The sequence below is a fragment of the Astyanax mexicanus genome, chromosome 16 (genome assembly GCF_023375975.1).
Source record: "Astyanax mexicanus isolate ESR-SI-001 chromosome 16, AstMex3_surface, whole genome shotgun sequence".
In the NCBI taxonomy this organism is placed as follows: Eukaryota; Metazoa; Chordata; class Actinopteri; order Characiformes; family Acestrorhamphidae; genus Astyanax; species Astyanax mexicanus.
Window position 1 is genome coordinate 12,831,112 of NC_064423.1, and position 60,948 is coordinate 12,892,059.

At 37.2% G+C, this 60,948-nt stretch overlaps 1 protein-coding gene across 2 annotated transcripts; it reads right to left on the reverse strand.

Annotated features, from left to right (window-relative positions):
- Window positions 1-6,854: 6,854 nt before the first annotated feature.
- fes (FES proto-oncogene, tyrosine kinase) lies at window positions 6,855-60,486 on the reverse strand. Of its 2 annotated transcripts, none has more exons than XM_007252597.4 (19): window positions 60,008-60,486; window positions 56,667-56,902; window positions 53,674-53,847; window positions 39,862-39,958; window positions 38,136-38,319; window positions 37,551-37,688; window positions 35,923-36,042; window positions 33,115-33,237; window positions 27,887-28,079; window positions 21,442-21,522; window positions 20,503-20,739; window positions 19,103-19,225; window positions 15,514-15,567; window positions 14,969-15,087; window positions 13,254-13,348; window positions 13,038-13,161; window positions 12,101-12,258; window positions 9,907-10,029; window positions 6,855-7,231 (listed from the first exon to the last, which is right to left on the reverse strand). In XM_007252597.4, the coding sequence occupies exons 2-19, from the start codon at window positions 56,889-56,891 to the stop codon at window positions 7,098-7,100; spliced, it is 2,502 nt and encodes an 833-aa protein (XP_007252659.2). In that variant the 5' UTR covers window positions 56,892-56,902; window positions 60,008-60,486; the 3' UTR covers window positions 6,855-7,097. The 2 variants fall into 2 exon arrangements, with proteins under 2 accessions (XP_007252659.2, XP_015462195.2); XM_015606709.3 differs by having other exon boundaries at window positions 20,503-20,712; window positions 60,008-60,482.
- Window positions 60,487-60,948: the final 462 nt, after the last annotated feature.

Consider the following 60,948-nt stretch of genomic DNA (forward strand, 5'->3'; position numbering starts at 1 on the left):
CATGTGATGTTCTGCATACCAAGAACTCCACACATTCACAGACCTACTCGACAAGAAAGGTGGGGTGAGCACGGAGCTGGGGACAACAGGCACCAGAGTTATATACTCTATACCAGGGATGGGCAACTTCCATGATGGAGAGGGCCACATTTTTTTCAGCATGACCATTGGAGGGCCACATGACCTCGCACTTCAAATAATTGAATATGAAAAACGCTACAAATGATTTTCAATAAGAACAAATTTTATATGAATTTATATCTGTATGTTTACAGCACCAACATTTATCAACAACTATTTTCTGCATATTAATGCATTTTAATACGGCAAAAGACAAACCGTTTGCTTAAAAAAAGTGCAAAAAGGAAGTCCTTCATATCAAAGAACAAAAAGTTTGCTTAAAAAACTTATTGCAAATACAGTAGTTCCTCTGTGTAAAATAAGTTATAACAAGTCCTTCATAAGCAACAAGGACAAAACATTTGCTTATAAAAGTGCAAAAGGCATTTTTAGTTCACAGTTCACATCACTACCTCATTCCACCTGAGCACCGCTAGTCAAACTGCAGGGCAAAAATGCAAACAACAGCAGGATTCTGCACAGTAAACCTTTTATATAGAAGCTGTCATCAATACATATAATACCAGTCAAAGGTTTGGATACAAATAATATTAATATCTACATTGTGGATTAATATTGAAAACATTAAAACTATGAAGGAATACATATGCAATTTTACATATTTACCTCATCCAAGAGGTCAGAAAAGACCCCACAAAAACATCCAAAGAACTGCAGGCCTCATTTACTTCAGTTAAGGTCAGTGTTTATGACTCCACCATCAGAAAGATCTTGATGATTCCCAAAACCTTTGGGAACATATTCTGTGGACTGACGAGACAAAAGTTACATTCTTGGAAAGGTGTGTGTCCCAGCACATCTGGCGTGAATAACACCTTTCAGAAGAAAAAAAACATCACACCTACAGTAAAACATGGTGGTGGTAGTGTGATGATCTTGGGCTGTTTTGCTGCTTTAGGATCTGGAATACTTGCTGTGACTAATGGAACCATGAATTCTACTGTCCACCAAAAAACCATGAAGGAGAATGTCCGACCATCTGTTTGTGACCTCAAGCTACAACGAACTTGGGTTCTGCAGCAGGACAATGATCCAAAACACACCAGCAAGTCCAGCTCCAGACTTAGGAGTGGCCTATTAGTAAGACTCATTGTAAGTTACCGGAAACGCTTGATTGCAGTTGTTCTGCAAGCAATAAAACACTTTTTTCGCAGAGGGCCATGTGAGTTTGAATTAATTTTCATTTAAAAACGACATTTTCTGTTTACCTGTATAGTGTTTAACTAATATTAAAAAATTTTAATGATCTGAAACATTTAAGAGTGACAAAAAGAAATCATGAAGGGGCAAACACTTTTTCACACCACTGTAATATAAAATGTTGTAAAGCATGTTAATAGAGATAAGCAATACAAAAGTAATATATAATTTTGCTTGAGAAAAAGATTAATTCCCCCCCCCATGTGGATCTGCTTACTGTTTACCAGTTAATTCTGAGACCTCCTTTGACAACTTTGTAAACCAATAAAAGGCAGTAAAAATGAGGGAGGAAATACTGATGAAGACTGACCATGATATAGTGGAAAAAAACACAAAAATAAAATATTATAATATAATAGTGTATACTTTTAATATAAACAATTATTCATGTGAATGTTGTGTGAGGTGAGGAGGATTCATACATTTCTAGTGACTCCCCTGACAGACGCAATGCTCTCAGGCACCGCAGCCGGGATCTGTACGTCTGGAGAGTTGATGTCTCTCTCTTAATGAGGTTTTATCACTTATTTAATGCTCATGCAAGAATCTTTATCTTTGTGTGGATGGAAAATATACATTTAAAAAAAAGTCTGGATATTTGTGGACGGTGCCTAAACCACATTGAGAACTAATTCCAAATCCTGGATTTAAAGGACCTTCTGTCTGGAACATTTTAGTATTTTCCTGCTCAAACATACCTTATATCGTTAACTAATAAATACTAAAGAGCTTGTTAATTAGCTGGTTAGCTGGATAATATGTTGAAGGCAGATTGTCCGATATCAGAAAGAGAAAACACACAGCTGTGCCCTGGTTGTGTTTAGAACACAAGCTAAACTAAATAAAGCAAATTCTGTTAGCTTTGATTCAGTATTCAGCTGAGACTAAGACTGAACTGTACTTTATATAATATAAAATAGCACTGAGCTGCACAGTCACACTCCCAATGTATTTCAAATGCTGAATCACAGTGAGTGAGTAGTCAGTCAGATCCTCAGGCCTGGTGAAAAAGGCTGCATGTCATTTGTCAGTGCTTATCTCACAGAAATCACACGCTACAGGATGCACCAGTCAGTTACAGCAATCAGGGGCTGATGAAAATGGAGACCTAAGTAATGAGGGCTGCTAGATAAGACACACTTTGAAGTGATTTGTAAACTCTTAACACGCACTGTAAACTAACACAGGCACCACCATTAATCATTTACTTTCCCAACTTTACTTACTTTACTCCAACCCTCTGGCCAGGACTCTGCATATCTCACAATACTCTCAGCACAAAGAGGGTAAAAAAACAGGAGCTCCTGGAGCTCAATGCGCTTGGAGGAGAACACTGTTCACATTATAGGCCTCCTTAAAGCAGAAATCCAGTGTGAAATTGATGGCATATAGTGAATCATCCCTGACATTTAAAATGAGGAACTGAGAACTTTGAAAGTGCACAGATATTTAAAAAAGTATTAAACTATTTCTACACACAGTACCTTCAGGTATTTCTCTGGGTGCCACTATTTGTCATGATACGTTGTATAATGAGCACAACGACACTACAGCTAATAAGTCACATTTATGCCATTTAGGTCTACCCTACTGATTCTCTCGTGCTTATCAGTTGACAATTTCAAGACTAAGACATCCTGCATATACAGTTTTATATACCATATACATATACATACCATATATTTATACAGTTTTCAGATACAGTACATTTTCAGACTTTACAATTTACATAATTGTATATTTGTTGTGATAAAAAACATTAACAAATTATCACATTTCATATTTAAATGTCTTTGTTATGATTTAAAATGTTATTTTATGCCAGATGAGTTGGGGAGTTGGAGGTGAGGTCCTGATCTCACTAATGCTCTTACTGCTGAAAGCAATCAAATCCTCACAGCTCTAACATGTAGAACGCCTTCCCTCCACTGTCGAGACAATTATTTTAACAAAACCTGCATAAAATCTGCAAAAAAAAAAACATAGTAAAAATATTAAAATATTGTAAAAACATTAAAATCATGGTAAACATGGTAAAATCAAGGTAAAAATATAAAACATGGTAAAATTATGGTAAAAATATAAAACATGGTAAAATTATGGCAAACATGGTAAAACTAAATAAAATCAAGGTAAAAATATAAAACATGGTAAAATCATGGTAAAAATAAAAACATGGTAAAACAAAATCAAATCAAGGTAAAAATATAAAACATGGTAAAAATAAAAAACATGGTAAAATTACGGTAAACATGGAAAAACAGTAAAATCATGGTAAAAATAAAAACGTTAAAATTATGGTAAAAATAAAAAACATGGTAAAATCATGGTAAAAATAAAAAAAACATGGTAAAATCATGGTAAAAATAAAAAACATGGTAAAATCATGGTAAAAATATAAAACATGGTAAAAATAAAAAAACATGGTAAAATCATGGTAAAAATATAAAACATGGTAAAATCATGGTAAAAATAAAAAAACATGGTAAAATCATGGTAAAAATAAAAAACATGGTAAAATCATGGTAAAAATATAAAACATGGTAAAAATAAAAAAACATGGTAAAATCATGGTAAAAATATAAAACATGGTAAAATCATGGTAAAAATAAAAAAACATGGTAAAATCATGGTAAAAATATAAAACATGGTAAAATCATGGTAAAAATAAAAAACATGGTAAAATCATGGTAAAAATAAAAAACATGGTAAAATCATGGTAAAAATATAAAACATGGTAAAATCATGGTAAAAATAAAAAACATGGTAAAATCATGGTAAAAATAAAAAACATGGTAAAATCATGGTAAAAATATAAAACATGGTAAAATCATGGTAAAAATAAAAAAACATGGTAAAATCATGGTAAAAATAAAAAACATGGTAAAATCATGGTAAAAATAAAAAAACATGGTAAAATCATGGTAAAAATATAAAACATGGTAAAAATAAAAAAACATGGTAAAATCAAGGTAAAAATATAAAACATGGTAAAATCATGGTAAAAATATAAAACACGGTAAAATCATGGTAAAAATATAAAACATGGTAAAAATAAAAAAACATGGTAAAATCAAGGTAAAAATATAAAACATGGTAAAATCATGGTAAAAATAAACATGGTAAAATCATGGTAAAAATATAAAACATGGTAAAATCATGGTAAAAATAAACATGGTAAAATCATGGTAAAAATATAAAACATGGTAAAATCATGGTAAAAATATAAAACATGGTAAAATCATGGTAAACATGGTAAAATCATGGTAAAAATACAAAACATGGTAAAATCATGGTAAAAATAAACATGGTAAAATCATGGTAAAAATATAAAACATGGTAAAATCATGGTAAACATGGTAAAATCATGGTAAAAATATAAAACATGGTAAAATCATGGTAAAAATATAAAACATGGTAAAATCATGGTAAAAATAAACATGGTAAAATCATGGTAAAAATAAACATGGTAAAATCATGGTAAAAAATATAAAACATGGTAAAATCATGGTAAACATGGTAAAAATAAAAAAACATGGTAAAATAATGGTAAAAATAAACATGGTAAAATCATGGTGAAAATATAAAACATGGTGAAATTAAGGTAAACATGCAAAACTATAAAATCATGGTAAAACTATAAAAACGTTAAAAACACAGTAAACATGGTAAAACTATAAAAAAAACATGGTAAAACTAAAAAACTTTAAAAAACATGGTAAACATGGTTAAACTATAAAAACATTAAAAACACAGTAAACATGGTAAACTATAAAAAAAAAACATGGTAAAACTACAAAACTTTAAAAAACATGGTAAACATGGTTAAACTATAAAAACGTTAAAAACACAGTAAACGTGGTAAAACTATAAAAACATGGTAAAACTATAAAAACTTAAAAAAAACACAGTAAAAGTGGTAAAACTATAAGAACATTGTAAAAACTATTAAAATATGGTAAAACTATAAAAACTTTAAAAAACATGGTAAACATGGTTAAACTATAAAAACATTAAAAACACAGTAAACGTGGTAAAACTATAAAAACATGGTAAAACTATAAAAACTTAAAAAAAAACACAGTAAAAGTGGTAAAACTAAGAACATTGTAAAAACTATTAAAATATGGTAAAACTATAAAAACATGGTAAAACTATAAAAACTTAAAAAAAAAACACAGTAAACATGGTAAAACTATAAAAACATGGTAAAACTATAAAAACAAAAAAAAAACACAGTAAACACAGTCCTATTTCTTTTTTTTTAGCAGTGTGTGAAGATCTGCGTAGATTCGATAGTGCAAAATGCAAGTTCTTGCAACTTTGATCAGGAGTGTATCTGTGTAATCATTCCTCCGCACTAAAACACATTTAAATGAAGCTCTGATATAATATAAGGATGTTGGTTAGCACTGAAACGAGGTCTTTGTATGTGAGAATAAAGTGATATATAGTACAGAAGTGGTGAAAAACATGGGTTGTGTAAAACACGGAATCAACTTCCAGCTCCTCTAAACAACTAGTGTGTTTTGAAAGATGATGAACAGTGTATTGGTTCCATCTACAGGTCAGAGCGGGTAATTACATTTCTCCTTCACATTTTCTTTTTCCTCTTACTCTGAGCCGGAAATATATATGGAGCCGGATATATGCACAATTTACCTATGCACAATTTAGCTGAGCTGTGGGTTTCTGCAGCTCCTCCAGAGTGACTATGGGCATCTTGGCTTTTAAAGAACTTTAGCTCTGACCTCTCTGGTGAGTTCCTTGCTCTTCATAATGCTGTTTGTTCACTAGTGTTCTATAACAAACTACTGAAAAAGAGAGGGTAAACAATGTTGAATCACTTCTTATCATTACAAACATCTGAGAACTGCAAAGAAATCTTATTTCTTCATTTTTATTTTCCACTGTATACAAACAATTGTACGAAAACGTTTTAGGTCCAGTCTTAAAAAAATTAAAAACAGTTGATTTTGAGAATAAAGTCGTAATTTTACGAGAATAAAGTCATAATATTATGAGAATAAAGTCATTAAACTGTGTTTTTACGCTTCTTTATTTTCCTTTGACATTGCAGCCACATCCTGTGACTGCTTTCGGCTGTTTTATTAGAAACACGTAGCGGATGGAACCCAAGCCTCCTAATTCCTCGAAAGGAAGACTTCACCTCAAATATTTCTGAGTTAAGTTACATGTTATGATGTTATCCCACCTGAACCCTTAACGTACTGCTGTTGACCATTTTTACCTGCATCATGGAGGAGAATATAACCCACAGTAGACAGTGCAGTGAGTGGTAATGACTGTGATCAGTGGCATCTGGCTGGAACTGTCCATGTTTACAGAAACATTCAGTGCAGAGGCAAGAAGGTTACACATGCATATCCCACAGGTCAGAGCAGCATTCAGTGTTAGCTTCTATGGGACATGGCAAAAGTCATGGGACATGATAATAGTTGTATATTGCATGTAAGTGTAAATCCAGAATTATATCACAAAAACACCACAAGAAATTTTTACACTGTTTATTTTCTCATACTGTGATCATAAGTTAAGACAGCAACAATTCAATTTTAAATACATTACAAAAGTAAAAGCATCACATTTGAAATGACAGCACATGAGCTCTGTTCATAAACACAGTGTATTCTTTGAAGGCACACTCACATTTTGCATACTGTGCACCGATTTGGGGAGTGTGTGTGTTTGTGTGTGTGTGTGTGTGTGTGTGTGTGTGTGTGTGTGTGTGTGTGTCATTGGCAAAGAGATTGTAGATCTGCCCTGATTTTTTGGAATGAAGGGCGATGCCTGGGGTCGTACTGCCAGCAGCGACACATGAGGGCATAGATGTCGTCTGGACAGCCAGTGGGAGCTGGCATACGATAGCCTGTGGATTATAATGAGAGCATTAGGACATTAGGTATTTATCATACTTACAGTTATTCTTACAATTAACAGACAAAAACGTGCTGGAAAAACTGTGACAGACAACTGACCTATCACTTCATCACTATTAAGAACTGCTAAAAACTTATCTTTATGAATTAAAAATGGGAAAATAGGCTGAGTCACATGGGGAGTGTTATCTTAAATGTACTGTGGCGTAGTAATTTTTATTTTAAATTGTCTTTCATTTTTCTCCTAATGTATCTGGCCCAATTTATTTTCCCACTCATTCAGCTGATACTCAGATGTATATCCCTGCATCACAGGTGATGTCTCAACACAAGGAGAGTGAATATTAGCAGATTAGAGAGTGAAGTCAGACTTTGACTCTTTTCGAACTACTGCTAAAGCAGCATTGGGATTCCTGTTTGAATCCCGGTCATGCAGCTTGCCGTCAGCTCCCAGAGCCCTAAGAGAGAGCAAGGCCTACTGTGTTCTCTCAGTTCTCTCAGGCTGATGGCAGGCTGCATGACCAGGATTCGAACCAGCAATCTCCCGATTTTAGTGGCAGCACTTTTAGACTGCTGAACCACCCATAGCCCATATTGATCTCTGGAATTTTAACTGTAAAAACAAACGATATGGACAAAATTTTGTGACACCTGCTAACTTAACGTTTCTTCCAAAAATCATGGCTATTAAAAAAAAAAGTACAGAAAAGCCTCACTACTAGATTGGAAGCACTGCTGTGAGTATCTAAATGCATTCAATATCAAGAACATTTGTGAGGCCAAGATGTTAGATAGTCACCACCCCACCTCATCCCAAACTTCCTTAATCATCCCTAAAGTATTGAATGGAGCGCCCACATTCTAGAGAACACAGTTTCACTGCTCCACAGCTCAATACTCAATTAGGCACAATGCCAATATGTTCATGTTTATCTGTTCTAATGACGGTACTTCTCTACAGGGGCTAGACAATCTGTGTGTGTATTTGCACATCTGCATCAGCAGATGTTCATATTGTAGCTTAATGTATACAGTTCAATTTTCATTTCTTGTTTTTCTTTTCCTTCCTTGGTCTACCTCATAAAGCTGAGGAAATCCAGCCAAGATGTTCAAAGCTGTCATTTAAACAAAAGGTGCTACTTTAAAGAAGCTAAAATATAAAACATATTTTTTGTTTTGTTTAACACTTTTTGTTTACTAAATAATTCAATGTCTTTTTCTTCATAGTTTTAATGACTTTAGTATTAATATACAATGCAGAACATTTTACAATAATGAAGGGTAAAGATGTTATAGAATAAACATTAAATAATAAGTCATTTTTCAATAATAGAGTTTTACTGTAAAACAAGAAAATATTCAAGTAAACAAGAATAGAGTTAAATAAACTAGAATTACAAGATTTGTTTTCTATTTTACAGAAAGTAGACAGACAGACAGACAGACAGACAGACAGACAGACAGACAGACAGACAGATAGATAGATAGATAGATAGATAGATAGATAGATAGATAGATAGATAGATAGATAGATAGATAGATAGATAGATAGATAGATAGATAGATCTTGTGAGATAGTTTGAAGAACAAAGCTTGGCTTTCTCCGGATTTTGCCCAACTGATGTTCAACTCCATCACTATCTCTTATTTACTAAAGCTGCTGATATTTTTAATACCTATAAATTATACTAGATTCCTGTGAGGAGAACTCTGGAGATGTTTCTTGATGGATCATTTATGAATAATTCATAATTCAGACTCTTACGCTGCAGCTTAATATGGAGGACGATAAAAGACATAAGTAAGTATATATATATATATATATATATATATATAATAAATTAATAAAAAATACACACATTAAAACTAATATTTATTTGTTTATTTATTTTTATTTATGTATTTACTGATTGATGTATTTCTACATTATTTATATATTTCTGCATTTATTTATTTATTTCAACATGTATTTATTTATGTCCATATTTCTTCATGTATTTTTTATTTATATATATATATATATTTTTAATGTTTTTATTTTCAGATTTCTTCATTTATTTGTTTCTGTATTTCTGCATTTGCATGTTAATTAGGTAGCTTTGGGCGGTGCCTAACATTAGAGTAGTTGCTTCTGTCTGATTCACCAGTTGACCAATCCTGCTTTAGAGTGAGAAAAGGACCGCCTACCTTATTAACATACACATGCAGAAATACAGAAATAAATAAATGAAGAAATGTGTAAATAAATAAATACATGTAGAAATATGTAAATAAATAAATACAAACATGAAGAAATATGGAAATAAATAAATAAATGTAGAAATGTTGAAATAAATATATGAATAAATGTTGAAATAAATAAATAAATACATGTAGAAATACATCAATCAATAAATATATAAATAAATGCAGAAACAGCCCCAAATAAATGTTCATGGCTGGAAATAGATTCCTGATATTTTAAGTGTGTACTTTTTCATGACAAAATGTATTTTTAATTTATTTATCTATACAATTATTAATGTATTTATATGCACATTTATTTATTTACTTTTATTTAATTACTAATGTAAGGTTTCATCCTCCACAGCTTAAATCAAACTAGACTGTGGAAAACTAAACATCAGACAGTTCAGTGCTGAAGTGCTCGTCATCCTTGCCTCACCTCTTTCTACCTCGTCTCTGGTCTGCTGATTGCTCATGCTGGTGTAGGGTGTGATTCCCCTGGAGAAGGTCTCCCACAGCAACACTCCAAAGCTCCACACATCACTCTCACTGGTGTAGCGGCCTGAAACACAGCCAGAGGGCAGCATCGAGTCACTCACAGCATCTCCACAGCTGAGCAATCACAGAGCAAACACAGTAATGATACTCCGGATAAACTGCACGCAGTAACCGGACATCCAGCAGATCAGCCTGATGAATCATTAACCAGCATTAAAATACAGCAGAGAGCTGACCTTCTGCTGAACGCCGATTACATCGCTCCGTAATCACCCACTCAGTGTGAGGTGGCACAAAGCGGCTCAACATAGAAGAATTTATGAGAACAAACAAAGAGCAATAAAAGCCCATATCCAGTGTGTTAGATTAAGAAACGGTTTGTTAAAAAATTACATTTACAATTTTTTTCTTTTACTTCAAATCTAATCATTGAACAAAAATGTCCTAAAATGTCACCAGTGAAGTCAATTTACTATTAAAAACTTAAATTCAAGGACATTATAATGCAATTTGCCCTAAAATTAAATTCTTAGTTCAGATATACTATTTTACTAATGTGTATTAGGTAAAGCATCCAATCTACAGATCTACTAGTGCATCTCAAAAAATGAAAATATCATTGAAAAGTTATTTGAGTAATTCAGTTCAAAATGTGAAACTCATATATTATATAGATATATTACACACAGAGTGATCTATTTTAATAGTTTATGTCTTTTACTGTTGTTGATTTTGGCTCACAGCCAATGAAAACCCAAAAATCAGTATATCAGAAAATTTGAATATTCTATAAGATCAATTGGTACTTTTGGCAAGTGTGGGCAGTGTGCTAAATCCTGCTGGAAAATGAAATCCGCATCTAATGATCAGTGATGGTTTGGAGAGACGTGTCATCTGCTGGTGTTGGTCCACTGTGTTATATTATCAAGTCCAAAGTCAGTGCAGTTTTGTTTTCCCACAAAATCTTACAGCACTTCATGCTTCCCTCTGCTGACAACTTTTGTATGGATGCAGATTTCATTTTCCAGCAGGACTTGGCACACTGCCCACACTGCCAATCATACCAATTTGTCTTTATATAACATTCAAATTTTCTGAGAAACTGATTTTTGGGTTTTCATTGTCTGCAAAATCATCAACAATAAAAGAAACAAACACTTTATAGATCACACTGTGTTTAATACATCTATATAATATATGAGTTTCACATTTTGAACAGAATTACTAAAATAAAGTAACTTTTCAATGATCTTCTATTTTTTTAATAGTATAAAGCTATTCGTATTATTCATGTTAAGTGAATATTACATGGACTACACAAACAATGAATATAGTCACGATGACGCATCTTTAATGTAATTCTGATTAATTATATTTTTCCACTGATTTACATGGAATCTTACACACTCAAAATACATCCCTCCTATTTATACTGTGTATTTTTATTTATTTTTATTTACTGGACTCTTTATTAGACCGTTTACTGAACAAAATTAAAGTGTAGACCTAATAAAATAAAATAAGAGATAAAGAGAGTGAGATCACATGTAAATAAATTTGTCTATTAAAGTTTACATTAGGGTTATGCAGTCCTGATCGTGTGATTAGTCTAAATGCATTTATATATGTATTTATTAATATTTAAAATGATAGTTTTTTTTACCAGTACAAACTGCAGAACAGAAATCTTATATATTTTTTTACAATAAAAAAAGAGTTACACCCTGTACTGGTTTGTCATTAGTGTCTTAATAATATTGGGTTTCTAAAGCTTGATTCTTTAGTTTGCACTGGGTTTAGAAAAACAATATGGTCATTAATTAATAAATGGACTTGTATCCCACAAACTTAGCAAAACCAGTAAATCATTGCATTTAATAACACTACACTTCACAGACAAAAACAGTAATATTAGCCACCCTGAAGCCTGATTTTAACTCATTTTCTGCACAATGATAATTGGCTGTTATTTACATTAGCCTTGATGCTCCAGTGGAAACTAAAGACACTAAACATGCCCTGGCTGATTGAATGTATCTGGGCTGAGGGGGGAATTGTGTAGATAAGGTTCTACAGTGAACATCTGCTTTAGGAGATCTGCTGAGTCCGGTAAAGTCACAGCTGGTTTGGCTGACCGTAGTTGAGGGCCTCCGGTGCGGTCCATTTGACTGGAATCTGCCTCATGCCGCCGGTGGCCGAGTACACCCCGTCCTGCTCCTGGCGGGACATGCCAAAATCACTTATTTTCACCACACTCTTCTCTCCAACCAGACAGTTCCTAGCAGCCAGGTCCCTGTGAGGGGAAAGAGTGAGAGAGTGTGAGTGAGAGATGCACACAGAGAAAGACAGAGAGAGAGATAGAGAAATACAGAAAGAAAGATAATGTTCAGAATGCCAGAGAGAAAAGAAAATACTAGACATACACTGGACATTTAAAAAAGTTCAAAAGTTAAAGCCTGAATAATTTATACAGACCAATGACAAGTTTATTTTTCATATTGCAGTTCAGAGTACAGCAGTTGAGTTTCCTCCTATTTTACTATCTTACTATCTTATCTTACTATCTTCCTTCCTTTTTTTTTTTTTGTTTACAGAATTGGACAAAAATGTTCCATGTCTGTGCATCCCTGGGAAATACACAGAGAGATACACAGAGAAAGAAAGAAACAGCAAGAAATACAGAGAGACAGGGACAGTCCCATTAGCAGTGCAGGTTCTCTGAAGCCGTGAAGAATCTCAGGTTCTGGCTGTGAGTGACTGAGCATGAGTGGAGCAGCAGCAACACTGTGAAGCCTCGTCCCCGCTGAGCTCATTATCCGGCCTCTCCCAGCCTGGCTCTGCCTTCAACCAACTGTCCTTCACTCCTCAGAGACCCCCGCTGACCGCTAAAGCCTGCCCAACGTTTCCACTTTCACAATTAAGCCCTCATTATCCCAATATCCTCAACGTTCCTTTCTCAACACCGTGAGGAACCTGGCGTTACGATGCACAGGTTCACTGTCAGAATCCGTCCCGTGATTTATCATCCCTTACCGTCTCCTTCTGCACCATCCCCTCCCCTTCCCGACTCACCTGTGTATGCATTTCTTGCTCTCCAGGTACTCCATGCCAGACGCCACATTCTCTGCCATCTTGATCAGCATGTTTGGCCTCAGGTTGTGTCCCTCTGTTCGCAGAAAGGAGAGGAAGTCTCCTCCTGCAGCCCAGATTCAAACAACCCATCATCATCATCTGAGTCACATTTCAACACGGGGAGCATGCAGAGCAGCGTCTGTGACGGGTCATTACCTTGCACCAGCTCCATGATAATGTAGATGGGCTGCTTCTGTGTACACACGCCAATGAGCTGCACTATGTTTGGATGGTCGTACTGCTTTAGGATCCTTGGACACATGGTGAGAAAAATTCAGATTCACAGCGTGTTTGTTTTTGCACATTTCTCTCAGAGAGAGAGAGAGAAACACATGGTAAAAACTTCACGCAATACACAAATAAATCAGCCATAACATTAAAACCAGTACAAGCTGATGTGAATAACATTGATTTCAGGGTGTAGGATAAAAACTTACTGATAAAAAACAACACATTAATATCACGTGATCAGAAATCGGAGTTGATCATGTAATTTTCAAAGGATCAGAATCCAGTCAAAAAGATCTGGATCACCGATTTATAGGAGTGTGATGAGATCTCGTGGCACGAGATCTCGCGAGATTAAAACGTGATGATATTTCTCATCAGGCTTAAACCTGGAAATGCTTCTGCTACTTTTAAGTTGTATGTCTGGCTGAATTTTGGCTCCAGCGGAAACAATAAAGGGTAACAGAGTGACCAACAAGAAACTAACCATATATAAATACTGTAAGTAAATCCTACACGTGACTGTTTCATAGGCAGTTGTACTAATCCCTTAGCTCTGTACTATATTAAAAAAAAAATGTTCTGTTTCTGTTTGCACTTCAAGCATAGTCTTAATATGACTGGTTATAGTTATGCATAGTTAAATTACAAGAGATTAAGGAGAAAAAACACAAACCATAGACTTAATATGCCTGGTTGTGGTTTGCACTTATTGTTTGCACTATATAAGACCTAGAAAATATTTATTTTATTTATTTTATTTTTACTTATTGTTATTTCTATTTCTTATAGAATCAATGTGTGAGAGAAACCAGTCTGTTAAGTTTGCGTTATATGATTTTGTCAAATAAAACTCTAATTTTCAAGCCTTTTTTTTTTTGACATTTTCTTTAAAATTTTATTTTTATATCTCGTCTCGTCTCGTTCTCGTGAATCCAGTATCATGTCTCGTCTCGTGATATTAGTGTCTCGTCACACCCCTACCGATTTACCAAACATTTAACGTTGCATTATTAATTCACGAGTTCACTACAGACTAGTGCCTCATATCATAAGTTTGTCTGTTGTGTGTGTCCACTTGTGCAAAAATAAATGTGAATTATATAAAAATTATAGTAGGAATATTGGGGTCCCCATATTATCACACCAGCAGTTGTAACAGTGTCACTTCACAGTAAAGCCCTCAACACAACACCTCTATACTCAAACCCTAAGAGAACCTGGATTCATCAGTAAAGATGATAAGGGTTCATTCTGTAGCAGTCCAGTTTGCTGGATCATAAACGACCCAGATGGCATGCAGTTTGTTAAAAGGCCATCATGTTTCTCTCAGTGTCTTTTTTTTTTAAAGTCACTTTTTAAAAGTCTGTCAACTGAGCAAAATGTCTTAGAGTGCATCACTAAGGCATGTCCAGCAGTCAATGACCTTTTACCAAGAGGAACATTACCACAAGGTAGCCTCTAAAATCCTTATTACGAAACATAAGGATTTTACTGTTTGTAAAAACATAAGCTGTTTTAGTTGTACAATAGGTTACCTACACAATATTCCCCAGGTGGTTTTAATGTTATGGCTGATGAGTGTATACCAACCGTGCTAAGATGCCCTTTGCCGTGTTTAAATAAGAACAGAAAGAGGATACCTGGCCTCCATTAGGAATTTATTCTTCTGTTCCGGTGGAAGGTTTTCACGGCAGGCCTTCACTGCTACTGGTGTGTTGTCTGAACGTAGGCGGCCACTGAACACCTCGCCAAAGTTTCCCTACCACACATTCATAACAAACATTCACAAGGTAAGAGACAGGAGCACTATTGAATGTGAAATCTAAAAAAAAAAAAAAAGGGACACACTATAAAAACCTTTAACATGTTACACTACAAGATACAATTTTAGAAACCCCCATTTTTATCCCTTTATTTTTTATTTTTAACAGAAAATGGTGCAAAATCCAGTGTACTCAATCTTGCAGTAAACTGTCAGGGTCTTTAAAGAAAACTAATTCATTAATTAACAGTGTGTGCATAGATGATTAATGGGACATGTAACCGTTTAAGCTAATCGATTAACAGCTAATCGATTGCTCAGCGTCTTTAATGTGCAGGGGTGCTCAGGCCATCTCCTCCCATCCTTAATGAACCAACACTTTATTACTCCACTCAAGGGGGCACTGTGCATTTGTGTGCTTACCCGCCCAATGCTTTGCCCAAGAATGACGTCATCGTGCTCCAAGACCCACTTGTCCTTGAAAAGAAAAAAGATACAAAGCACCAAACAACAGAATTAGTTTAACACAAGTTAACCTTGTCCCTTCAGATCCCAGTGCAGGGAGAACTCTGTTTCGTTTGGTTTTGTATTCTAACTAGTGGTGTCAATCGATTAAAAAACGTAATCCGGTCGGCGACGAGTGGTCCAGCAGTCTAAAGTGCTGGCACTATGAGCGGGAGGTCGCAGGTTCAAACCCTCGCTCATGCAGCTTTGCCATCAAGCTGCCGGCGCTCAGAGGGAGCTAAATTGGCCCTGCTCCCTCCGGGTGGGTAGAAGGCGCTCTCTCCCCACATCACTCCTAGGGTGATGTTCGCAGCACAGGGCGTCTGTGAGCTGATGTATTGGAACCGAGCCACTGCGCTTTCCTCTGAGTGCGCTGTGATGCTGCTCGGTAATGCTGCATCAGCAGCAGCTCAAAAAGAAGCGGTGGCTGACTTCACATGTATCAGAGGAAGCATGTCTTTGCCCTCCTGGTGTTTTGGGGCATCACTAGTGATAGGGGGAGTAAATAAATGTAAATGAAAGAATGAATGTAAGAAATGTGAAATGCAATTAAAGTAAAATGCATTAAAGTATCAATTAAAATAATAGTATATACTTGTATGTTTGAGGGGAGATAAAATCAATGTAGGGTGCTGGAATAAAGAAAGCATGATTAATTGGATTGTAAATGTCTCAGCTTGGTTGTGACAGCGTGTGTGTGTGTGTGTGTGTGGGTGAGAAAAAGATTAATAAATAATGATAAATAAAGAGACAAATATATAGAGAGAGAAATAGAGAGAGAGATAGAGAAACAGGGAGAGAGACCACCAATTAATGTTCAGCCAGGCGACAAATCAGTGCGTTGGGTGGGGGCGGAGCAGATTAAAGCAGAAGTAGGGGTCAAACTTGGTGCCTTAATTAACTAAACGTTAAAAAAAACGTTAAAAAAATAACACTTTAACATTGACAGCCCTAATTCTGACACATAACCTAACCAATCACCCAAAATCAGAGAGTGAGTGTGAACAATCTCTCACTACAGATCTCCCCCGCATCTTCTTTTCTTTGTGATGGAGAATGTCACCTCAGTTTAAAGGTTACACGTTAAGGAAACACTACATCCTCTTCCACACCACCAGCTCTTTTCACTTTTGAAAAAAAAAAAAAAAAAAAGCCCTTATATGGGTGACCATCTCATTGCCTCAGCTCCAGCTTCCTCTTTTATGGCAGTGGTGTGTATGTAAGAGTGTGTGCTTAAATTAGACTGACTTTAGTTTGTTTATTTGCCTTCAATTTCATAATAATTCTTACACATCAGTGCAAGCTGTGGATGAAAGCACACTTATCCCAATGCATTTGCCCAGTTTGTTTTCTTATAATGAACTCTAATAGGCTTGTTCATGAATCATTATCAGTATACTGTGCCCTTTGACCTTTAAAACATTAAACAAAAAAAAGGGTACAAAAAATAAGACTACCTTTATAAAGGGTTTATAAATAGGTTACAATTAGTTTATTAATGTTTTACTAATAAGGTTGTAAATGCCTTAAAAATCATTATAATTAATAATCAGTTATAACACATATGTAAAAAGGTGACCTGTTGTTTGCCAAATAGTGAACCCACAGCCGTCTATATTGTTGCTCTTTCTATGTATATTGTATAACTTATTATTAATGATTTTTAAGGCATTTACAACCTAATTAATTTTATTTTATAGTGGTAACAAAAAAAGTGTTAAACAGATTTCTTACTTTTCCTGCTTAATTAATGAAATAATTAACTTTCAATTTTAACTTTTTTTTATTTCCTGTCATGCATGTGCTCACACTGTTATGACAGGCTGCAGGACAATGTTGACAATTTTAGCAAAAATTTGCATTTGAAGAAAACATGGCCAATCATGGTCAACCAGTTGCAGATATGCTAAATTCTTCATGGTGACTATGCTAACAATGCTAGCAAAAGGGACACATCATTGCCCAGGTAAAGAAAGAGAAAGAAATCTCTATTTTTACAGCATTAACGATCTCAAAGTTGCTCCACACTTCTTTGGTAGAATTCTGAGGGCTCTGACATTTAAAACAAGGCACCTATTTTTTTTTGTACACAGATAGTTTATTAAAAACACTGGAAATGTATGAATATTATAGAGATGTTTGTTGAGATATTCGTTTGTGATCATCAGTCAACTTATTGTGACTCCTGTGAGAGCTACTGTGTGTATAAACAGTGTTTTTAATAAACTATCTTGGCACTTTTAAAGCTCTCAGTGCCTCATTTTAAATGTCAGGGCCCTCAGAATTCTACAAATGAAGTCTGGAGCTACTTTGAGCTTGGTAATGGTGTAAAAATAGTGATTTGTTTGCATGTGTAACGCTATGCCCCTATCACTACCTTTATGCATTATGCCAGTTGGGAGCATGTATTTCGGAATGCAGGGGGTGAATGGCTGTGGGCTATTGGACAAGAGTTTGTACTGGTTATAATGTTTCCCAACAACCCACCTTTACCCTCAGCACACAATTGGAAAATGCAAAAAAAAAAAAAAAAAAAAAGAAAGGATTAGTTTGGGAGGGGCACTGGGTGATGTATGGGTTTAGGGGCAGGGCAGAAGAAAGAGCTAATTGGGATGAGCAGTGTGCCTATGATAGCACTTCAAAAGAACCCATTTTAGCTATTAATGCCGCTTTAAAAGAATATTTAAACTTTTAACATTAACCAGGCAGCACTGCAGACATGTCAATTTTCTGAAGCAGATAAAAATGAACCTCACATCAGCACTATTTGCACTACTTAGTGCGGTTCGATTGAGCAGGTGAAAAAAAAAAAAACAGTTATCGCACTTGTGGTGAGAACATGATCCATTTTCATTCTGACCCAGTTATCAAATTTCCTTTTTTTATTTGAGCTAAAGTGCTGATAAGGCTTAGTTTAATCTGATATATTAGCCAGATAACGCTAATTACCACAGCTATGAACGAGCATCGTCTCTGCTGCTCCATGCTGTTTACACTCATGGTCTGTGCTGCGTTCACTATTCGCAGGCCTGAGACCGAGACCTTTATCCTGGTACATCTGCACTGCAACTTCCCATTAATAACACTGTGTGACAGGGCAGAGTTTCAGTATCCTGTGTTAAAGCAGCTTCACACTGCATAAATTAACACGCTGGAGCAGAGAATCTTCTTTCTTGCTTCTGCGACAGACAGCTCTGACCAATCAGAGGAGACAACGTGCTCGTGTGGTTTACTGGTGTGCATTTTGTTGCGTTTAGGTTTAGGTTTGTGCCTGTGTGAAACCAAACCAAACAGAGGGAGAAACTCTCCAAATAAACAAACTCATAGAAACCAACCAGTTAAATCAGTGTTTAATGAAGTACTGGAGAAAACCAAACTTTGTTTTTCAAAGATCTTATGTTTCCCCGCATGTGTTTTCTTATGTGATTTTTGTATTTATTTATTTATTTATTTTTTTTTTACAACCATCACAGTGCAGAGGTGTATGAACGTGTATATGAGTGATTACCTTCAGGATGGGCTTTTTCAGCACTATGTCCGACCGCTTAGTGACATTTTTGTGCGAATTGAGGAGGTGGTTCATGAGCAGCGGCACAGTTTGGAAACCTTCACCGTCCAGACGATACATACCCTACATGTGAGCACAAATTACACACACACACACACACACACACACACAAAGCATTTCACACAATGACTATCACTTCAAAGCTTGCAGCTTTACAAAGGATGTATCAGACTACAAACACACACACACACACACGTCTAACAGCACACACCCTGACCCCCATAAGCTTCCTTATCAAACCTCAAATTCTAACAAATGTGGAAAAACATGCAGACATGTTACATATTACAATATGGCAGTAATACAATACTATTAGTGTTCAGCTTCAAAGATGTCAAATGAGTTTCATTCTTATAAATAATGCCGCTTCAAATGATTAAAAAAAAACAATTTTTATTCATAAAATTTAAATTAAGAGTTCAGAAATCAATATTTGGTGGAATAACCCTGGTTTTTAATCACAGTTTTCATGCATCTTGGCATGTTCTCCTCCACAAGTCTTACACACTGCTTTTGGATAACTTTATGTCTTTACCCCTGGTGCAAAAATTCAAGCTGTTCAGCTTGGTTTAATGGCTTATGATTATTCACCTTCCTCTTGAATGAAGCTCTTAAAAAATATGCAACATATATGCAACAAGAATCAATAAAATTAATATCCAGAGTAAACAATGTATGTTAAACAGGTGATCAATCCATTTTACACTGACATACCAAAAGTCATGGGACAGCAGTACGTAAATTGATCATAAATTGTTACCTTGATTTGGAAACCCCCACACGTGTATAAGTAGTGAGGTGTTATCTTATGAGGTTAAACTCTGGCCAGCATGCTAATGGAAAGGTAAATTATTGGAGTTGTAGTGAGGCCTGATGGACGGTACCTTCCAATTCCAAAATTTGTAGCTATGTATTATTACTGATTATTTTAAATCAGTGTAGTGATGGAACAACCTGAGATAATGACTTATACAGTACCTGTCGAAGTTATGGACACAGCTTTTCTCATTGAACGTGTTTTTTTTTCTTTTTAAGATTTTTTACATTGTAAATTTAATATTGAAGACTATATATATTAAAGCTATAGAGTTGGCACATTTATCTTTGAGGACAGATCTGTAGACTCTTGTTATTTTAATCTCAGTGTCTTTATTAGGGAGAATCACCTGGAAGGAAAAGTTTTCTCAGCATCTTGAATGAGTTCCTGGAGGTGCTGTAAAGCTCCAGCTCATCCCAAATTACCACAAATCACCATCTCAGTCTATCAGGTTTAGATCAGAGTTAATTTTATATATTTAATATTAATACTCTCTGGCATACATGCTCATACACACACACACCTCTGTGTTCTGAATGAGGAAGTGGCGGCATTGGCCACCCCAGTGCACAGACAGCACATACTCCTGCTTGCCCTGACTCTGCCTGACCAGAAAATCTCCATCATTCTTCAGCAGCTCCAGGACCTCCATGCGCGGGATGGCCCCGTGGTACCAGCCCTGCTGACTCAGAGGCTTCTCCACGTCAGGAACAGGAGACAGAGCCGGGGGCACCTGAGAAACATCGTAAAACACACTACTCTACAGACCAGGACACACAGACGTCACATTACAACAGTTACTGACAACACTTTCTACAGCAGCTTTCAGCTTTCAGCACAATCAGCAGCCAGACTGAGGGATTAGCTCAGTGATTCCCAATCCTGCCTTCAATTCCATGTGGTTGCTATGCTGTTGCTAAAGGTTTATTATGTGGTTCCTATGCTATAACAGGTGGTTGCTGAAGTGGCTACTACGTGATTACATTTTATTTGCTCGGCTGTTGCTAAGGGGTTGTTAGGTGAAAAAGTGGAAAAAGTACCACAATACTAAAAGTACAGAATATTTAGTGCACGCGTATAAAATGCCAATATAAACAAATAATAAAAACTATAAGCGGAAAAGCCATAAAGCAAATAAACAAGACTGCTTTAAATACCAAATACAGCTTTTATCACAATACAGATTTTTTTGTAGTTATATTATAATTATGTAGAGCTACAGCGATAAATTGTAGTGATGTTATTGCAAACAAAACAATACGCGCACCTCTAGTTAGATGAACAGGGTGTACAGCAGGATTTTGAAACCACTGATAAAAGCAGATCACGACTGATTAAAACAAGCGCAAGACTGAATTCACAGGTCTGACCAGAGCAGGCTGATAAAAGAGCACATGATCTGAATCTGAGCTCAGCAGCACGTTCAGGAAAGAAGAAGAAGTCTCAGAAAAGCGTCTCTCACCATGTACTTGGGTTTGAACAGGCTGCTGAGGTGGCTGATGATGCCGTCCATGCTGGGCAGTCTGTACTCTCGATCTCGCTCCTGAGAGGCAGGAAGAGTGAAATGTGAGAGATAAAAAAGACTGCTGGCTAAAGTCTATAGTGGAAAAAAACAGACCACAAACCACAACACTGCAGCTACCAGCTAAGGTAGTAATAATGATGATAACCAAAAAATGTATTGATGCACAACAATCAAACACAATAATACAATCAATAATGTTACATAACATGTACAGTATTATATTATAGCTCTGAAAAAACACTTCAGTTTCTAAAACAGTTTCTCTGATTTTGCTATTTATATGTTTGAGTAAAATGAACATTGTTGTTTTATTCTATAAACTACACAGGACATTTCTCCCAAATTCCAAATAAAAACATTGTAATTTAGAGCATTTCTTTGCAGAAAATGAGAAATGGCTGAAATAACAAAAAAGATGCAGATCTTTCAGACCTCAAAAAATGCAAAAAAAAAAACAAGTTCATATTCATAAAGTTTTAAGAGTTCAGAAATCAAAATTTGGTGGAATAACCCTGTTCTCCTTCACCAGTCTTACACACTGCTTTTGGATAACTTTATGCCTTTACTCCTGATGCAAAAATTCAAGCAGTTTAGCTTGGTTTGATGGCTTGTGATCATCCATCTTCCTCTTGATTATACTTGATTATCCAGTGGTTTTTAATTTGGTTAAATTAAAGAAACATATCAGTTTTAAGTGGTCTCTTATTCCCCCCCAAAAATGAGGTGACAGTATGGAAAATCCAAATGCAAATAAAAAAATGACACCATTGTCTATGGGGCAAAGCTAATTTAAAATAGACTGAGTACAGAATTATCATTTAAAAATTAAAGGAGAAATCTGGTGTGAAATGGACTTTAGGTTTAGTGAAACATGAAAACTTGTACTGATCCTTTCTTTTGTGTACAGGGATTTCCAGAGTCTTTATTTTTCTGAAATTGCTCTAAAATTATTGCTGATTTCAGCTGTTTTTATTAGTACCACTAACTTTCCCAGCCTGGTGTTGCCCCGTATCAAATCTTTTTTCTGGTCTTTTTTCATACACAAGTCGCACCGGATTATAAGGCTCTTTTAAAGCGACAATAGTAAGGGGGGGGGGGGGGGGGGGGGGGGGGGCTAAGCAAACAAAAATGGAATTCTTAAAAAACATTTTCTTTCCAAGTCAAATGAGCGCTGGATGTTAATCTACACAGATTTCTCTCCTGAGTAAAGCTCTTCTGTTTATTTACAGCAGCTTACATTTCCAATATTTTCAACAGCGCGATTAGCAGCAGTGCTAGCCACGGTTGGCAGCATTTAGCGTTAGTAAATGCTGCCGACAGCACTATACTGAGGAACCCTGAGTGTTCCAGTAAGCCAGGGCGCTATCAGCTAGCGGTTCCTTCCACCAGAACTTGTTTTAACATGGTAAACACGCAGACTACAGTACGATATACTCACCTGTGAACAGCAAAAGAGCTAGTGCTGTGTTTAGCTACTAATGCTAATACTGCTTTACTGAAACTCCTGTATCATACTGTACTTCAGTGGCTTTACTGCTCCCTACAACCTGACTGGTAAAATTCATACATAAGGCACACCGGATTATAAGGTACACTGTCGATTTTTGGGAAAATTAAAGGTTTTTAAGGAGCCTTGTGTAAACAATGATAGTCATAGCAATACAAGCCATTATGAATGCACTTCTTTAATAAAACAAAACTCTAAGTGATGAACATCACTTTCAGATTCACCATCAGTATCTTTTTATCTATTTAGAATGTAATGAAAAGGCACTTTCTAACATTGTTCACAGTTTTTTTTAGTCGGCATGACTATAAGAGTGTGAATCTGTAAATAAGAGCGTGAATGAAAGCTTGAATTAAAGCGAACCCTTCAAAATAAATGAACTGGCAGGTTCTACCACAATATCACTATCACTGAATCACCAACCACGCTCATCTGTACACACATCCTGGAACAGGACAAAAGACCTGAAATGTCAAAAAAATGCATTTCTCCTCATAAAGCTAACAAGAACATGATCTGGGTGTGCTGTGTTCCCCCTCTATAATCACGAGCCCAAAGGCCTTTATAGGCTTTACAGCAGAGATCAGACTAACAGACTTCTCTTTGTTAGAACAGATGCGGAGCTCCCTCTGTCATGACTAATGGATCTGAAACACAGCACAATAGAAAAGAGGTAACGAGCACACGCCATTTTTTCTCTTCTGCTGTAAACAGAAACAACAGCTAAAGCAACTCTCTTATCCGTGAAGGATTCAGGCTTTAGGCTGGGGAATGGCAGCAACGATAAATCCTCCGGTTCTCATAAATTCACGGGATGTGGGTTTTATTTTTAGGTTTATGGAGCCTCCAAACCGAAACACTAGAATAATGTATATTGAAAATGCGCCTGAAAAGATAGATACTGCATTTCTCTGACATTTTTCATACCTACATGTAGGACATCCTTGTCCTGAATCATCAATTATCACCCTTAAGGTCCTTAAACTTGACAGGGTATTATTTATGTATGTATTTCCTTCCATTTTTCCTTTCTCTACCTCTTTTAGCGATTTTATTTTTATATACAGCGCTGTATTAAAAAAGTGTCAGGCAGTCAGGAACATTGTTTAAAGTGTTTAAAGTTAAAAACATGACCAAAAAATAAATAAATCAATCACTCTTTAGATTACACACACACTGACATGAAAAAAAAGTCATGGGACAAGAACTGCCATGTGCCATATCTCAAGAAGCTATAGAACACTGCATTGATGCCATTTCTGCCAAGGTCTCTTTTTTTATTTTTTGTTTAAGGGCGTTTTCACACCATCACTAATTGGTACGCAGCTCAGCAAATTAGCTCTCCCTCATGCCCCGCCCCTAAACCCATACATCACACAGTGACCCTCCCAAACTACCCGTCCCATTTTTTAAAATTTGAGCTAGGGTTAAGTGCCACTTTAATTAAATTTTTCTCTACTTTTTCTCTCTCTTATCTCCTCTTACTTTTTTTTGTATATTTCTCTGTTGCTTTCGTGTGGTGTTGTTTTTTTTTTAGGAAGGACCATGTGAACATCCTCTGAAGTGGGATACTCAAGTCAGGCACATTGAAATTTTCGATGCAGCATGAACTGAGCGCTTTCCAACATCACTGTGCATTTAAACAATGCACAATTATGAGTGTGTTGTTTAGCAGAAAATAATAAAAAAAATTAAAAATGCATAAAATCTCCCACACAAACCACAAAATGTGACCAAGTCAGGTGAATCACTTTCATGTTGAATAAACGCCGACAACCACATGAATGCAGCAATGGATAGACTCGGTAGAGCATTACACGTCCACCAGTGGTGGATGCTGTTTTTTCAAGGAGGGGAAGCTCTATTTCTGCCTACATCTTAAAATGTGTCGGTTTATTTATATACGTTAATTCTACCCTCCCTGAGAGGGTTTCATCAAGAGGTAAACAGTACATTTTATTTATTTGTCATACCAGTACAGCTGAAAATACCTGTTACTTTTCCCCACCTTTTACACCAAATTAATCTGAGCAGTTGATCTGCCCTCCTGTTTAAGTCTTAAGTTTTTCTTCGTAAGGAAGACTATCAAATGGCTTCTCCAAAATCCGTCCACAACATTAAAACTGTGACATTATGTGCAGCTTGCTGCCTAGCTAGGGACTGGAGCGAGGTTAGTGTGAAGTGTGTCCGTCTGTGAGTGCTTTGTGACGGTGAAGGGGCTCAGCAGCACCCGCTGGACAGAAACTGTGATAGAAGTCAGTCTCCAAAAAACACCAGAAACAGAAGCGTGATTTGTCGCTAGTCGTTTTTAACAAGGAAAATGCCGCTAAAATGGTTAGGAAAGTCTCCAGTTCAACTCAAAAACAGAGTGAAAATTAAATGCTCCCAGCACGGATGTTTACACTGACAGATCGCTGATTCGCTCATTTCGCTGTCAATCAAAAAGGTATTCAGCCTTAGACAGATCATCCAATCATCATTCAGAAGCTGAGCGTCCGGGCCAGTCGAGGACCGCCCACTGCCCCATAGACCCCCAGAGACATCCAATGGGCGGGACAAAGCCCAGCATTTATCCAATGACTCATCTCGTTTCGCTGCACGCTTTGCTTGCAGTCTTAGAGCAATCGCCTCTATCGTCCACTTCCTGTATCCCTAATTCCAAATGAAAACCCCCTGCAAGTTTTGTAATTGCTATTTCATGAAATTTCATGAAATTCTGAAGCAGCAGTGGTAATAATTTGCCAGTGGTGGGTCGCAGCTCATATAAATAGCCTTACATCTCATTTTCTCAGATGATATTTGCACTGTACTTCGCAAGAGACTTTTTTTTTGAGAGCTTAATTTCCTGCAAAACCAAAGATGGAACTAAAGTGAACAAAAAAAGCACACAGGGTATTTCTTCCAAAACACTGTGGCGCAGATATTAAACAGAACTTTCAGCCTCAGTCAAACACAGTGTGTTTCTATCTGAACCACAGCTTCAACATTCAAAACACTGTCAGTTTTACGTGATGCAAGTACTAAAGTGTTGTCATTAACTGGTCCGAATGATGTGTACAAAATAATGATAGCGTACGTATTATAGGGTTTTTGATACACATTTTGAGAGTGAACACACAGGCTTTGTATAAAAGCTTGAACAATACAGAGTGTTAATAGCAGTGCTTTCCAGAATTCAGAGAGTGGGTGGCAGTTTAACCAGCCTCTGAGTCAATATGGTTACATAATGCTGGGCTTATGACAGAAATGGGAAAAATCTGCACATGTCTTTACATCATGGATTAGTTCACTGTTCCAACATGTCTCTATGAGTGTTTGCGCAGAGTGAAGTAAACATCTGATGACAAGTGGTCATCTCTCTTCGTCATAATGCTTGTAAATGCCTGGATTAAACAAACAGCACCTCGTCTATAATATGCAGTGTAAAGCAATACCTAATAAATGCCTAATAAAATGTTGGAGTTGAAACAGGTCCAAAGATATGAAACAATATGCAAGAAAATATGGTAAGCAATTTATTTTAGATTACAGCTAAAATACAATAAAATACAATTTAAAAGAAAAAAAAGAATTTAACAAGATGTATTGAGGTAAAAATACACCTAGAAAAAAATCAAACAACATAAATGAAACTTGGTGGGTAGTTAAACAAGACTGTCACAGAGTGATGAAGTCATGGAGTGGGGTACAATTTTGAATGATGCCTTTGGTTTTATATTACTTTAAGCTAGAGGCTGGGTGGTATACCGGTTCATATGGTATACCGGAGGTGAAATTAGAACAGCTGCTATGTAGAACAGCATTGCCAAAGCAGCACACTAGCAGAGCTTACTAGCTAACACTTGTGACGTTAGCTCAGTTCTGTAAATTTTCATGCTGTCCTGCCTGGTGAAACATGCGAACAGAACTCCTGGAGCTTCTGCTGCTGCTCCTCGCTATATAAGTAACTATAGCCCTTATAATATAAATAAATGAATACTGTAGCTTGTAGGATAATTTTAATGCACACTGATCTGAATTTTTTTGTTAACTGGAGAACTAAGGGAAGTGTAATAAACTAATAAACAGCTATTTAAATGCTTTAGTGCCTCAATGGCTTTAATACTAACATATTGTAAATTGATATTAAACTTGTGTCTAACTTGTGCAATAAAATGCGTAAACATTAAGTACTTTAGGTCCATTTACAGTGTTTATGGAACTTTTAAAATATTTAGTTTTGTAAAGGATGCCATGTTAGTTGTTGGCGTGTCTCTTTTTCAGGTCTATTGTTTACATTCTTCAGCTGTTTTTCTGCTAATGAAGTCTGATTTCTTCATATATTGTGTAATTTTGTGGGACAAAGTAAACCCAATAGTAATCAAAGCCTTAATTTTAAGCCTTAATGTTTAATATTATGTGTGTTCCAGACAGTAGTCACGAACCTGTATTTAAGCCAAGTTGTGCAAAAAACTATAAATGTAATAATGCAAACATATTGTTATATACCGTGAAACTTTCAGAATTTTGCAGAATACTTTACAGTAATGTGGTCTTCAAACCAGTCCACTATTTCAACAGGATGATGCTCATCCACACACTGCTGTGCCTCGAAGATCAGATAATATACCATGGCCAGCTGCTTTGCCAGACCTGTCCCTGATTGAGAATGTGTTGGATGCTATTGGCCACGTTATCCATGTTGCAACATCTGTGTTACACACTACTTCTTGTTTGTGTAGCTGAATAAATATTGTCCATATCATCATAAATTTTAATCGTTTATTGTTTCCTGTAACGTTTACTTTATATTCCTTCTAAATAACACTGCAATTCATCACTTCCTTCTAGATGCAACTGTTTTTTTTAAGAGTATCTATGTGTAGGTTTACTCACGCTAGAGGTGCTGGAAGTGATTGAGATTTGGTCGTCATCCAGGCCCACCGATGGGGCCTCGTGGCTGCCCAGGCTCTCCAGTTTATCAGCCAGAAGCCTCCGCTGGGCCTCCAGCCGGGCTCGTCCCACCATGGACATCACCACCTGCTGCCGGCTGTCCTCCAGAGCGTTACGCTTGCTGAACTGGTACACCCTGTATCAGTGAAGAGATGGATCACGGATGGATCAATGGAAATTTTAACAACTATGATTATGTTAAGTTACATTTAGGAGTTTAGGACACTATATGTCCAAATGTCCAAATAAGACCTTTTCTAGTGAATGCATTTAGCTACTGTATCATGCATGTAGCTGCTATACTTAAGATGCACCCAATGATGCACAGATTAAAATAGGACTTAAAATAGGACTCTCTGGACTGGAATGGAAGCATTGAGATGTAGAGCAGTGGAATGTGTTCTCTGGAATGATGGCGCTCCATCCAGTACTTTTGGGAGTTACGGAGATACGGAAATAGCTGGACAAGATTGTGCTGGGCGGAATATTGATTCATTCGGTATATTAATTAAATGTAATATTAGTGAGCCATAATTAAAATATTAGCGATCTATAGTGCACCGGTCAATTGTGCATCCCACAGCTGGATTTAGAGTGTGTCGGTGTGTCTTTGGTATCGTGAGGGCGCAAAAAGCATGCCTTGCTTTACTAAAAATGCACAAGAGGCATGTACTTACTCCCTTAATTAATCATGGCTGTGTTTTTGGTGTTACATGAAGTTAACCAATCAGTGTGCCAGTTGTCATTCCCTTTAAGAGTCAGGCGCATTTTGACATTGGCGGGTTCGTGTCTTGACAGCACAGCACTTTGTGCATCTTAGGAGAGGATCATGACCTGCACATTCATGCTGTAAAGGTACACCAGCAGCTCACTGAAGGGGAACAGTTTTATTCTGTTAATAAAGCGTTGTCACTATGATTGGGAAATCGCTAGTTTATATCCCAGTCATTCAGCTTGCCATCAGCTGCCGGAGCCCCGAAAGAGCATAATTGGCCTTGCTCTCTCTCTGGGTGGGTAGATGCCATTCATTCCCCTCATCACTCCTAGGGTGATGTCAATCAGCACAAGGCGTCTGTGAGCTGATGTATTGGAACCGAGTCATTGAGCTTTCCTCCGAGTGCGCTGTGATGCTACTCGGAGATGCTACATCAGCAGTAGTTCAAAAAGAGGTGGTGGTTGACTTCACGTGTGTCAGAGGAGGCATGTGCTAGTCTTCATCCTCCCTGTGTTGTGTCATCACCAATGATGGGGGATATACAACTGTATGGGTAGAAGCCAAAAACAAAGTGAAAGAGCCTCCAAACAAATCCAAAAAAGCAGCTGCTGAACATCAGTGTGTGATAATCCATGCAATTCGGTTAATGCTCTTCCAGAACCCACACTAAATAATTGGTATTCTGCACAAAGCTAAATAAATGAATATGCTTCTTCATCTAATGACTGCTTGTGTGTGTGTTTAACAAGCGGGAGTGTATGTGCGTCTACTCTTGACTGTTGTAAGGGTTTAAATCAGTCACCGGCGCACCTGTATTTTCCCCCAAGATAGAAACACACCAGAAATTTACCTTTACACACCCCACGTCCAGACCACCACGCTCATTGGTGTACATATATTCCTAAACTCTGACGCTACTTTAATGGCATGGGCGCAAGGCGTAAAAAAATACACTGTTGACGGGGTTTAAGATAGCAAAGAGCATTGCAACATGCCTTGAACAGGGTGTGCGATAGAGCCCTTTATCTTTAAGGTAGTGGGCTCTGGGGAGCTGAGCTCAGGATACGTAGGCACCGTTAAACGCCGGTGTGGGGGAAGAAATGAGCTGTCAGAAAAAGAAACAAGCTCTTCCTGAAGATTAGCAGCTTCTCACGGTTTACTTCATGTATTACAGTTTGCTGAGCTGCTGGTGTTTAGACAGTTGCATTCTCACTCGCTCTCTCTCCTGTGCCATCTTCTGTGCTGAGTATCTGGAACTGAATATATATAATTCAGACTTGAATGATGAAGTTATATGTTGGTTAGTGCAGAAATGTGCTCTAGGAATCAGATGTTGGTATCGGGACCAGTGGTCTAAAGCACTGTCACTATGATCCGGAGATTGCTGGTTCGAATTCAGGTCATGCAGCTTGCCATCAGCTGCCGGAGCCCCGAAAGAGCATAATTGGCCTTGCTCTCTCTCTGGGTGGGTAGATGCCATTCATTCCCCTCATCACTCCTAGGGTGATGTCAATCAGCACAAGGCATCTGTGAGCTGATGTAACGGAACCGAGTCGTTGCGCTTTCCTCCGAGTGCGCTGTGATGCTACTCAGCAATGCTACATCAGCAGCAGTTGGAAAAGAGGAGGTTGGTTGACTTCACACGTCAGAGGAGGCATGTGCAAGTCTTCACCCTCCTTGTGTTGTGGCATCACCAGTGATGGGGGATATACAGCTGTAAGGGTGGCAGCTGAATGGGTGAGACAATTGGCCTAGCTAAAATAAAAAAATTAACATTTGGTCCTTCTTCACCAAAAACAAAGAGAAAGAGCTTCCAAACTAATCCAAAAAAGCAGCTGCTGAACATCAGTGTGTGATAATCTGTGTGATTCGGTTAATGCTCTTCCAGAACCCACACTTTCATGAGGAACCCAGGAGGGCTAAATAATTGGCATTTCCGCACAAAGCTAAATAAATGAATATGCTTCTTCATCTAATGACTGCTCAGGAACGGGAAGTGCTCTGACTAAGTGTCTATGCAAATGTAAAGTGAGTGTTGTGGTTGTTTATTTAGTCTGTTCTCCACATTTCCTGTAACATTTATTTATGGACTGTCAGCTATTATTACTATTTTTATTGAAGTATTAAACCATCTTATACTCAAGTAGAAGAAAGTGCCTCACGCGCTGGGCTTTGTTAAGTGTAAAGTAAGTATTGTCAAATGAGGTATAATCCCGTTTTTAATAATAATAAAACTCAGGGCAGCAGCAGTCAGAGAGCTGCTACATCTGTTCCCGGGCCACCCATTAATTACACAGTGTATTAACGCCCAATAAATCAACAGTAAACTTCTAACAGTGCTGGACAGGCATATAAACCATGACAGATTAGCCCCGCACTTAATCCAGCATTTACTCAGCACATCTAATATTCATGACTGTGCTCTTCACTCCTGAAAACGGAATGAAATATACTATACTAGAGATAGTGCTCAACCCTTAAAGGCATTTCAAGCCATCAGAACCCAGCCCTGTGAGTGTAAACATATTTAAAAATATTTTTTTATATAGTGCTGTCAATAAAATATAAAAAATGTAATCCGATTAATCACAACAATATTCTATGATTAATCTGCGATTAATCCCACTTGTTCTTCTTAAGATGCAAGTTTCGAGAACTCACTGGTCACTCCATCAGCAGAAGCATGAAGCCTTGGTGTAGTAATGGATGACCAGTTATCATTCTCGAGCCATATCGCAAATCTGACTCGGTCATGCAGATTTCTTCTGTACAACATCCGAAGAATTCGACCGTTTGTGTCTCAGGAAGCCACTCAGGTGCTTGTGCAGTCTCTTGTCATCTCAAGACTTGACTACTGCAACTCTCTACTGGCTGGTCTTCTACTGAGAGTCACCAAACCACTACAATTAATTCAGAATGCGGCAGCACGACTCGTCTTCAAACTTCCGAAGTTCAGGCATGTGACACCTTTGCTGCGTTCCCTCCACTGGCTTCCTGTTGCCGCCCGCATCCGATTCAAAACCCTAACTTTGGCCATCAAGGCAAAAAACGGATTTTTTTCAGTACTGCAGTGACACTGCACTGGTGACATGGTGGTGGTGTGTTAGTAATATGGTTTGTGATGGTACAGTGAGTGGATCAGACACAGCAGTGCTGCTGGAGATTTTAAACACCTCAGTGCCACTATTGTACTGAGATCCAGAAATGATCAGCCGCCAGCGTCCTGTGGGCAGCGTCCTGTGGGCAGCGTCCTGTGGGCAGCGTCCTGTGACCACTAATTAACTAGAATTAGAGGATGACCAAAGCAAACTATGCAGCAACTGATGAGATTATGAGCCCTATATTAGCGCTCTATAGACGAGCTGACAACCGTGTACTGTGCTGCTTGATATAGGGTGTGTCAGTGTGTCTTTGCTATCATATATACAGAAAATATGCCTTGCTCGAATCTCAGCCAGAAGCCTCAGAAGCCTGTGTGATCTAACTCATTCACCAACACTACACACACCATTTTCTCTTTCCAAGGTGAAAATGCACAAAAAAAAGGTACACTATATTTCCTTCATTAAAGCTCTCAGTTAAACTCAGTTACTCATAACACATTACAATACTCTCATTTAAAAAGAAAAAAAATTGTTACATATTTTTGTTGTGTGATATATATATTTTTTTTATTTAAGAAAGGATGCCTATTTTATTGGAAATCACTTACATGACTATTTATTACTTGTTTATTTTACACTAAAATGTATATGTTTGATAGAGTTGTTTCAATAATAAATAAACAAACAAATAAATAAATAAAAACCTTAATGGACAACTTGGATGTGTTCCTTTTTTTTATTTTTTACTGCATTGCCAAAGTATCTGATCGGGACTCTGTATTACCAGATACTCAAAATCAAATTACTCAAACTAGGTGGCATAAAAAAAATGTGATTAGGACATGCCTATAATTTTATTCTGTATTCTCTTTACTGTCGATATTAAAATTGGGTGTGTGAACTGCTGCATGTCTGAAAGTGTATCGAGCAGGGGTGTATGATGTGCCTGCCTGCATTGCCAAGATAGCAATGAACGACTGACGGTCAACTGTTTTCAGGGTTTTAATCAGTCAGTGTCGCATCTATGTTTTTCGATGCCAAGATAGCAATGCACCAAGGATTTACCTTAACACACCTCAGTTACAGACCACCACATCCATCAGTATAGATATATTCGTATGAAGCGTCTTCTATATTTGTGTACACACTAATTAATGGGTCACCTTGTGGTTCTCTAATAACTGCTTGGACCCCTCGTAATCGTAATCGCTGCTCAGTGCTACAGTATATTATATGTAGCTTCTGATACGACACGATCATGTTATTTATAAACATGGCATATTTTGGTCCTTGCACTGCTTTTAAATTCCCCACAGATAACTACAGAACGGTCCCTAAGTGGAGGAGTTCACCTCTGGCCCGTGTTGGTTGAGCCCTCCTCGGCCTCCAGGTCCAGTTCCAGCTGGTTGACGGCGGCCTGCTGCGCTCCCAGAGTGCCTGCCAGACTGAGGAGCTCTTCCTCCACGGTGGTGAGCCTGTGGGAGTGAGAGAGGGCAGAGTGAGCGGTCCCACTGCAACAGGAGGACTGATACATGCACAGCTTGTGGGAGGATGCGTTTACAGTGCTACTCGCTTAAAGAAGGCACCAAACTAGCTATACAGATAGACTGTAGGCCATTAGCCAAAGAGTATAGTAAACAAGAAAATATTCAGGCTTAGAAATCATTTATAGGGCGTATATCTCTGTGGATTCAAATAAAACAAATGAGATGAAATTAAAGAGTAGAATTTTATACTTAATTCAAAGAGTTGAACAAAAATACCATGTGAAGCGTTTAGGAACATCAGAACTTAAGAACTTAAAAAAAAAACTTTACCATAAATAAAATGTTCATTTTTTTTATACTTTGAATTGTTTTTATACTTTGCAGACAATGGCTGCAAAAGTCTGGAACTCACTGACATCACCAAACACTGAGTTTCCTCCTTTGTGATGCTTTGCCAGGCCTTTACTGCAGCTCTCTTCAGCTGTTGCTGTTTTTTTGGTCTTGATATCCTTAGTTTTGTCTTAAGCAAGAAGTGAAATGCTGCTCAGATCTGGTAACTAACTAGGCCACTGCAGAATATTCTACTTCTTTACCTTAAAAAAAAATGCTTTCTCTGTATGTTTGGGTCACTGTCCATCTGTACTGTGAAGCGCCATCCAATCAACCGTGCTGCATTTGGTTGAATCTCAGCAGAAGATCTAAGAATTTATCCTTCCACTTCTGTCTTCTGTTACATCATCGATAAACACTAGTGACTCAGTGCTCCTGGAAGCCATGCAAGCCCATACTACCACCATCATGTTTAACAGAGGATGTGATGTGCTGTGCTTTGTGTCAAGCCATTCCAAGCCTTCTCTATACTTTCTTCTTCCCATCAATACGCTACAGGTTGAACATAGTTTCACCTGTCCAAAGAACGCTATTCCAGAACTAGACTGGCTTCTTTAAATGTTTTTTGGCAAAGTCTGATCACTTCCTGGAGAGTGTTCTTCACTGGTACACCTACTTCCTGAAGGGTTTTCTTCACCATGGAAAGGATTCTGTGATCTCCCCCCAGGTTGGTAGTCTGGGGACATCCAGGTCTTTTTGAGTTCCTAAACTCCCCACTGTGCTCTTTTTCCCCCCGAATGTAACAAACTGTTGATTCAGCACTTATACTATTTCTGCTATCTCTTCCAATGGATTTCTTCTTTTTTCAGGCTAATGATGGTCTCTTTCACTTCCACTGAGAGTGCTTTTTTCTCACAAGTTGTTGGTTCACAGCAACAGCTTCCAAATACAAATGCCACACCTGGAATCAGCTCCAGACCTTTACCTTCTTAACTGATAATGCCTTAATAAGGTAATTTATAAAGCCCATAAAATAGCGTTTAAGGTCATATGTCCAATTACTTTTGAGCCCCTGAAATGAGGAGGATTTGTGGAAAAAAATGTTTCATAGTATATTTTTGTTGCATCTCATTTGTTTTTGGCCAAGTTATGAGGATTAAATCACTGTCTAAATATTTACTCTATCTTGATGGAAAGATTTTTCTGGATTTTTTTTTTTGATCAAAGAGAAGCCGGAATGAAAACAAGCTTACATGAAATGGGAATAATGAGGCTATATTTAAAATGTAAGGAGTAGAAATAAAAATTTTTTGTAAATGTAAGGATTGGAAGTAAAAAGCCTGCTGAAGTGCAAAGTTATATAGGACTTTAAGTTTCAGTTCTCCAGCAGTATTAGCATTACCCACTAACCGTGCTAAGCGCTAGCTCTTTTGACGTTCAGAGGTGAATATTATCGGACTGCATCCTGCTGCTAACCCCGACTAGCACTGCTGGAGCAGCATTAGCATTACCCACTAACCGTGCTAAGCGCTAGCTCTTTCGCTGTTCAGAAGTGAATATTATCGGACTGCATCCTGCTGCTAACCCCGACTAGCACTGCTGGAGCAGTATTAGCATTACCAGTTAACCGTGCTTAGTGCTAGCTCTTTTGTCGTTCAAAGGTAAGCATTATCGGACTGTATCCTGCTGCTATCCCCGGCTAGCACTGCTGGAGCAGTATTAGCATTACCCGTTAACCGTGCTTAGTGCTAGCTCTTTCGCCGGTTTAAGGTAAGTATTATCGGACTGTATCCTGCTGCTAAACCCGGCTAGCACTGCTGGAACAGTATTAGCATTACCCACTAACTGCACTAAGTGCTGAATATTATCAGCCTGTAGACTACATGTTTACTGTGTTAAACTAGCTATGTGAAATGAACTGGTAGCTAATATCACTGTGGCTTACTTAAATCTAAGCTTATTGTAAATAAACAGAAGTGCTTTACTCTCTCAAATCAACAGTTTTCAGGAGAGAAATCTGTGTAGATTAATATCCAGCACTCATTTGACTTAAAGACTTGAAGTTTTGTTTACTTAACTTATTTTAAGAAAAAGACGTTCATTGATAGTACGCCTTATAATCCGGTTTGTCTTATAGCGCAAAACATGATAGATAGCAAAATTTACTCTACATAAGTAAGATAAAGTATTTGTACTTTCTTGCTGTACAACTCTGATTCAGTGTGTGTATACTAAAGTTTGTTGTGTGCACTGATGTACACTAATGTGTGTGTGAGTTCTATCCTGGCTTTCACTGTTGCCACTATCCTGCTGGGTACAGTATGTAACAGAAGCAGTGGGCACCTGTGCTGGATCCCTTCCAATGTCAGCTCATTCAGCTCCAGCTCTTCAGGCTTCAGGCGCTCTGTCTCTTCCAGCAAACTGCTGTCAAACTCCACGCAGGGAGGCACGTCCGCTCTGGACCTAAACACAGATGTGAGAGTGGATGTTTACAGTACTGTCAGCTATAATATCATCTTTATTTTATTTATCTCTGTTGTTAAATTATAAGTATCTTTACAATGAGGTTTGAGTGGCTGTTGGTTTTACATAAAGGAAATATAAGATCAATTACATTTGCATCTACATATGATTTAAATGTTTTTTTAACCCACTTCTTTCCTGTAGATACAATCAAATTTAAAACCGTTACAGTTTTTGCCCACAAGGTATGATCTGGCATGCCCAGAACGACTGTTCATTTTATTTCATTACTACTAAGGCCCCTAACTGTCATTTCATTCACTGACTGTTTGGGGCTTAAAAGTACCTTTCTGTGTCTTTCGAAATTATTTGAAAATCTTACACCGTTCCCATTGGTTCCTGACACCATCTATTTGCATGCTGGTTGTATCTTTCCCCTCTTTTACTCACTATAACTGTGTAGTGATAGTGACGCATAGGGGCGCTGCACTAGAGGGGGCGCCAAATCAAAGCCCAAAATAAATTTCCTCTCCGGAGAAACAGCCAATCAGCTTGCTGGTTTGCGGAGCGCGGTGGGAAAGTAATGACAGGACGCTGATGATTTTAAAACGTTTTTCTCCACCCATCTGCTGATGATTTTAAAACTTATTTTTCAATGGCCTCATTTATAATATGTAAAGTTAATGTGGAGTCTAAAAAGGAATTTTTGGACATTATTTAAATTTGCTAAACTGCTACATGAGGGTGAATGAAGGTAAGATTACAAAAACACAAATGAACTAAATCAAATTATCTTAAAATGCATCATAAAATACCTGCATGTACCTGTTAAAATCACAGGTCATCTAAAATCATCTAAATATACAATCAGCTTTAGTTTCTGTCTGATATTTTGAAGAACTGATAAATGTTGATAGCCAATAATACAGATCAATATAACTTCATATGGTCAGAAATTAAACAATAATATACAATTTTATGTTTTTTTTCTGAAATAGTAGCGATACATTAAATTCATAAATGAGACATTATATTGCTTGAAATCACAACTCACATATTAACATCAGACTCGCTCATTTTTGTACAAATAACAGCTTTTGTTTCCGTTCAAGTCCCACCCCAATGAAAGCAAAAAAAGAGCCAATCAGATTGCTAGTTGCGCAGTGAGCAGAGAAGGTTCAGTCACCAGTGGAGATTTAAAATTATATAAGACCAATTGGTACTTTTGGCAGTGTGGGCAGTGTGCCATGTCCTGCTGACACCTTATGGAGATGTGGATTTCATTTTCCAGCAGGACTTGGCACACTGCCAAAAATACCAACTGGTCTTATATAATTTAAAATCTCCATTGTAATATTCTGAGATAATGACTGACTGGGTTTTCATTGGCTATGAGCCATAATTATCGATGCAATGCAATGTTCCAAATGTCTCCAGACCTGCAAACCATGTTCTATTGTATTTAAGAAGTAGGAACTTAGTAGTAGTAATCATAAATAAAGCTCTACCTGTTTTGCTGAATAAAGCTTTCATACTCTCGGTGAGGCTCGATGGCTTTCAAGGCACTGGCCATCTCATTGTGAACAGACACCACCTCATCCTGGAGCAGACTGGACAGGTCAAAATACTCCTGCAGGATCTCCTTCCTGCAAAACAGAGCATTCAAACAATACACTCAAATATTTACTGTTTTAAAGGCCTTGTAGGTGAAATAAGAGGGAATGAGGTCAACAACTGTGTTAAACAGTATGACTCAGAGGCCCAAAATAAGCAGAAGTTTCAGATAGTTGTCATGAGAAACTTCAAACTAATAACTGCCTAAATGACTTTAACACTTCCTCACTGTTCAGCAGCTCCTGTCTCTAACGTCTGTAACGTGACACCACGAAACCACTGAGGCTTGTGAGATAGTGAATATTGGTTGAGATCTGCAGCCATAAATCATACCAAGCTGAAAACCCACCAGGCCTTTCACCAACCTCAAGCTCAACCATAACACTGGTGTTTAGAAAATGTGTGTTAGTGTGTGCTGTCTACAGCATCTACCTACTGCAGAACCCAAGCAGTTTAAATACAGGAAGTGTTCCACTCACAGCACGAGCACCATCTCCTCCTGCAGCGTCTGCAGAGCTCCCAGCAGCGCCGGCTGGCTCTGCCCATAGTGCTGCTGGTAGTGCACCTGAGCCGCCTTCACCGACAGCACGTACTCGTTGTGATGCTCGTGAAGCTTCAGTGTGGCTTTGATGTAGCGCTCCTTAGCTTTCTCGCGGTCCTTATCTGTACAAAACAGCAAGCACACAAACACACACTTAATAATAAAAATAATAATTTAATAAATACCAACAAATATTACATCTGATTAAGTCTGTAAGTTTTAGGATTTGGAGGATTTAGGGCCCTCACTGGTGAGAATAGGTAATTGCAACGGGCATGCGGAAGAATCATTTTAAACTGGTCGGGTGTGATGCGGTCTCCATTCAGAGCGGATGAATCCGATTCCAGGTTATGTTCAGTCAGAGAGAGACAGAGAGCGCACAGTCTGAAACTTCACTCCTTCGTTTCTTTGCTTTTACTATGAGTGAATGAGCTACTGAGCTCTGAGTTTCCCCTTCTGAAGTCTCCATTGCTCCACCAGTCGCTCGCGTTCAGTAAAACTGAGCCAGATCTTCTTTTAAAGGCTGTACATGTGACGTAAGTACGTAAAGACGCGTGACGTGGCCAGAAGAACTCCTACGACTCGACACCCCAGTTTTTAGAATGAATATATTAGGTTTTAGGTTTAGCAGGGATGGTAGTTTCAGCACACTGATACCATTAAACACAATATTTTATCTCTTCTCCACTCATAAAATGCTTCTACTTACAGCTTAGAAACAAAATAATACGGACTGCCACTTATTCCAGTCTTATTCCTCTCGTCTGTCTAATGAACAGTTTACAATTTGAATATAGAGATAATCATTAAAGGTCTCATTCCATCATTTTTTATTCATTCATTTCATTCATTAAAATGTCTAGTTGAGGTCTCTAGTATGAATGAATGTCATGGGAGCTGGATTTGTGGAAAAAAAAAGCGTTTAGATGATCTGGTATAACACTGCTTTAGTCTGGTGGAGGAGTGGGTGGGAAAGAGCGGCAGAATTTCATGCTCATAAATATTCCTACGCCTCTGATTGGCTAACAGCACTGCAACGAACCAGCTACCTCCGCTCTATATTCAACTTTGCAGCTCTAAAATGCTAGAACAACCTGTCTTATATCTTTAACTCGTCATCATCATGCTTTCAAGTTATAATAAACATTTTTAGAAACATTTTAAAATAACAAAAAAGACATTTTTACACTAATAACAGTCTTTGCAATGTCATATGTTACTTTACGACACGTTTGGTTGAATCAGGGTGAAAGAGGGTGCTTTTCCTGGCGGCACTGCTGAATTTGGCATAACACTGACATTTTAACAACAACAAAAAAAAAACCCTTCATGGTCATTTTCAGCTCTAATGAGCAAAATAACACAAAAAGACTTAAATTAGAAAAGACTTACACGTAGCTCGAGACCGTTAAGTTATGGTTATGAACCTCAATTAAAACTAAGCTTGAGGCTGAGAGTGAGTCATTATGTGTTGAACGCTGGGAGCTAGAGGCTTTCTAACTCACGCTGCTGAAACACTGCTGTTTACTCCCAGCAAAGGCAGTTCCTCTGATAGTAAGTGAAAGGAAGTTCAGCACTGTTTCCAGAGCTTCTGGCAGAGGTGGGGTGGAAGTGAAGTAGGCCAGGGCTGTTTAGAGAACTGAGAGACTGGTCAGGCATCCTACCTTTACTGGCCTCCTGGTATTTCCTCTTGGCCAGGGCTGCATCCCTCACCAGCTGCCTGTAACTGGACTTCAGGCGGTCCAGCTCGGTTTGGGTCACCTAACCTTCCACAACAGGGCGAGAGGAGAGGACTAATCAGACAGGAGCTCGGCCAGGCTGGCCTGCAGCCAGAAAGGTACAAACAATGCAGGGTGTGTGCAACATGTGACCGGAGATCAGGACAACAGAGGAAGTAAATCTAATAACACAAACGAAACCTGTTTTACAGCTACTGCTACAGGCCTCACATGAACTCTGATAATTCACATCACTGTTTTCTCCCTCACTCACAAGATAACACCTCACAACGCATACAGGAATAGGAATCATGCAGAAATTCCCAAGCCAACCCTTTTTTTATTTTACAATCAAATTACATTCTATGGTCACATACATACACCTTCCATGTGTCAGTGTATATTACAAAGAGAAATCTCAAATATCAAAAGGGAGATATAAGGTTTTTGCATGATATTAAGTGTACTGTATTTTTTTGCACTTAAGATTGCACTTTCCCAAAAATCATTAGTGCGCCTTATAATCTGGTGTACATTATGTATGAATTCTATCAGTCAGGTATTAAGGAGCAGTAAAGCCACTCTGTTGAAGTACAGCTTTATACAGGAGTTTCAGTAAAGTTAAAACTCTTTACTAAAAGAGATGTATATAGGAGAATTATGCAGGAGAATTATGCTAAAGTCTTCTTTGTCTTTCCATCTCATTCATCGTTGTCTGGGAGAAACTATAGAAGGATATATTAAGCAAACATCCTTTTTGATTTTTCTTTGGTTCTTTTTCTCTTATTTCATTCTTTTTCTTTTCTAATGATAAAACAAACACTGCTAAAAAGAAAAGAAAAGAAGAGAAAACCAGCTCAGACCACAGTGGTCTAAGCTAGTTTATGCTGGTCTATGCAACGTTTTGCTGCTCTGGTGCTTTTTCAGTTAGCCAGAAAGGTCACATGGCTTGAGGCAAATGTGTGATGATGTGAAAACAGTTTGCACCAAGCTGAACTGATGGTGTTCAGCTACATTACCGAGTATAAAACCCAAACTTTGGACACCAAACATGGCTGATGGAGGACGTTTGAATTAAAAGGGAAATGAGTCATTTTTACTTTTGGCCGAAACATTACATCAAACCTATTTTTAAGACGAATGAGAGGCAAGTGGATCCTTTTTTTGTTACCTTAACTATGGCTATCTGGACTGGGTCGCATCCTGTAGACGATGCTCAGACACTCAGCAAATGGTAGAGCTTCCTGGAAGCTTTTTTGAAGTGCATGAAAAACACCATCACCACTATGACCACACTGTGAGTTACTGAGTTTATTCCAAATGTTAACTGAAAGCTTGCAAACACGAGCTGCTTGAGACAGAATTGCAAAGAAACAAACAAAACAGAGAGACATGTGGTACAATTGTTCTGCACCTAAACAAACAAAGAAAAAAATCACCACCTGGTTTTAATTCAGTAAATGATGTGGGGTTGCTTCAGTTGCAGTTGGTCATGTCTAGGTTCAGCAACAGTATGTTGGAACAGGAATGAGGTCAGCTGACTATCTGAATATACTGAATATAGACCAGATTATTCCATCAATGGATTTTGTGTTCTTCCCTGATAGTACGAGCATATTCCAAGATGATAATGTCAGGATTTATGGGGCTGGAATTGTGAAAGAGTGATTCAGAGAGCATGAGATCATCATTTTCACACATGGATTGAGAGTTCACCACAGTCCAGAAGAGTCCAGACCTTAACCTCATTGAGAATCTTTGGGATGTGCTGGATGGAGAAGGCTTTGTGCAGTGGTCAGACTCTACCATCATCAATGCTGCTGCCAGATCTTGGTGAAAAATTAATGCAACACTGGATTGAAATAAATCTTGTGACACTGCAGAAGCTTATTGAAACAATGCCACAGTGAATGCGTTCAGCAATCAAAGCTCAAAGCGATTCAATTATATATTAGAGTGTGTGACCTTTTTTTATTTTTGCCAGGCAGTGTAACATGATAGCAAATAAAACACATTTGAATAACAAACATACACTTTGCTTAATAAAGAAAAAAAAGAAGCTCAAGAACATTTTAATGACTGTTCACAAGCACCACTGGCAGGAGTTCAAACTTAGCAGCGACCAAATGGCTATTTTAAAAATATGGTAGTGTGAAATACAGTTTCCTGACCATAGTAGCACACCACATATACACACACAAATAACCCAACAACCACACATCATCACACTGCAAAATGCCAGCGCTGACTGACTGCATGTCTCTCTCTGTGTCTGATTGAAAAAGAAAAAAAAAGACAGGTAGTAAGTGAGTGCACTGATACTGAACCTGCATGTTCCTCATGAGCAAAAAAAACAATGTTTTATTTATTTATTTTCATAGAACCACATTAACACGCGTAAATAGAATTTCTATTTCTAAAAAATATTATTCAAGAGAGCCCATATTAGGGCAATTATTTAAAGATTTTACCTCAATTACTATTCACTGTTCACTGTGGACTATTCACTGTACACCAACTCTACCTCTTCACAACTTTACAACTGATGCTCTCAAACACCTAAATTAAGAGGCAAGAAATTCAAGTAATTAACTCTTGAAAAGTTCAGCACAGCTGTTAACTGAAAGCTGAACGTTCCAGGTGATTCTACCTCATAAAGCTGACTGACAAAATCCAGCCAAGATGTGCAATACTGTCATCTAAACAAGAGGTGCTACTTTGAAGAATCTAAAATATAAAACAAATTCTGGTTTGTTAAACACTTTTTCTGTTTACAAAATAATTCCATATGTTTTTCTTCATAGTTTTGAATGATGTTATTAATCTACAGTGCAGAACATTTTAAAATAATGTAAAAACTCATTAAAACCACTGGTGTGTCCAAACTTTGAGTTTGTTCTTGTATCTACAACATGCCACACACACACTCCTTGAAGTTTGTCAAAAGAAATACACTAATATATATATTTTTTAACTCTAGGGTGTGTATTTTCGATGCAGTGGGCTTTTTTTTGTTGATAAAACGGACTTGTCTTAGGCTAGCGCAGTTAACAATGCATAAAGCTAGCTAGCAAACTACAGAGAAAGTTATATAAAATCCACAGAAGCTGATTTATAACATTGCTTGCCATGGTAGAAGCTACTGAACTCGTCTTGCGCTTGTTTGTGTAAGTTCAGTGTCCTCAGCCTGGCTTTGCATCAGGGGTGAGCAAGGAGACCACTCTCTCTAGTGTTTAAAAAAGAAAATGGACTGCTGTAGCCATTTTACATGCTTGCTTTCACATCCTACTGACAGCTCCTTTAAAATAAAAAATAAAAAAATAAAAAAAATTCTATTATTGTCTATTTTAAAGACAAGATAACATACTTTTAGATGACACTTAACTAAAACACTGAACTTAACAAGACAGAAAAGCTAAATGGTAGAAATGTAGGTGTATTTTTAGGAAAATTAAACTTGCAATAAAAAGTAGATTTGTGTAATTTGGCCAGGATAAGCTCCAACAAAAGAAATAAACAAGTAAAAATGTATCTCTGGTCAACAAAATGCCAATACAATTCATAACGTCTTCACTACTCTTCTAAAAAGAAGCCAAAGGCGCTGAAATGAAAGAACAGAAGGATGAAAGAAGCACAAAGAGCTACTCTGAATTTTCTGTTTATAACTGCCAAACTACCTGCCAAAGATTCGGCCTGAATAACACGAACAAGGACTCCACTAACGCACAAGCGCACACACACATACACACACACACACCTACTTCCTATCCTATCCTACAACTTCTACACGCAGTACAGTGAGGGCAGGGTGACTTGTCACAACATGAAGAAAAATGTATTACAGTCTCCTCCTCTCACACCCATACTCTTGTAATGTTGTGTATATTAAAGCATTTTACACATTTATAAATGTAGTTTATCATCAAACACATGCTGTTTACTCAATAACAAAGGCTGAGGAACAGGTTCTTTAATATTTCACCATGCTCATTTTACATAAACACTGAAAGTATTATAGAAACTACGGTATGGGAAAGACCTGCACACCTACGCTTTCATACAATAATTTAGTCAACCAATCGTGTTGCAGCACAGTACTATCAGAGGTTAGGAAAAAAAAAGTTCTGTTAGTAATAACATGTTAAAAGATGTTAAGAGGTGGAATTAATTTGGAAGCATTTGCTTTTTTCTTACAAAACTAAATCATTTTGCCACCGCTTGGTGCATAATTTAAAATTGCCGCAAAATGTGACAGATTCAGATGATGTATCAGTAAAAGTTTCATTTAGTGACGTAAACACAAACTCTTGAGTTCAAAAGGTCTATTTTTTTTCATTCACATTAAAATATGGATTAAATCTTATAGCTAACTCTTCCTTTCTTACTCCTCCTTCCTCTCCTTATTCTTCTGATTCTCTTTCACTTACCCACACATACATGTACACTTATACACTTGCTGCTTCTGTGAAATATACATATGGCATGTTGCCTTTATTACCTGATTAATCCATCATTCGTCTGTTAAAGGGGACATTCTATAGAACTTTTTAAACATGTTAGAATAGATATATGATCTATACAAAACATTTTTTGTTTTGTTTTTTGCACAAAATCACAATTTTACTTAGATAAAAACATGCATACAGTGAGAAAGAAACAGCAGCAGGAGCTCCTCAGATAAAGTGCTGTTGTCATTTTTCTTGAGGCAGAATGAAGCATTTGTCTCCACAGAGCTAAGCTACCATCACTCTTGTGTTTTAGCTTGTTATGCTACTTGGCTAATTTTAGCTAGCAAGCTGTATCTTTATGCTTTATCATTTTCTTTGGCGATGTTGTTCTACACAGCGCTCCACAGCTCCTCTAGTGGTATGTGAAACATCAATACTGGTTTTAATTTCCTCTCCGGTATATCGTTGAGCACTAGTTCCGCATTTCTGATGTTTTTAGCTGATCTTTGATGGTCAAGGTGGTTAAAAAGTTGATGGAAGCACAGTATCTTTAAGAAAGTTTGAAATTATTTGAATAGTATGAGAAAATGCCATGCAGTTAACATTACAGAAGATTGCAAGACATCAAACAGCTGAACATTCAGTCTCCAGAACAGCAGGAACGTCAGTGTGATTAAAGCTGAAGATGAAGACGGATCTGGAGGCTCTTTTTCATGTTTGTACACAAAGAGCTTCACCTGCCTACACCACCTCCGACTCTGACTCCAGCGTGGCAGGCTGATCGATGCGCTGCCGCTCAGTTGTAGGCTGATCTTCTGCATTATTCACACCGTTCCCTTCACTGCAGAGGGCCAGCTCGTTCCAGGCTCTGAGCTTTTCTGACAGTGCACTTTAGCAGCTGGAGAAGAGGAGCTGCTGGTGACGGGCAGATCTGTGAACTGCATGCTCATCCAAAACCTGCCATAATTGTCTTGAACTTCTCCTTGTATTGGTGAACAGGACTGTGTGGAGAGCACAGTGAGAGGTAATTGGTTTCTTGATGTTTAAGCTTGATGTTAGGCTACAGTAGTGTAAAGAAACTGTTATCTAAAAAGGGCTTTTCATGTTAATGGAAGAGAGTGGGGTATATTATTCAGCAAATTACAAAAAAAAATCTTTATCAATATCAATTGTTTTAATTACAGCTTAAAATGGCATGTACATGTTTGGGCACTATATCAAGATATTTCAGGATATTTAAAAATAATAATAAATTAATGATATACTTGGCAATAAGACAAAACATTAAAACTTTTTTTTTTATTAATATAAGAATATAATATATTTTTGCCTGCTTTTGTATTTACCATTAACCAGTTTAAAAAGTTTGGTGTCAGGAATCAAATGCTTCTATGAGCTTTTTTATTGTGATGTAACAATAAGAAAACATGCATAAAAAAAAGCATAAAACATGCACCACCCCTTAATCAAGTCAACCCCCACCAGAGCCCCACCCACTAGATCAGTTAAAGATCTGCATTTTTTGGTCATTTTGGTTGAGACCCTCAGAGAGTACGCAGCAGGATTAGCCAGCAGACTTCTTCTGACAGAGGGATCTGTACCTACTGTCTGTAACAAGTCAGCAGGTGAGGGAGATGTGAGTACTTCCAAATAATGAATTTGTGTTTCTATTGCAGTAAAGCATGAACTAGCTCCTTTGTGTTTTTGCCATTTAGCGCAAGCCAAATATGCTAAACACATCAACAACTCACTTGCATAAAAATGACAGAGCCCATAATCAGCTCATTCTGAAAAGGGATTCTTCATAAGCATGTTTTGTATAGACCATAGATCTATTCTAACTTGTGTTAAAAACAAGTATAATATGTCCACTTTAAACAATATACTACTGCAACAAATTATGATTTATTTAGTAGAATTATACTGTAACATTATTTTACACATTCAGTTTGGTTTTACACTCCTTTGGTTTGTCTACCAATCATCATAAGGAAAAGTGAAGCGTCCCACAATGCACTAGGCAGTCGACAATGAGTTTTTGTTCTATACAAACTACATTTTTGAAGCAGTGTGTACAGGTGGGACTCAAAATAACATTTTAAAGCTTGCTATCCAATGAGGTTTATCCTTTCAGGCTGTAATACTGTCCACCCAATTAGAAGTTAGATACCAAACAGGTAGGTTTTGTGGCTGAAAAACATGTTTAAGTAAGCTGAGCCCATCCATGCCATTAGCTACCGGCAGCCTTGATTCACACATGCTACAGAAACCCAAAATCAGAGTACATTCACCTCCCCTCAAATTCTGGAAGCAAACATCACATAGTCTGTAAGAAAAAAGATGAAGCTGAAGATGAAAAGATGAGCTTCTACAGCTGAACAAGAGTCCTAAACAAACCTCAGCATTTAATATAAATGTGGATAGACCTCAAAAAAGTAGTGCAGCTAGAAAGCCCAGAATCTCACAGACCTAGAAGACAAGAGGAAAAATAAAAAATAAAGGACACTATCACTAGTAATGCTCCCAACACTAGGGAAATGAGGACTTTTTAAACTGCCACCAATGCATCATCACTGGGCAACTTTTGCACTTGGAGGAAAGCACCGGATCCCTAGTTCTGAAACATCGGACAACAGACACCTGTGCTATTCAGCATCACGATAGGAGTGATAAGAGAAGGGAGCACCATCTATACATATAGAGAGAGCCTGGCCGATTGTGCTCTCTCAGACTCCGGCTGCTGATGGCGATGAAGCATCCCAACCTGGCATCCCAACTTGCAATCCTCAGGTCATAGTGTCAGTTTCATCGTCTGATGAATCCCATGGAGCCAGTTACTTAAGTAATTAGAGTTACTCGATGAAAAAAAATAATTTTCTGTGACTCGAGGAATCGTTTATTTAATTAAAAAAATCAGAGCATGGTATTTCGCAATGACTACTTTTAATGTGGCACAACGCACTTAGCGTTAAATCACCCACGCACAGGAAGAAGGAGGAGGTGGTGGAGGTTTTTAGTTGAGAAGCGGGAATATGGAAGCGCGAGGGGAAAGAGCGATAACTTACGAAAAAAAAAGGCATATGAGCATTTTAGGCTCGACAGCAAGAACAACTCAGTGACAAGTATTCGGTGCTGCACGGTCCTTTCCTGGTGCTGCACCATCTCGGCCAAGAAACTTTATATTAATGAGATTAACATGAATGTACCTTAATAACATAACAGCCCTTTGAAGTGCTGATTATCAGGAATACTGTCGAATATGTGTGGTTAGTTTATTAAAACAGAGACAAGTTCTCGACTTAATACAGGCTTCATGTAATCAGTAAACACATGGCTTTGGATTTCAGAATACAAACAATAAATTGCATAATTTCTTTATCTATAAGTACATTTGGCCAGTGAGACAAAAAAACAAATTCAGACATAAATTCCCTCTTGCAGTGTGCATTCATTTTCTGATTTACAATGCTGTCTACTGTTGTCTAAATTCACAGTCAAAAAGCAAGATTTGGAATGGAAGATTATGAAATATATATATATATATATGAATAGAAACTTTTTTATTTTAAGGGCTAGCTGTTTTGCCATTCAGAGGTAAGTATTATTACTCACCTCTAAATGGCTAGATAGATAGATAGATAGATAGATAGATAGATAGATAGATAGATAGATAGATAGATAGATAGATAGATAGATAGATAGATAGATAGATAGATAGATAGATAGATAGATAGATAGATAGATAGATAGATAGATGGAGCAGTGTTAGCCCCTAACCGCTCTTAGCACTAGCTCTTTTGTCATTCAGATGTGAGTATTATAGGCTTGTATGCTGCTGCTAAAACTGGCTAGCACTGCTGGAGCAGCATTAGCCACTAACCATGCTAAGCTCTAGCTCTTTTGCCGTTCAGAGGCGAGTATCAGACTGTAGCCTGCATGTTCAGCATGTTAATAAAGCTAATTGGGACAAACCACTAGCTAATATCTCCCTGGCTTACCAGAACACTCACCTCACACCTCAGTTTAGCGCTAATAGCGCTAACCGAAACTAACAGTTAGCTGCTACGATAATGCTGTTGCATCCAGCCTTAGTGGAAATTTATGCTAATGGAACTCTAAGCTTACTGTAATTAAATGGAAGCGCTTTACTCACCCAAATAAATAGTTTTCAGGAGAGAAATCTGTGTAGATTAACATCCAGCGCTGGTCTGAAAATGATTTTTTTTTTTTTTTTTAATTACAGTTTTGTTTACTTAGCTTAGCTTTAAGCTACCTCATAATCCGATGCGCCTTATGGTGTGAAAAATACATATGTACATACATTCAGGTTAGAAGGTTGAAGATACAGATTGTAGTAGAGATTAATTAAACACTTCAGTTAACTAAGCTGTGGTTCTCCACCACAGTAAAAACTCATGTCCAGCTTCTCTGCTCTCAGACCAACACAAAATCTTCCGGCTGCCTGACCACCTACTTACACAACCTGCAACAGTCCCAATCAACACACCTCAGACATTCTGTAACATGACCAAACTCACACGCTAACGTTTCACTTCCATTTCTGTTTATTAACTTTCATTATAGACACGCGTTTTCTCTCCAGTTCCCTTCCTTACTTAAAATGACTGCTCTGTTTTTAATGCAGGACTCACAGTATTTCTGTAATTCTATCACGCTTGCATCATTAATGCATGTTGTTTATCTTTTAACTCTCTGCAGCAGGGATGAGCAGATCAATAATGTATAATAAATACTCCTGATCCTGACGTTTAATTCTAGGAAATGATCCTTGCATCAGAAAATACTTGTGGCTTTAATATATTTGTTTTAATGCATTAATTGCTTTGGACGCTGAAAAAGTTCAATCAATCAAGACTGTATCAAATAAACAAATATTGGGAATTGAGTTCTGAATTTGTTTCAGTAAATTTTCTTTTTGCAATTCAGAATAATTTTTGTTTCAGTACATTTTGCAATGTGATTTTAAAACGTGTTGTTTAGCAAGTTTGCATTTCATAAATCAGATTTTTTCCTTAAACAATTATAAACATTTTTTGTTATAATTGATTCAAAATTAACAAGTTGAAAAGTTTGTCTTTGCGAGTTTGCTCTTTTCAATTCAGTTTTTGTTTACAAACTTTTTGGAAATAAAAAAAAATTCCCCCTTTTTTTCCCAATTTAGATAGGCTGATTCAGCTGCTAGTAAGCTGTATAAACCCCTCACACTAGTGATGCCACAACACAAGAAGTGTGAAGAATAGTGTGAAGACTAGCACATTCCTCCTCCAACACATGAGAAGTCAGCCACCGCCTCTTTTCAAACTAATGTTGATGTATCACTGCTGAGTAGCATCACAGTGCACTCGGAGGAAAGCACAGCATCTCGGTTCCAATACATCAGCTCACAGACGCCTTGTCCTCATCTACATCACCCTTTTAAAATGATGAGGGCAAAGAGAGTGCACTCTAAGAAATATAAGTACAGATTTGTACTTAAAAGAGTACAAAGCTTGTCGCTGGGGCTGTACCTTATATTGAGGCACAAAAAAGTACCTTTCAGTGAAAGTCCTTTTTTGTACCCATGGTTTTTGTGGCAGTAAAGATTATAAAGATTATAAACATTATCATCAACTAAATATGGCTCAAAAACTTGATGATACAAAATTGTCTGGCTTTCAAATAAAAAATGTGCAATTTAAATATATATTGTTCATTAGTACAGTGATGCAGAATACTGAATGTACCCTTAGGCTGGTTAAATGGTACAAATTTGTACTTATTGCTGTTAGAAATGACTTTGTACTTCAGAGGGAACAAATCTGACCCCGTAAAGACCAATATTGTACCTTTGAGGGTACAATTATAAAGAGTGTACCTTCGAGTACAAAAAAGTACTCATATCGTACCTCTGTTTTTTAGAGTGTGCCATCTACCCACCCACAGAGAAAAATACCAACTGTGCTCTCTCAGGGCTCCGGCAGCTGATGGCAAGCTGCATGACTGGGATTCAAACCAGCGATCTTCTGATCAGAAATGTTTTCATTTGCAATTTTTTTTGCTTTAAAAAAAGATTTTAAATATGTACTCACAATAACAAAATGCAGTGTCTAGCAATGGACGAAAACATAAATAAAATCAACCAGTGGTGACGTTTGCTACATCACTTCTAAGTTTAATTAAAAACAGCAAAACAGCAATAATTTTCTCAAATAACAAAAAAGAATAACAATAGACATAACCAAGCTGGACTAAAAAAATAAATAAAATAAACTGCAAAAACAACAGCTACTAATTTATTACTTGTGACGTCACAACAAACAACAGATAGATATAAACATATCCACCTATACCTATATCCTAGGTAAGTTTAGCCACACTCATGATGAGGAGATTTTCAGCCCAGAATACTTTTTAACTGAGACCCAAATACAGGTCAGCCAATCAGAACAAAGGCTCTTTACGTGTATTAGAATTAATAACATAGACTGTTATAAAGAGACGATGGAAAAAAAAGTTGTGTTCAATTAAATATATATATATATATATATATATATATATATATATATATATATATATTACATAAAACCATGCAAAGTATATAGAAGATCTGGGGATACATATTTGGGGACAATAAAAATCTAATAAATCTAATAAATAATATACAGATAAGGGCTTTTTAAAAATAAATGCAAAATCTTTCAAATCTGTATAAGTTTACTGGAGTGAATCAGAAGCTGAAGCACAATTCCAGTTCACAAAGTGAATTGCAGAAATGTTTGATAATTCTTATAATGATAATGTTTGATCCCTCCTCCATGCAGAACACATCCTAAGTAACCACGTTACAAATTGCGGCTTTTAGAGTATGAAAATAAAAAGTAAAACGTCTTGACTTCACTTCGCCTTCTCATCTTCTTGACTCATTCAGGTTGGGATGGTTTGAGGGTGATGTTTTACTGAGAAATGACAAATGTTGTTTTGTATCTTTTGGTCACAATTTAGAAAAAGGTATTGAAAAAGGATTGTTTGGGTATCAGTACCGAATTCAAAGTATCGTAACACTGCCCAAACACTTGCTCCAACTTGTAGGTTTATTGAAAAAAAATCCAGTTTTATGTATAAAAAGTTACCATCAATCTGAACCACGGTCAAATTCACTTACTGTCAACATCACATGACAGAAGTATGGAAAGGTTTACTTTCAGTATCTGGTGTAATCCCCTTGTGCAGCAATAACCACAGCTAAACGTTTCCTCTAATTTAGTCCTGTACATAGACTTGGAGAAATTTTAGAGCAATCTTCAATAAAAAACAGCTATGTGGGCTTTGTGTGATCAGGGTCGTTGTCTTGCTGCATGACCCACAGACTTTTGAGATTTAGCTCACTTCCTGTGGGAAGAAGCTGTGGTGATGTACAAAAAGTTGTTAAGATTGTTGCTAGTCACTTGTTTAAAAATAAGCCAAACCTAGCAACAAAATCAAGCGCAAAAATTGGCAACACTGCCCACACTACCTTAATCTTTTATAACAATGTTTTCAATTTTTTATTTTTGAGTATATAAAACAATAACTACCAATCTAAACCACAGTAAGATTTGCTTGCTGTCAACATCACATAACAAACAGATGCAATTTTTAATCTAATGTAACACCCTTGTACAGCAATAACCACAACTTACAAGTTAACATATTTTTTACACTATAAGGTGCACCATATTATAAGGCACACTATCAATTAATGTCTTTTTTATGATCTATTTTCATACATAAGGTGCACTGAATTATAAGGCACTTTTTAAGAGAAACTATAAGAAACTTCTAATTCAGCAGGTCTCACTCATTAAGCAAAGCTAAGTTAATTAAAGCTAAGTAAACAAAATTGTAATAAAAAAGACTTACTTTTAAAATCAAAAGGACAATGGATGTTAATCTACACAGATTTCTCTCCTGAAAACTGTTTATTTGGGTGAGTAAAGCGCTTTTTGTTTATTTACAGTAAGCATAAAATACCAAAATTCTCCAGCACTAGGGCTGGAGCATTAGCATTAGCGGCTAACCGCTCCAGCATTGCTAGCTGGGGTTAGGAGCAGACTACAGACCGATAATACTCCCCTCTGAACTCCCCTCTCCCCTTACTGCTCCTTAATCTCTGACTGGTAAAATTTATACATAAGACGCACTGAATTATATGGTGCACTGATGATTTTTGGAAAAAAGGTACGATTTTAAGTGCAATACGGTATTAAAACATAATGCACAGAATGGAACTTTAGCTCATTCTACTGTACAAAACAGCTATTCACGCTTAGGGTCATTGTCTTGCTGCATAATCCGCGCTCTTTTCAGATGTAGTTCATTTCCTGTGGGAAATATCTGTAGGGTTGTACAGATACTAGATTGGTTGCTAGTTGTATTTTTGAAAATGACTTGCTAGATGATATAATAATATAATAATAATAGTAAACTTTATTTATATAACACCTTTCATACATAAAAATGCAGCTCAAAGTGCCTTACGTAGAGAGAAAGAGGGTGAGAAATAGCACACAAGCACAACAAGCAAGCAAGACATTAAAAAAAGAGCATTAATAGAATATAATACTCAAAAACAGATGAATGAAATTATGATAGCACAAAAATACAGTCAAAACCATACAGATAAAAATAAGATCTAATTAAAAGCTATAAGATAAAAATAAGATAATAATAGGGTAAAACTAAAATCAGAACCAAATAATAAAACATTTATAATATATAAATAATAAGAAGGGTCTAAACGAATGCTAGAAAATTAAGAATAAGGTCTAATTAAAAGCTAATGTAAAAAGATATGTTTTTAGCTTTTTCTTAAAAACAATTGCCATCAATGTGAAACACAGTCTGTTTCCCTTGCTGTCAAAATCACACAACTAGACTTCCGTCATTGTTACACAATGAGGAAAGCAATCAGGAGTCCCACACTGGGGAAACCCAAGCTCTGCACTGCCTGTAGTTTCCTGAACATGCACGCATCATATGATACGATGAAAGACCAGGAGCAAAACATCAAGCTTCAAGAACAAACAGGAATATGATCTAAACCAGCGTTTCTCCACCCAGCCCTGAAGATTCCCCCCAATCCGTTCACTCTAGAGTCACTACACTGACTCCAGCACACCTGCAGCTGCTATTCCGGAACCAGAGCTCAGGTGTATCAGGATCACTGGCACAACAAAGACATGTCCCTGAGGACTGGGAGGGGAATCGCTTACCGAAACCATGTGTAAATGAAAAACATGTCGGTGTGTGTTTGCATGAGGAAGGCACTGACCCTGCACAGCTCCTGGTTCAGCTGGTTCCACTGCTCCCCGTAGGTCTTCCTCAGCTGCTGCTTGTCTCGGATCAGGAGGGTGAGTTTGCTGAGGGGACCCACCATCAGATCATCCGAGTGCTTCCGGAAAATTCGGCTCAGGTTTTCCGTCTCATTCACCATCACGTTCCATGACTGCGTGGAAGAGATTAAAAACACATATTATTCAATGATGATACAAATAATATAAAAACAACAAATATGCTAGACAACATATATATATTGTCTATATATTGTCAATATATATATCTGTACCTACAGACTTTAGAAAAAAAAATTGCCAAATTGTGTAACACAATCTGTTATGAATGCCAGTAGGTATCAAAAATGCTTATAAAAGTCATATAATCGGGGCGCTGAGTGTTCAAGCAGGCTAAGCGCTGCCACTATGAGTGGGAAGATCACTGGTTTGAATCCTGGTCATGCATCTTGACATCAGTTGTCGGAGCCCTGACAGAGCACAATTGAAGCCTTGCTCTCTCTGGGTGGGTAGATGGCACTCTTTCCCCTCATCACTCCAAAGGGTGATGTTGATCAGCAAAAGGCATCTGTGTGCTGATGTATCAGAACAAGTCGCTCCGAGATGCAGCAATGACGATACGCCCCCACCACCATGTTTCACAGATATCAGAGAAATGATTTGCGCGCCCTTAGAATGATCTTGGTTTGCTGAACACTCCCGGGGAGGGTAATAAAAGTCTTGAATTTCATTCATTGGAACACAATCAGTCTAACTCTTTAGTGATAGTTTTGTAACCTTTTCCAGCCTGATGAGGATCAACAACTTGGTCCTCAGAAATTCCTGTTGTTTGTGCCATGATACACATTTCCACAAGCATGTGCTTATAAAAATCAGGATTTGATAAATTCTCGTGTTTTTTTTTTTTTTATTAAAATATCCCATTTATTAAAAAAGAAATCTCAAATTGTTTGCTAATCCTACAGGTTACATACTTTTGCCACTACCATATGTAATATTGAATTACAAAAATATTCAATAAATGTCCCAGTCTAATATACAGCATTTGTTTTTTCTAAAATTTTAAAGGGTTCATAAATTTTACCACCCCATACACCTTCAAATACTATAGGTCATAAACAATATCAGTGTGGTATGAAATATGAATGTGATATTAATGTGGTACAGCTAAAAGTGATTGCTGTGAGAAACTATCAGGTTAGATACCACAGGAAGTTTTAGGGCAGTATATTTAGAGCACTATTTTAGATCATGACAAAATATCAGAGTAATCTCTTCTCAATATCTATCTTGTGTCTAAATCTAAAATATACACTTACATACACACACAAAAATCACTAAGCGATCACTCAGGTTTGTGGGCGGTGAAGTGTTGGGTGGATGCCAGGGTTTCAGGGTGCCTCCGTGTCTATGTTACCTTCTGGCTCTCTCTCTTTATTTCGGCTGTTTTATTCAGATCTGTTGGACTTATTAGCTACATTCTGTTAATGTTGCATACTGTCTCCATTTCTCCATTAATCCAGTCAAAACTAAAACTGTCCCTCCTACAGAAAAGCACCACATCATGATGCTGCCACCACCATGTTTTACAGAGGGATGGTGTGTTCAGGGTGATGAGCAGTGTTATTTTTTTTGCCGCACACAGCGTTTTGCATTTAGGCCAAAAAGTTCAACTTTTCTCAACTGACCACAGCACCTTCTTTCTCAAGCTTGAGTTGTCTCATACATGGCTTGTGGCTACAAACTGCAAACGAAACCTTTTAAGTCATTCCTTTAACAATGCTTTTTTTTCCAAAAAAAGGCTAGATTTATGGAGGGCACAACTTAAAATGATTAAAAATTTTGAAAAGCATGTATCATTTGTGTTCCACTTCACAATGATGTGCTGCTACTTTGAAAATGTCCAGGTGTCTCCTGATACATTACTTATTTAAACAATAAATAGCGTTCAGATTTGGGTTTTATATGTGCAGATTGTGTAGTTATAGTTAGAGGAGTAACAAACATGAAAACCAGAGAGCTGTGAGTCTATGGTTGACTATTAAGCAACTGTGAAGCTGAGAGAAAATGGAAAATCAATCAGAACCATTAGAGCACAAATGTTCTCCATAGACAGAACAACTGTTTGGAATGTCCTGAAGAAGAAGGTCATCACTGGTGTACTAAGTACTAAATAAGGTGATGAACAGGTTGATCAAGGAAAACCACAGCAGTTAATAACAGAAATGTTGTGAGTGCTGTAAAGAAAGACCCTAAAACACCTGTTCAGAATCAAGAAGACTTCAAGAGGCTTTACAAGAAGATGAGGATCAGCCTCACAGTTCCTTTACTTTTGCAGAGGATTGTACATGTAAGTTTGTGGTTGTAAGGTAACAAAATGTGAAGTAGCTCAAGGGATATGAATATTTCTGCAACCGCTGTAAACTGTAAACGTTTTCATGCATCTCACCAGGTCTGTCTGTCTACAACAAAATGAGAAAAAACGCTTGAGAACTGCTGGCAGTCGCTGGGAGAAAGACAGATTCACTAACAGCACGACTTTCCACCCCAAGAAGCGCAAAGAAAATCCATGGGAAAGTCTTCTTCTACTATTCTGCACGGAGTCCCAGTGCTCTGATAAAATCTATAAAACAGCATTTACTGGCTGCTGAGAGCCTGGGAATCCTAGCAGTCATTAAAAAGTGGTGATTTAAATAATTTCCAATAGTATCACAACCCTGGCTTGGAACACTCCTCAAAGCTTTGGAAATGAACCAAACCAATGCACTTCTTGATTCAGCGTCCTTTCAACGATCTCCCAGAGACAGCAAAAAGCAATCAGCGTAACAAACAGTCCAAAACTACGATTAGCCCAGCGTGGCTGTTCCCTGGCACTGACAGCACTGATTTAGGTTTGCGTTTAGCTTATTAGCTCCTGCTTCAGCTTTAACACGCTTCACACAGCAAGGAGATGAAGTGCAGTGGGGTTGAGTACCTTATTGAGTTGGCTGATGTAGTCCAGTCCTCCTCCAGGTTGAGAGCCCTCCAACTTCTCCACCATGGCTGCCATCTGGTGCAGCTGCAGGGAGAACTCCCGATCACTCTTGGCCCTCTGGGCCATCCACTTCTTCATCACCTCCATCAGCCGCAGCTCCGAGTCCTGAAGGCGCAGCAGAGCAGTGTGGCCCTGGTGGCACCACAGATCCTCGCCAAAGCCCATCTTCACTCAAGCTAAGAGAAAACAGAAAAGACAAAAAAGGGAAAAAAAAAAGGGTTTGTCTTTAAAGTGGTAATTGGATCAAAAATCAATGTAGTCAATTGGCCAAATCATTTTTGGTGTCTGAACTTTGCTTCTGCGGGTTTGTGCTGGAGTTCAGGGGTGTGCCGTATCATATCGTATCATATGCAATAATATTGGTAAAAATTCTGAGACAATAAAAAAATGAATATCATAAAATCACTAAATTTTTGAAAGCAGATCTATCCTGTATTTATTGTTTCTTTGTAGTTTATTCTTTTTTGTTTTGTGGTCGATTTTTGTTATGCTTGGTAAAAAACTTTTTTACGAAATATGGTTTTTAGATTTTTTTTTGTGTTTCTACTAAATGTATGAAACTCAATGTTTTATCATATCTACAAGAATATTTTTATCACAAAATAGATATTACGAGATATTGCAATACTATTTTAGGGCCTTATTGCCCACTCCTACTGGAGCTTAACAGCTAATCCTGTTATATTTTGGGTCAAACTGATTTGTTTCAAGGGTTAACCCAAATTAATAAATCCAGCATAAAAATTTTTACATATAAAAAAAAAATACATAAGAGTTTATTAGTTTTAATACAAAATAAGTGAATTATCACAACAAAAAAAATATATATGTAAACGATGACCAGTCCATTTTCTACTTAGTAATAATAATAATTCCAGTCCGAAAGCCATCTATAATTTACAAACACTAAAATACAGGTTACTGCTATCAACACCTAGTAATAGATAATGGTACCAGAAATCAGGTTTAGGCATGATGCCAGTATGTTCCTGTTTATCTAAACTAAAACTTCACCCGTTCCCATACGTTTTAACGACAAAACGGCAAAAATCCCAAAAGGTATTCGTGTGTTTACAGTCATTATGGTCTAAAGCGCTTCCACTATGATTGTGAGATCGCTGTTCGAATCCCAGTCATTCAGCTTGCCATCAGTTGCTTTTCCCTCATCACTCCTAGTCACTGCGTTTTCCTCCTAACGTGCTGTGATGCTACTCAGCAATACTGCATCAGCAGCAGTTAAAAAAAAAAAAGGTGGTGGCTGATTTCACGTGTGTCAGAGGAGGCATGGGTTAGTCTTCACCCTCCTTGTGTTGTGGCATCATTAATAATGAGGCTAAATAGCAGCTAAACAGCAGCTAAATAGGTGAGACATTTGGCCTAGCTAAATTAGGAGAAAATTGGAAAAGTTAAAAATATAAAATAAAAAACACACACATTACTCTTACTGCAGAAACTGTGTACCAGGTGGGAAAGTCACTTTGCTTCTGATCCTTTAGGCTTTGCTGTAAAATTGAATGAAGGTAGTCTGAGACACTTGTTCTGGTAGATGTGACAGGCAGACCAAACGCAGGCATAACCAAAAGCTTTGCATCTGATCTATTCTGCACATCCTCTGGATGTAAAATTTATAACATGGCGGGAAATTCAGGATTTTTTTTTAATGATATGGAATGAAACAAAATCTGATTTTAATTGGTTGGGTATAATTGTCTTTTAAATGTTATAGACCTAAATTAAAGAAGCAAACTTTAGATCCCAAGCATGCCTTGCTTGATTGACCTGGCTTAAAGAGCAAAATTTTTATTCAAAGTGCAAGGGTTTTGAGACAGGTTTCAAAAAATATATTGTTTGACTAACTTTTAACTTTCCTTGACCTTTTACTGCAAAACTCACTTAATCCATCCATCAATACTCAAAGTTCGAAGGCTTTAATCCCACATAAAATAGACGCCGTTTTGTTTTTTTACAAAGCAAACCTAGATTTCTAGATTAAATTCACCATTTATATTATATTCAGTGCATCCTGATCAGAGGCTTTCGCTTCCTCAAGGGCAATTCAGGACTGAAGAGGATGTTGTGTATAACCAGAACTTCCTCCATTACTGCATCAGTGAGCGAGCTCAAACTCACTACTAAACACAGGCAAGCACAGTTTATGAGCACTTGGGAAATATCAGCAGGGGAAATACCGTTTAGGAGAACTTCTATATTGGTAATAATTTACAGACAGCGTAATTTTTACAATTTAAATTTGCTAGCCACTTCCACATCCACTTTGGGCAATCCAAACTGTCATAGCCAAACCCAGCATAAATATGTTCTGTTTTTTCTAATCCCAGAAACTTTACTTCATTTTAACTGGTAACTGCAATTATCTGCAATTGCAATAATATTGCAAGAGTGTAAAATAAAACCATTTATTTGAAAAGTATCTGACGTGTAAAAAAAAAAAAAAAAAAAAAAAAAAAGCCCATATAGTTATTTTATACTTACATGTTCGCAAAGAAAGTTATGCTACATATTTTAAATACAAAAAAGGTTGTGCTGAAATTGGGTTGAAATTGGTTTGAATCGATTTATTTATTTTTGCTGAACATTCTAGTCTGTTAAAACAGCTCTTTGTGGGATGTGTAGCATATTTGATACTTATTTTATTTGTATTCAAAAATAATAATTAATTACATAAATAAGAAAACAATATAATAACACATACATGGAGTATCCATGGCCACAATAATAAAATGATAAATTATCGTGCAACAAAAAAAACATGACCTTATAATAAAACATAAAAATAATCAATTAGTTATTGTTTTATTCTTTTTTTCTTTCTTTTTTAATGGGTAAATGAGAAATTAGACAAAATAAATTATATACACACAGTGTTTCACGTATTTACTAGCAGTGATTTGATGGTTCAGGCTTTTTTTTTTAAACTAAGAAGTAAGAAAATAATACACATTGTTCAAACAGTGTCTGGCTACTGTTGTTGTAGCTTTATTAGTTGTGTTTTAATCATATTAAGAGTAATTTACTGTATTTACATGCAACAGAGCCTCCTGTAGAAGACATTGTACATTATATTATATTATTACAGTGAATATGAAGCGCGGTTTTTCGCGGTTTTCGTCATTAGGGAGGGTTTCTCTCAGTTTTTAATGTAATTTCGCTGCTCTCTGTATGTGATAAGTGTGTAAATGGAGCTGCTGGAGCTGCAGTGTATCAGTCAGTCAGCGCTGCTGCTGTTTAAATGCTGTTTATAATGTGAATTTCAGACTCACCTGCTGGAGCAGAACCTCGTGCTGCAGTAAAAGCCGCTCTCCTCAGGTCCATTAAACCCCTCAGAGCTCAGCGCTCAGTTCAGCCCCGCTGCCGCTGCTTCAGTTTCTTCAGTTTCACTACAGCAGCCCAGCCTAGAATAAACCAGGAAGAGCGGCCGGTCAGGTGGAGGATTAGCTCAGCTGAAGGACCCGGACAGACCTACAGCAGCCTGAGCGCCAGTATTTCACACCCACAGCTCATTACTGAGCGTTTATCTGAGATAATACCCGCTGTACTGCTGATATTTAGCTAGCTAGAACAGTCAGTCAGTTTAGCTCCACTACAGTGAACTCAGCAGCAGCAGCATAATGCAGTTTAATTAACCCACAACAGCCCAGCTCACACACTACTGCATCTCAAACAATCACAATATCACTGAAAACTTACTACTTTAGGTACCACTTAATAATAAAATAAAGACTACCTTTATAAAGGGTTTATAAATACTTTATTAATGGTTGTTTATTAATGAACAGTTGTTTGCCAAATAGTGAACCAACTATACTGTTGCCCTTTCTACGTATGTATTATAACTGATTATTAATTATTTTTAAGCCATATACAACCTAATTAGTAACCATTATTAAACAAATAGTTTATAAGTAAACCATTTATAAACCCTAATACATTATAATTAATAATATACAGCTCTGGAAATAAGAGCCCATTTAAAAATTATGAGTTTCTTAGATTTTATCAAATTAATAACCTTCGGAAAATAATCAGGAGGATGATCACAAGCCATCAAACCAAGCAGAACTGCTTGATTTTTTTTACACCAGTAGTGGCATAAAGTTACCCAAAAGCAGTGTGTAAAACTGGTGGAGGAGAACATGCCAAGGTGCCTGACAACAGTGTTAAAAAAAAAACAAGGCTATTCCACCAAATATTGATTTCTGAA

Bases quoted from the DNA above. Each gene is read 5' to 3' on its own strand.
- fes (XM_007252597.4), bottom strand. From the start codon at position 56,891: ATGGGCTTTGGCGAGGATCTGTGGTGCCACCAGGGCCACACTGCTCTG. The intron at 37,689-38,135 runs GTGAGTGGAACA...TCTGTTTTGCAG, and splicing joins GAGGAGATGGTGCTCGTGCT to GAAGGAGATCCTGCAGGAGT. The intron at 15,568-19,102 runs GTAATCACTCAT...TTTCTTTTCAAG, and splicing joins TGAAAAAGCCCATCCTGAAG to GACAAGTGGGTCTTGGAGCA.